Below are 70,825 nucleotides of genomic sequence, written 5' to 3'. Positions count from 1 at the left end.
CCCATAATACTGTCTGTTCATAATAGCAGGATCTCACCTTTCCATTGCTTTTCATTTCTACAGTCCAGACAGAGGAAGCTTACCAAAGCAATTACAAGGCACACACTGTTTACAGGATCTGCCTGTGCCACACTGAAATGCAGTCACCCCTGAAGTGTAAGTCAGCTGCCTGAAGGGAGGGAAGAAGTAACACAGACATCTTAACACAGAAAGTAGAGAAAACCTTGTCTAACTGAAATCAGAGGGGAGAATTTAGGCAGGAAATGTAATTATCATACAGGAATTTGGCAATGACACCCAGATTGACGTTCTTCTTTCATAGGGAAACAGGGATTTTTGATGACTACAGGCAAGAAAAATCTTGGCTTTGCCTTTTTCCAAAAAGGTGCCACTTTCATCAGAAGACCGATCCAATATTGTCAGAAAGGCTTTTTTCTCCAAACTAAAATTTACATGCAAATAGAAAAACAAAACAATTGAGGTTTTTTCATTAAAATACAAATGAGAAAAAATAAATCTATGTAATTCTATCAAAGCCATTGTTCAAAAATCTGCAAGCCTGCTGTTTAATTTTACTTTGCTTTGACATAAAGTAGTTCAAAACAGTTATTTCTACAAAAATATTTTAGTAAAAGTTAATTTTAACCAAGATTCTTTTAAAAAGATTGTAAGAATTTATTTGCTTTAACAGAGGTCAACACTTAAAATTGAAGAAATCACAGAATCACAGAACGGTAGGGGTCAGAAGGGACCTCTGGAGATCATCTCGTCCAACCCCCCTGCTTGAGCAGGCACACCCAGAGCAGGGGGCACAGGAATGCGTCCAGGCGGGTTTTGAATGTCTCCAGGGAAAGAGACTCCACAACCTCTCTGGGCAGCCTGTGCCGCTGCTCTGGCAACCTCACAGGAAAGAAGTTTCTTCTCATATTGAGGTGGAACTTCCTGTGTTCCAACTTGTGCCCATTGCCCCTTGGCCTGTCATTGGACACTACTGAAAAGAGCCCAGTCCCATCATCCTGACACCCACCCTTCAGATATTTATAAGTACTGATGAAATCCCCCCTCAGTCTTCTCTTCTCCAGGCTGAACAAACCCAAGTCTCTCAGCCTTTCCTCATAAGGGAGATGCTCCAGTCCCATGATCATCTTGGTAGCTCTCTGCTGGACCTTCTCCAGTATTTCCCTGTCTTTCTTGAACTGGGGGGCCCAAAACTGGACACAGTACTCCAAATGTGGCCTCACCAGGGCAGAGTAGAGGGGGAGGATAACCTCCCTCGACCTGCTGGCCACAGTCCTAATGCAGCCCAGGATACCATTGGCCTTCTTGGCCACAAGGGCACATTGCTGGCTCAGGGTCAGCTTGCTGACCACCAGCACTCCCAGGTCCTTCTCAACAGAGCCGCTTTCCAGCACATCAGCCCCCAGCCTGTACCGGTGCATGGGGTTGTTCCACCCCAGGTGCAGGACCTTGCATTTGCTCTTGTTGAATGTCATGAGGTTCCCCTCGGCGCAGCTCTCCAGCCTGTCCAGGTCTCATTGGATGGCAGCATAGCCTTCTGGTGTATCAGCCACTCCTCCCAGCTTGGTATTGTCAGCGAACTTGCTGAGGTTACGCTCTATCCCATCGTCCAGGTCATTGATGAGTATGTTGAACAGGACTGGACCCAGCACAGACCCCTGGGGAACACCACTAGTGACAGGCCTCCAACCAGACTCTGCTCCATCGATCATGACTCTCTGAGTTCTGTTGCTCAGCCAGCTCTCTGTCCATCTCACTGTCCACTCATCCAACCCACACTTCCATAGCTTGCCTGTGAGGATGCTATGGGAGACAGTGTCAAATGCCTTACTGAAGTCAAGACAGACAACATCCACTGCTCTCCCTTCGCCGACCCAGCCAGTCACACCATCATAGAAGGCTATCAGGTTGGTCAAGCATGATCTTCCCTTGGTGAATCCATGTTGACTATTTCTGACAGCCTTCTTTTCCTCTACATGCCTGGAGATGACCTCCGTGATGAACTGCTCCATCACCTTTGCAGGGATGGAGGTGAAGCTGACTGGCCTATAGTTTCCCACATTCTCCTTCTTGCCCTTTTTGAAGATTGGAGTGACATTTGCTTTCCTCCAGTCCTCGGGCACCTCTCCTGTCCTCCATGACCTTTCAAAGATGATGGAGAGTGGCTCAGCAAGAACATCCGCCAGCTCCTTCAGCACTCACAGGTGCATCCCATCGGGGCCCATGGATTTGTGAGGATCTAGTTTGCGTAGGTGATCTCTGTCCCAGTCTTTCTCAACCGATGGTCAGTCTTCCTTTGTCCCAATTTGTCCTCTCACCGCTGGGGGCTGAGATGCCTGAGGGCCAGCCTTAGCAGTGAAGACCGAGGCAAAGGCAGCATTCAGTAACTCTGCCTTCTCTGCATCCTGCGTTGCCAGGGCCCCTTCCTTGTTCAGCAGTGGGGCCACTGTATCCCCAGTCTTCCTTTTACTGCCAATGTATTTAAAGAAGCCCTTCTTGATACCTTTGACATGCCTTGCCAGATTTAGTTCCAAGTGGGCCTTGGCCTTCCTCATCACATCTCTGCATACTCTGGCAATGTTCCTATATTCCTCCCAAGTTGCCAATCCCTTTTTCCACATACTGTGAACCTCCCTCTTCCATTTGAGTTTCACTAGAAGCTCTTTGCTCATCCATACGGGTCTCCTGGCTCCTCTGCCTGACTTCTTCCTCCCCAGGATGCAATGTATATATTCCTTGTATATTACAAGAAAAGAGTTACCGACTGGTCCCTGAGCCTCCCTTTGTAAAACATCTGGACAGTTCCTGAAAGCTCCCTTTCCACTTAGCAGATTGCTTCATGACTGAACGCCGCTTTAATACCAATCACTGAAATTTTATTTCTCCAGAAAACTACTGTTACATAAAAGGATGACTTGAATACTTGCACTAAGAATGGCCAAGTCAAAGATAACAATGCGGCAAAATCTGACTCAATTGACTCTGACAGGGTCAGATAAGAGCAAATATAACCCCCAAATCACATAGTGAAATGTTGCAGTTGATGGGGAGAGGATGTGTATGGCCGGGGATGGGAGGGATGGAGCTACCACTATGCTGACAGAGATCATCTTGGTCATCTTAAATTGCTGTGGAACTGGACCCTGACCGAGGATAGCCCAGGTTACGTGAGAGACCTGGACCCTGACCCAGGGTAAATAATCACCTTGGGAAGATAAGGTTGTCAATTAGTGTCATATAAAAAACTAAGTTGCACACTTTGTACAGAACAGTTAATAACATACAAAAGATGTTAAACATATTTAACTGCTTGAGCAAGTCCAGCGGAGAGCTACCAAGATGATCATGGGACTGGAGCATCTCCCTTATGAGGAAAGGCTGAGAGACTTGGGTTTGTTCAGCCTGGAGAAGAGAAGACTGAGGGGGGATTTCATCAGTACTTATAAATATCTGAAGGGTGGGTGTCAGGATGATGGGACTGGGCTCTTTTCAGTAGTGTCCAATGACAGGCCAAGGGGCAATGGGCACAAGTTGGAACACAGGAAGTTCCACCTCAATATGAGAAGAAACTTCTTTCCTGTGAGGTTGCCAGAGCAGCGGCACAGGCTGCCCAGAGAGGTTGTGGAGTCTCTTTCCCTGGAGACATTCAAAACCCGCCTGGACGCATTCCTGTGCCCCCTGCTCTGGGTGTGCCTGCTCAAGCAGGGGGGTTGGACGAGATGATCTCCAGAGGTCCCTTCTGACCCCTACCGTTCTGTGATTCTGTGATATGAAAGACTGAAGATATATTTTCATGTAAAAATATAATTATAAAATTAATTAAAAGGGCCTTTTAATTGTTGCCACTGTTTATGTTTACATATGTAAACTTGGTGCTCTAACTTTTTGTTATATTAACTTGGAAATTTAATATAAAGGACGAGGTTTACACAGAAATTTTTGATTCTGAAATTTAGAAAACAATGATGTCTAATGATTTGGTGTGATAGACTGATATATAAATTAATATGACTCAAATTTTAGCATTAATTTTTTCCACTAAAGATCAAGAAAGCAAGAGTTGGGCAGCAGGGCTTTGGGCTCAAGGACGGGCTTTACATTCTGGTCTGCATTGCTCAGAGATGTATGGATCCTCATGTGTGGGTGAAAGAATAAGGATCTTGTCTTTTCGTGCCATATGTGATCTGCCATTATTTGCTTAGGAAAAGATATCAGTTATGTAAAGTAAAGAGCATTTTTATTTCAGAATTTTCTTTGCTTTGAACATCCCACTAATATTGGTGTGAGTCCAGTACTACATTAGTGTGACAATGAAATTAACTGAATTACCAGAAGGCGACTAAATAGCCAGAGGGATGCATGAGGTTAGAAGGCTGATGAAAATACTGTTCATAGGTATGTACCTCATTTCTGCTGCATGGAGTTTCAGTTGCCTGTGGATCAGCCCCTGACCTACCATAGTTTCAGAACACCTTGCTACGAACTGCAATCTAGGAGGTGATCTGAGAGTGGCTTTGCAATTCTGATTAACTAAGCTAAGCTTGATGTGCATTTTCCCTCCATGCTCTTTGTAGAGAGAGGTTCAGTACAGTTGCTTGTGAAGCAGCTGTGAAGCTTGTGAAGCAGTAGCTGTACTGCTGCAATTTACAATGCAACATGCTAAAGATAAATATCACAGATTTTGGCATTCTTTAACATGGCAGACACTAAAATATAGAAAAATATGTCAAAAATATGCAAAAATTCATCAACCATTGCATGAATGGCTGCAGTGTCCCTGAAGACCAGCAAGGTGGAGAGTATGGGTCTGAACAACTGAAATCATCCAAAGAAAAGTATCCCTGCTCGTGAATCCGAGCTGTTAGTTGTCCTCTGAGTAGAGACAGTGGCAGATACACAGGTCTGGAGATCTTGTAAGCCAGCTGAAGCTAGGCCGGACCAGATGATTAAAGCAAGTCCTGAGGCAAAGCTAAGAACAGAACCAAGTAATTTTCTTCTAATTTTATGCCCATATGCACTAGTTCACAGTGATCATCACAGTAAAAAGGGAAAGCTGTATTAAAAGTATCTACTTAATAATTCCTCTAGCAACCTGAAGCTTTAAACTCTCAAAAGCTCAACCATTTTGTTCAGTTCGGTTATGATTCTGACGATTTTTCAGCTGATTCTCTTAATTTTAAACCTAAATTGACACAAAGGGAAGAAGCAGCTTCATTGCTAGCCTGGCTGAAACTACTGTTGAAGCAAGCTCTTCACAGCAGCGATTACTCACTGCAAGACATGTTTTTACTTACAGCCTAAGATCCACCAACCCTGCCCCAAGGGCAGAATAGCTTCCCACCTGTCAGCATGCAGATATGTTTGGTATGTTCAGTCACATTCACTGGAAAGCTTGTGATCCTATAAACAAAAAGATGACGGCTTCATATTACTCTGAGACACATTTTAAAGAGATCAAAACAGCGGACCAAAAAGATACTCTAAATTTGGGAAGCCAAATCTGCAAGATTTTGCACTTCTATAAAAGATACAGGGAATTCCTAAACAAAAATCTTTTTTGAGGTTCTGAAACCCCAGTGCAGCCTGAGGCTTTTAACTCTCTCTCATCCATAATGAAAAATTGCTTTCGGGTGACATAAGCTTCATGTTTTTAGATCATTTCATAATGTTATGAAATAATCTCTCATAAATCCAGAATCATTAAATAATGTCAGTAGTATTATTTGTGCTAAGTTAAAGAATATTTCTGTTGCCATTGCTTTGTTCTTATTTCTTGGTACCCCAGGCTGGTAGGCTGGGATATTTTCACAAGGTAGGAAGTGCTAGGAAAGTCTGCCATCCGAGATCTGGGAAATGAAATTATTACATGTCTGGTCTCTCACGAAGTTGTGGGATGCAGATGGGATCATGGAACAGAAAACTGCTCAATATTCTTTTCTACAGAGCGGTGTTACCAGGGTTTTGCATCCTTCTAATTTGGGCAGTGCAAGCATTCACCACTGTGTGGTCTGGAGCAGCAAACAAATGAGCTTGTGTCCTTTTTTTTATTTAGCAATGTGAAATTTCCCTTTTAATTTTTTTTTTATTTGCCGTTTAATCCCACTAAAACTGCATGTCACCTCCATTCTTCTCCCCTTCATCCCCAGTACAGATGACAGGGTACAGCAGTGGGGTAAGATAATGCATGCTGTGACTGCAACCATTAGCGTTGTTCTTACCATAATATAGCAACCCTGCCTCCCAGCTATGGTAAAACTCTGTCAGTGTATACATGTAGCCTTCACTATCAAAAGAATACAATGTAACTTAGCTTTATGTACATATTTTTAATCTGACCTTGGAGACATAAATAAGAAAGTTATTTTAAAAGGTGTAACATTGCATTCTTAAAGAGTGAATCTGTCTACAGAGAATATAAAATATAATTTGTAATAGTCCAGGCTAGATTTAATTTCCACATTTTTCAAGCTCCATCTCTCTGCTGATGCTGAATATCAAAGGGCCAGTTCAGACAGATTTTTTTTTTCAGCAAGAACACTTATGGATAAACTATATCTAGGGAAAATTTTTGGTGACACGAACCAGATTGTAACCTACTTCTTATTTTAAGGCGGACGGACAAATTTCCAGTTAGAGAAACTTTCTCACTAGAAATTATTTGTTCTTATGCCTCCTGCTTTAAACTGGTGAACTGCTATTTGTGATGACAATTAAGCACTTGATTAAACTTGTGAATGGAACAGATATAATTTTGAAGGTAATTGAAAAGAAGTAACCTGTAGAACTACATCTGAAAATGTGTACTGTCTATTTGCAATTATACCAAGAAAATAAACAGAATGTATCTGTAAGAAAATCAGGCAGGTGTTGTCCCAGTTCTGCTTCTTTTACTATAATTACCTGACTGATCATCTTGATATCAATTTACCGGTTACATTTATGACTGGCCACTCTTGAAATATCTGCTGCTCTCTAGTGGCTTCCATAGAAACCATAAAGCACATTTCTCACATCACGCTAAAAATGTGAAAACAAAAATTTACTTTTCAGATGCTTGAAGGGAGGGGCTGTTTTGATATTCTGTGTTTTCTGCAGCAAGATCTGTTTAAAGAGTTCTCTGCTGCCATGCCAGGGTTTGGTACAATGGTTCATACGACTGCTTGTAGGGCTGCATGATGAAACATATAAAGTAACTGATCTGTGTTAAAAATAACCCTTTTTCTTAGGATATTAAGGGATAAGGTACTCCTGTGAAAAAGTGTTCTTTTTAACAAAGATAATTTATCTGATCTGCTTAACTCTGTAGGCTCAAAACCAGTTGTACTATAACCACCAAGTATCATGCATGAGGACAGAGGTACAAGGTGAGCAAACTTTTAAAACTTTGTCACTGAGAGAAAAAACCTGTGTAACTCCTAATTTTTAAAATATTTCTACAGACTGAATGTGCATAATCAGCTCTTGCTTTGGCAATAACCAGAACACTACCAAAACTAATCTGAACGTGTGCAAAACAAATTTATACCCTAGGCATATATGTATTACGTTTTAAATTAAGTCTTTAAAAAATGTTGTTAAAACCAGTCAGAGGTTCTACTAACAACTTTCTTTTGTGCTCCCACCTCATTCTTACATTTACAGGCCTTAATCAGGCTGGTCCTCCACAGTTGTTTCTACCTGTCATATTGATATTTCCAGCTAGATGCCAGTTTTTGCTGCTTCTTATTTATTTATGCCAAAACTCCCTTACACACTATCCCTTAAACCTAGAAAATGTTTCTCAAGTTAATTAGCAGTTAGTAGTCAACTTAAAATCCAAGCTCAACCCATGTTTTTACTTCGATGCTTACAGTAAGCTGCCAGTTAACAGTGGAGAGGGAGGTTGCATGCAGGGAATTTTGATACCTGTGCTGGTTTTGGCTAAGCCGGGGTTAATTCTCCTCACCGTGGGGGGGCGGCGACCTTTCCAGCTTCCGCATGGCGGGGGGCTGGGAGGGGCAGGGCCATGGTGGGGGCGGCTGACCCCGACTGGCCAATGGCAGGTTCATTCCATACTACGTGACACCATGACCAGTATATTAAGGGGGGGGCGGTTTTGCAGCTCGGGAGTGTTGTGTTGTGTTGTGTTGTGTTGTGTTGTGTTGTGTTGTGTTGTGTTGTGTTGTGTTGTGTTGGGTTGGGTTGGGTTGGGTTGGGTTGGGTTGTGTTGTGTTGTGTTGTGTTGGGTTGTGTTGGGTTGTGTTGGGTTGTGTTGGGTTGGGTTGGGTTGGGTTGTGTTGGGCTGGGTTGTGTTGGGCTGTGTTGGGCTGGGCTGTGTTGGGCTGGGCTGTGTGTGGCTTCCCCCCTCCCCTGGGGCTTTGCGCCTCTCGTTCTCCTTTACATTGCATTTCTGTTGTTGTTTCTTTTAATTTTAATTATTCAGCAGTTCTTATCCCAACCCACAAGTGTTACCCTTCTGATTCTCTCCCCCATCTACCGGTGGGGGAGTGAGCAAGCGACTGTGTGGGGCTGAGCTGCCGGTTAAACCACGACAATACAATAAGCACTGTTTCCTTCCAGCCTCAGGAAGTCTACTAAGTATGCAAATAACTAGACTTGTTGCTCTGTGTTTTTTCTTATTTATTCTATTAAATTAGTTTGTTACAGCTATTGCAGTATACTAAATGAAATGAATCTCTGTGCATTGTATTAGGAACATAAGACAGAAAGCTGGCTATTGCTCTCCCTCTTCTGTTTGATTTTGTGGTTGTATTAAGTAATATCAGTATGCCAGGAAGAGTTGCCTAATTTACATTTATATTTATGGTAGTGCTGTGCACAATTCACCTTTTTTTTTTTAGATCCATACTGATTTTAACTGAATTTAGAAGCAAACTTGTTCTTTCCTTAAAGCTGTTACTGAGATATAGTGATATAGTAAATTTTACTTTTAACTGCCTTACTTTGCGAAAGGAATTGAAGGACCAAAGCCAGGTCTCTTACTTCAATCCTCATGCCATATCCCGAGGGAGAAGTTCAATCACCTGTAAAACAGGAAAGGAAATCTAGTAGGCCATACTCTATCAGATCAACTAAGCTTTGCCATAATAAACTAATCTGATTCTATATTATACTGTACAAGAAAGAAAATCACCAATCCCTGAATGTTATAAGCAGAAACCCAATTTATTCCTGATTTCTAGTACAGTTTTGGTGCATCCACATCTACACGCACCCTGATAAAGGGCTGCTCCTCATCCTGTGAAAGCATGCCATTTTTGAGTATTTTCAGGGAAACCTATAGGCTTGAAGAGTGTAGCATGTTAGCAAACTAAAACTCTCCTGAATGTTAATAGGTCAAAACAATTCTTTTAGCACTACTTTGTTAATGATTAACAATGGAAGCATTACCTATGTACATTGGCCCAGAAAACCTTTGTCCAGGAGAGAAGGGAACTCCTTATGGCTTGTTACGTGAATAATACCTTGATAAATAGCTCATTAGGAGATCCTTTGGAATTCCTGTCTTAGTATGCGGGGAATGTACAGGGTCAATATACATGAAAGCTTCCATAACTTTTCCAAAAGCACTTGTGTTACGGCCTACTCACCAATAGGTTAAGAGACAGTTTACAGATAACAAACTTTAACACTGTGTGAGCTGCTACTGCAATAATAAAGGACAATTCACAGGCAGTCACAAATCAGATTCATTTTGCAGTTAGAAAGACTATTCGATTTGTACATTGTCATGCATTTATGAGGACAAAAGGCAAGAAAATAGCCATACAAAATCCTGAGCAGAATTAATCAGCTCTGTGTCATAGTATAGCCTCTGTTGTCAAATACTATGTGAATCTGTTTTCATTTGCAAGTTCAAGTTATGACAGAAGGAAAATTTATGGGATAGTTTTACAAGACAGGCTGAGCAGGACTTGCTTTAATGCCTCACTGATACAATAGCTCAAACCCATTTTTCTTATCCCTCTTCCAATATTTTATATTGTAAGCCTCCTTCTTTTAGCACTAATATGACAAAGGTGCTGTAAAATCTTTCACAGGGAGAACTTGAATGACTGAAAGATGTGGCAGAGGAAACAAGAGGATAGATGTAAGAGAAAAAAAGTTTAAAAATCATTATGTATTTTATAACTGTCAGGAGAGATATATAAAGAGAACATGTTGATACAAAGAACAAGTACACCAAAAGTATCAGTGGAGTAACATGGTGCACATGAGAAAGACAATCTAATCGGAAAAGAGCTGCCATAGAATCAGAAAGTTTTGGTTCTATTTCCAAATTACCTACCATGGTTCTAAAAAATCCCAAAGAAGTTACTTTACTACATTTTCTCTCTGTAAAAACAGAAAGAATGCTTATCTGATAGGCAACACGGGAATATAAAAATCTGTAAGTAATCTTCAGACCTATTAAGTTTCATGCACTGAAAATACAGTTTACACAATTGCTTCCGAACTCGTGTTCTCATACAGCCAGCCCTCTATACATTTGCTGAGCAGTGCTGCAGCTTCCCTTTTCTTCCCTCATCTCAATGGAGGACAGACACCTCTCAGTCACAGTCCCAGCCTGCAAACCTACAGTCCCAGCACTTTCCCACAATATATGAATTGAGGCACCTGTGGTATGTGATCTAAGGTATGAGGACATGCTGCTGTTCGTTTGAGGGCGTCTCCTGTTTATGGAGCTACAGATCTAAGATGCTACAGATCTGGAGAAATTAAAGTCCCTATGTTGATGGAAGCATCTTCTGAACCAAATATTTGGCTAGATCCGTAACACCAGGAAAAAGTCAAATCTCCGACTCAATCTATTTGACAAGGGTTAAACAAATGACTGAACAAGTTTGGCTTGTTGAAAAGTGTTGCCTCTTACTTTCCTTAGGCTTTTTTCCTATTTGCTAGTGATGTCTTGCTCTGTTACAACCTCCTACATTTTTTTTCTTGAAAAACAAGACTGAATTAGAAAAAAAATATATACATGGAAAAAAAACCCCAAATTAAATGTTACACAGAAAGTAAGTGACCTTAGGGAGAACTGTGATGTCAAATAGCCAACAGCATTCAGAGCAGAAAATTCAAACAGGTGTAGCCAAAGCAACAGCAGAAGAATGCAAACACTAAGCAATTACATAGCTAGAAAAGGAGTAATAATGAGAACAAAAGATATATTGTTAATACGAATGATGGAGTGGGAAGAATTATAAACAAAAATCACACACTGAAATAAACATCAAAATAAGTATTGACTGAAAAAAAAAAGGCCTACAGCTTGAAATGTAAACAAAAGGGGTAGTTTTGTAGAGCAGAAAATGTCACCAGAAAGATGACAGAGATGCCAAATTGGAAAGATTAACAATGGAAAACAGTCATTCAGGGTCATAGAATATTTTTCAGTTTGCTCTGGAGGTTGGATTTGGAATAGGGAAGATGCAGGTGGGGTATTTATACCACATAAAGTTAAAACTTTATTTCAGGAAGATAAATTGGAAAAGTAACCTCCTTATTTTTTTATACAGTTGATAGAAAAATAAGATCTTCCTCTAAATTTCTGTAGGACCAGCTTCTTTCTACAGGTTAAATAGGGAGTCCAGAGGGTGACAAGTGGCTAAGCCAAATTAGCAGCTCTTGGATGGAGTGCATCCAGTCCTGTCCCCCCTTTCCAGTTGCTTTTTCTTTTCTCCCATATCTTTCCTGTGTTGATTCTGGAGTTTATCTGATTGATCTCAAGGTCAGGCAACTAAACTCACTAACCTGGCCAAAATGTACACCTCTGGAAGGTAAGCAAGGATAATTTTTTGCTGTTCTATTAGGTTGAACAACCTGCAGTCAGATGCATTCCAGAGGTAGCTCAAGGTAAGCAATGGGATCATGTGGCCAAGGGCAGAGGGTTATAGGAGAAGGGTGGAGGGAATAGAGAAGTCCTTTATGGCAGCATCAAGCTTTTATTTAAAGATATATCCTGAAGTCATAAGGAGCCAGTTTTGTAACTTAACCACCTTAGTTAAATACCACCTTAGTTAGATTGTGAGAACTGTGCCACTCCCATCGTTTATGTACATAGAATAGGGGCTATTAGTATTTGTAGGCACTTTTTGAGCTTGTATCTTCAGATTCTTATGCCTTTTCTATTCATATTAACCAAATTAGAGTTAGTACATGAATTATTACAGGAGCTTGACCCCCCTACAAATCGATGGGCCCTGACACCATCCACTCGAGCATGTTGAGAGAGCTGGCTGACATCATCGCAAGGCCACTCTTCAGAATCTTCGAGAAGATGTGGAGAATAGGGGATGTCCCAAAGGACTGGAGGAAGGCAAATGTTGCCCCTATCTACAAGAAAGGCTTGAGGGAGGATCCGGGTAACTACAGGCCCATCAGCCTTACTTCAATCCCTGGGAAAGTTATGGAACGAATCCTCCTGGGGGCCATCGCAAGTCAAATGAAGCATGTGATTGGGAAAAGCCAACATGGCTTCACTAAAGGCAGCTTGTGCTTGACAAACCTGGTGGCCTTCTGTGACAAAGTGACTGGCCTGGTTCACATGGGGCAGGCAGTGGACACTGTCTACCTGGACTTCTCCAAGGCCTTTGCTACAGTCCCCCACAGCCTCCTCCTGGAGAAATTAGTGCGTTATGGCCTAGACAAGTGGTCTGTGCAGTGGGTGAGGAACTGCCTGACAGGCCGCACCCAAAGGGTGGTGATAAATGGCTCCTTTTCCAAGTGGCAACCTGTCACAAGTGGGGTCCCCCAGGGACTGATATTGGGCCCAGTGTTACTCAGTATCTTTATAAGTGATCTGGATAGTGGGATCAAGTGTACCCTGATGAAGTTTGCAGATGACACCAAATTGAGTGGGGAAGTAGACACTCCAGAAGGGAGAGCTGCTCTGCAGGGAGATCTGGATAGGCTGGAACAGGGGGTCAGCAAGAACCGTATGAAGTTCAACAAGGAGAAGTGTAAGGTCATGCACCTGGGAAAACATAATCCAGGAGTGCAGCACAGACTGGGATGCACCTGGCTGGAGAGCAGCTCTGTGGAAAGGGACCTGGGGGTCCTGGTGGACAGAAAGCTCAACATGAGCGAACAGTGTGCTGCTGCGGCCAAGGTGGCCAACAGGATGCTGGGTTGCATAAAAAAGGGCATCACCAGCAGAGAGAAAGAAGTCATTATCCCCCTCTACTCAGCGCTGGTCAGGCCACACCTGGAGTACTGTGTGCAGTTCTGGTCCCTGCTATAGAAAAAAAGATGTGGACAGGTTGGAAGGGGTCCAGAGAAGGGCCACCAGGGTGATCAAAGGACCGGGCAGCCTGCCATATGAGGGTAGGCTGGGAGAACTGGGTTTGTTCAGCCTTGAGAAAAGGAGGCTCAGACGGGATCTCATCTCCATGTACCGGTACTTAAGGGGTAGCTACAGAGAAGATGGAGACTCCCTTTTTACAAGGAGTCACATGGAGAGGACAAGGAGGAATGGAGACAAGTTGCTCTTGGGGAGATTCTGACTGGACACAGAAGGAAAATTTTTCACACTGAGGACAGTCAACCATTGGAATAATCTCCCCAGGGAAGTGGTTGACTCGGCCAAGTTGGACACCTTCAAGAGTTGTCTGGACAGGGTGCTGGGCCGTCTTGTCTAGACTGCGCTCTTCCTAGAAAGGTTGGACTAGATGATCCCTGAGGTCCCTTCCAACCTGTGATTCTGTGACTCTGTGAAATCATGCCCCCAGAAGTCTGAGTAAAGTTTAACTAAAATTAGTGATGTCCTCAATTCCCAAACACTCCTTTCCTCTTTTGCTCCACAGTACTGCTTTTTTATTACAGTACTTGGAAGTATTATATGCTTTCAAGAGGAAGCTACTATTAGATTTGCACACTTGTGTGTTTTATTGCAAATCTCAGTATGCCTGTTGGGTTTTATTTTTAATCTCAAAACCTTACATTATGCAAATAGATCTGAATCTGCATTTTCAAATTTTTGTTTCTCAGGGGTGTTCACCATTTTTCTTGTTTATAGAGACTTTGGTTATATAATAACAATTTCCCTGCTTCTGTAATATACGCTATATATTCTTTGATATGCCTTGGTCGGAAGGCTTTGCGTGGTATTCAGAGTAAATTTAGCCAATTTAATACTGAATTTTTTTCTGTTTCTAATATCCTGGCTGCTTGCACCTATTAAGCAAAGTTTGAGCAAAAGGTGAACCAAGGATTCTACTGCCTGTAGGTACAGATGTACAAACAAGCTACTACACAGGTTGTGCTAGTGTGTGAACATGCAGCACATCACATGGTCTGCAGAAGCTGTATGCAACCTGTTCTTTCTCTAGTTTATTATCTGCTCCACAAAAGTGGACTTTATGATACTTTGTTAACCAACAGGAACTTTTGTACAATCATACGTCTTCAGGCTAGGCAACTATGCTAGGCCCTTCTTTCTTAATACACAAAATTATTTCCTTCTGGGAGTTACAACTTTTAAATAGCTTTAGATAGCAGATGCATCTCATATTTCAAACATATATGCACATGGCAATAGATGACACATGTGAAGAAACTGTTGTAGATATCAGAAATATCACCAGGCAAAGTAAAATACATCTTCAGAAATTCTTCCAGAAGGAGAAAAAACTTAGAACTAGGTTTCTGTTTAGGAAGATTTTTATACTCTTGTTCCCCTGAAAATCTAAACATTCAACATATTTTAAGCTTGGGAGTGGTCACATTAAAGTCAATGAGAGTAAATAATGCATGCAACAGTTATGCGGGAACAAACTGCTTGCACAATCAGTATTTTCCTTGCTTTTATAGCATATGTATTTGTTCAACTTATGACTTAAGTAAAAGCAATTTATTTATCCTGTGAAAAATTATGACACGCTCTATATACAACAGTGTAACTGCATGCATCCATATGTTTGCACACAGACACAAACTGATTGGTTCCTTGTGTTGATTGAACAAAAGGTAAAATGATGATTCATTAGCTCATTAAATGTTTTCTAAATATGTATCATCTTCCCTGTATTCTAGTGGTTATGTGAACGTTGTAGGTTATAAAAGAAATAAATGCCAGAGGCAATAAGATAGGCATGTTACATAAAACTGAAAGCTAAGTGAAAGAGCTGTGTGTCATCTGCAACATCTGCCCTGTTCAACATACTGAGCAGCAGGGTGAAAAATGGAGAGCTGCGAAGGCATGAATAATGTGTCAGCAAAACTAGCTTCCCATTGGATTGTTTTTTTCTAAATGAAATGATTCATAACCAGCAGTCAACTTGGAGATAATGTTTAAACTCCTGAAGAAAGCTGTCCATGGTAAATACCTGAAACTAAATCCCTTGTAGACTGAGAAGGAAATCCATTTTAGATGGATGTATAAGAGATGTAACCTTCACCTTCTTTGGCTTCTCTGAAGTATAAGTTGCCCAAAATTAAACTCACCTACAAAAAAATCTGTCCTGTACTGTTGTGCTCATTACCTCTATATGGAAAATATACAACCAATTTGAAACATAATTTTGGAGGTCTGATGTTAAAACAACAAATCATGACACAGCATACCAGAAAATAAACTTTCAGAAAGTAAAAATCAGGGATGATACAACAGAGGTCTTTAATATATCAATAATTTTGTATTATCAATGAAAAATGCTAGGCTTTTCATTTCTAGTGCATTTCTAATTTGTTACAAGTCTGAATCCATAATGGTTTTTTTTGTTCTAGTCTGAAACTTGAATAAAAACTATTCCTTTTGTTCTTTGGGCTTCTAAGGCATCTTAAGGTAGCCTCTGGGCTCATTTCTGAAAGGAGGGATTACATATGATGGACATAAACAACTGTTTATGCATGATCTTCTCTGTAAATGTAAGAAGTAATAACCTGTGATTCCTGTCTGGCCGCTGAGACATGTTGAAATCTAATACCTAGAGAGTAGGTGTTAACTCTAAAGACTGTTATTTTTCAGTTTCTGCAAAATTATTTTTCCAGATAAAAATTGCTGTTTGAGATTGCTTTGTGACTATATATTCCTTGCTTTTCTTTAAAACTTCTTTAGAGACTTTTGCAGTCAAAAGCTAAAACTTCTGCTTTAATTAAGATGTGGGAAGCTTCGTTTGTAAAGGCAATTATTTATATACTTAATATATACTTTATATATATAACTCTTTGTTATTTTTAACTATACTCTGAGAAAATGTTCATTTTTAAATTTTAATGTATTATTTTAGTGTAAATTTCTTTGTTATTATTTCTCTCTTATTCCCAATCCAGGAAGCCACTTGCAAAATCCTACTAAGTTTAATTCCATACTAGTTTAAGAAGTCTACCTTCCTGAAATAGCAATTCTATAAAAAGCCAGCAAAGCCTTTTAATAATAAAATTCTTGAAGTATTTTGCCTACCCGTGCAGTATGTCGATAATTTTGTCAGACCTATACTTAACTATGGTAATATATTATTACACTTTTCTAACTCTTACCCCGACACTTGTTGTGTAGCCTTGGGTACTTCTCTTCACCTTCCATTTTCCTATCTGTAAACTGGGAGTAATAGCACAGCCTAGTATCATAGCACAGCCTCTGTCAGCGGGGCAGAGGGTTTTTGCTTGCATGCAGGTCATCAAGGCAGCATCTGTAACCCATTCTTACCTTTGCCTTGCATTTTGAGCATGATGTGATTTCTAGAGAAATGTTTCATATTAAATACAAACCTGAACTCTTTGTACAGAATCATCAACCATCTGAAGTTTCTAGGAATGTGAATTCTACTGGAAAAAACACAAAGGAAAATCTTCTCTGAGATACATGCAATATTGGAGCATTAAAAGCAGTGCCCTCCTGACCCCCAGCTTATACCCTAAGGCAGTAGACAGGGTTACTTTGTGTCATTGCCTTAGCTTGTGTAACTGGTCATAAAATTAAACCATTTTAGAATTCCTGCAACACTACTTATTTCCATGAATACTTGCACCCCTGGTTTCCATAGCCCAGTTATAAACTTGGTAGAGAAATATTTCTTTACTTTTACTATCTTTCTTATTATGGCATCCCCCTATTGCTGATTGAATGGAGTCTCCTCAATTCTGTTAACCACTGCAAAGAGGCAGTTTTCCATTTCCTAAGCCTCTTTTTATACAGGTTAAAAACCTGCTTGCTTATAAAAAGTATTTTTATGTTGTATTGGTTTATTTGCTATCCTGTAATAATTAATTACACATCCAGAGTTAGTGTTTAAAGAACAGTTTTTAGAGATAGATAATTAACTCTCCAAAGCAGTTCAGGATGTTATAGAAAAAGAGATAAATCCTTAGGTTTTCCTGCCATTGGATTTTTTAGTAATTATTATTCCTTTAATAGACCTCTCTGAAGAGCTGAATAAACTATAATATTAATCGAAATACGAGAAGTTGCTAGCTTATGAGGCTAATCTTTATCTTCTGATTCAGAAAAAACAAATTAGGTTTCCCTTTTACTTTACAGAAAAATAATGATCTGAGGCATGTTTCCACATCACAGTTACCGACTACACCAGGGAGCAGAGACACTATTGTACTTCTCCTTAAACAGGAATGACAGTGACCTACTTTGCATATGGAAAGGGGAAGAAGTAGAAAGAAAAGGAATTGGTTTTGGCTAAAGCAGCTAAGTTGAAAAGTAACCCTATGTTTACACTTAGCCTGAAAGTACCAACCTTCACTTCCCAAACTTATCAATGCCACGCTTGGTGTGTTTAATTTTGCCTGTAAATGTAGAAAATTAAAAGGGGTTTTCTTGGCACACAAAAAGTCATACCAGGAGTGTCTGGGTAAAACCAAATGGCTTGTGGTTAGAGTTCAAAGCAGGTGATGCCTGGTTTCCTTGTGACCTGAACTCTGTCGAGGTAAGTGAGTGCACTAATTAGTGTCCACTAGATGCACAGTCCTTACTCAGGGGCAAGAAAAGAAGAAGTAGATAAAGGGGAGGAAGAGAAAAAAAGATAAAATATCTCACACTGCCCCGTGTGTGGATAAAATATACATATGCAGCACTCTGGTGATGATTCAAAATGACCTCCAAAGTAGGTACAGACAGTATAACTTGGAGCTAAATAAAGTAAGAATAGGGAAGGAGCTTACATTTGTGAAATCTGTGGGACTCTGAGCTCAGTGGATGATTGTACCCGGTATTTAAACCATTAAAGAAGATAATTTTACTGTAGTCAGAGTTGGTTTTATTTTAGGTTGTATGTGTTGCCATTGTAAATCCTGTTTTCAGATCCACAAAATGTTGTCAGACTTTACAGCTGACTTATGTCCACCTAAGTCTTACTCTTTTGTGGAGCATGTATGCAAATGTGGTGTCATATGTGCCCAGGGAGGTTGTGCAGTCTCCCTTGTTGACCTCCAGAGGTCTCTTCCAGGCTCAAAGATCCTGTAATTCTGTGATTCCATGCTTTGGATATGTATCTATTTGTCACTGTCTCACCATGGTACTCCAACATGCTGAAAAAGAGCTAGAAATGAGTATAACTGAAATCAAACTCACTGCTGTGGAGCTGGGACATCTGGCACAGGGTGAAGTCATATGGGCAGCAGCGTCCCCGCTCCTTCAGAAATGGTGTTTCCCAGCTTTTGTAAACATTTAGGAACTAAGCAACTATAACAGCAGCTGAAGCACAGAAAGGGGTGTTATCTCCCCTAATGTAAGGAAGAATGTGTGTGTGAAGACAGTGTAAAATAGATGGTGCTGTCAGGTCAGCTTGGGCTAGAGGCCTGCTCACCTCCCTCACCTATTGGTAAAAAAGGCAGAAAAATGCTCTGCGGGTTCTTAAACAGTTTCCTTCCCTTTGATATGGCTTAATACTTGTGGATAACACCAGTAATTTAAAACATTAAAATAACATCACTACCTCTCTGTGTAACTATAGGTGTGCCTGAAACTATTTATGTGTGTAAAATCATAGAGCAACAAGGAAACATGTACTTTATTGCTAACGCAATATGAATTTGATGCTTGGGAAATGCATAATTAGGTTTTTAAACACATACCAAGCATTTTCTCTTTTCTGCTGTTGTGCCTAGGACGCTAAACATTTAACTTTATTCAATCAATGGCATTCATCTAAATGAGATGAAAGATCATATCATATGGCCAAGCTGACAGTTACACTGGGCTATTTAATCATCTGGTTAACTCCAGTCAAAGTTCAGTGATCCAAAGCAGGAGAAATTCTCAGTGCAGTTTGTGACAACATCTTTGTGATCAGAACAGTGTATGCTTTTCTAGCTCCTTCCCTTATAGAATTTCCATGTATTTCCAATGGTGAAAATTTAAGACTTCATTTTCTGTATCTCAGAGGAAGCAAAATACCTCCCTGTGTTTCAAATACAGAGAAACTGTGATAAGACTTGAAGACTTAAGGAAAGAAAAAGGGTTAGGTGTAGAAAGCAGACTCTGAAGTTCTTACATTAAAATTATTCTTCAGGTGTAATACTAAATTTACAAGAAACATAAATAGCAGTGAAAAAGTGGCAACCTTGAAATGCTGAATAGCAAAAAGAACATAATCTTTTCTTTGAGGCTCCCCCTCCTTATACAAAGTTTCCCAACTTAAGCCATTACATAAAATGGCAATTGAGGCTTGTGGGCATTACTCGGTGAGTAATTTGCATTATCCTGTTCTTGTTCTTTGGTGTTTCTGTTGCTGCTGAGATTTTATCTAGCCCCTGACTGCACCAATAACCCTTAATGACCCTGATTAGCTCCGCCTGTGGTCACCACTCCTCAGGTCCTGGACTCCATATAAACTCAGGCCTGGACACTCAGCTCCTACCTGAGCTATGTTGTTGGAGTGGCTGTTTTGAGTTCTGCCACAGTCATGCTTGTGATTGGCCATGTACCTTGTTGATACAGGCCCTGATCTGTGGACTGACTTCCTGGCTTGTCCTCAGCCCTGACTAACTACTGTGGTGGTCACTGGGCTGTATCTGATGCTGGGTACTCTCAGTGGACCCGATCCTGACGCTGACATATGGATCAACATCCTGGCTTGATCCTTGGACCAGTCCTGTCTGCATAACAACAAACAACAGGACCCCAGAGTGAACCCACAGTGAAAGACCATCTTCAATTTTTATGTTACTTTAGTCATTACAGAGCAAAATAAGGTGTGTAATGTAAAATGGCTGGGGTTTAGTGTAATATACAATGCTAGTCTCAGGGTAGAATGGATATTTAAGGAAAGACATGGGTAGAACCCTTCAATTCATGAGCCCTTCTTCCTAGAAGTTCTTGCAAGAAGTTCTTCAGCAAAATCAATTTCTTCTGATTCTGATCTTTAAAAAGTAGGATTAATCAATTAGTATAATGCTATTCAATGTGACAAATGTAAGAGGATTAAGCCAAGCCTTGTTCACAGACAGACTCTAAAAGCATTGCATACAGAAACGAAACATTGCAATAGAGAAAAAGGAATTTGGAATCAAATCCCTTTGATTCTGTTTTCTTCTTTATTCTTAACACTTCTTTTTTCTTAAAGGCAAAGCTTTTGTGATTTTCTTATCATGGACATCTTTAAGACTGCAAAAACTATCCCTAATTTTATCAGAATAAGGTCAAGACCCTTCGAAACTTTTTGAGAGCACCTCAAAACTACCAAGAGCCTAGAAATCAATACTACCACCTGAGATGAGATGTGAGCTACTCAAATTCAAGAGTCAGAGTCTAGCTCAACATGCCTATTGACCGTTTTGTTGGAAAAAAACCCAAAAAGTTATTTTCAGCTTAGGCTTTTCAAAACTGGCGTGAGGTAATTATATTGTCAGAAATTCTCAGCCTGCCTAATTTATGCAATGTTTGAAATAATGTGGGCCTGGCTGCCTCAAGAGTAAGAAAAGAACCAACTAGATCACTCTGAAATGAATAGGACTTGGATGCCTAATATACTGTTGTGGTTTTTTGTGAACATTTCTGTCTCAATGACCTGAGCCTTAAATTATGGTTCACAACTGAAACAATGAACAAAGTGCCTCACCAGTTGTTTCCACGACTTTAATAGTACTAAAATTAGGCCTAACTTTTTTAAAAGAAAGAGCCACATGGTGGCAGGAGAGAACAAGGCATGTAAAAAAATTTCTCCGCTAAATGCTTTCTTCACTTTTAACTACATAATGCTCCCTTCTACAGCATAGCTGAAGGTTCGTGGATGTATTGTTAAACCTAACGAACACGTACGTAATTAATTAGTTACAATGTTTTAAAAAATGTCCATGACTTCTCAGTTTCTGATACTACTCACCAAGTTCAATAGGGAATTATACAGTGAATGTTAATATTATAATGACTGTCGAAGTTATGTAGTACAGTTAAGATATGGAAGCTGCAACATGTTTTTAGATTGCTGACATTGCCACATCTTGCCATAGCATGAGGTGTCAATGACTAAAAAGACCTTCACATAGCTGTTTTCCTATTGTCATTTTTACGGTGACACTACCAGGTTAATGACAGGCCATAAATGGTGCTTCAAATTCATAATTCTCTGAAAATAAAATATTTAGCCCTTCATTTTCTTTGTAATGTGCTACATCATGAACAGGTTGTATAGCAGGTCTGCTATACAAAAATGAAAAGTCAGATTTTTCACATTAAGATCTACCAAGAGTAGTCCAAACTACTAAGCCTCTGATTTAAGACCATCTGGACATACACTTCACTTTATGGACTTTTGTAGTTACAATACAGTAATGTTTCTAGACGTCTTGCTACAGTTAGCACTGTTTTCTAGTTAACAGCCAATGGAAATAGTTGTGCACTTAGCTGTACACACTGTTAGTACTTACACAATTGCAGCCAAAAATGGAGTTACCTTTGCAATCAAGACACAGTTCGGGTAGCTGATTTCTATTAAATTAATAAGTGGATTTTGCAGTTGTAGCAGATGTATAATCTTCCTAACTTAAGAGTTGTGACTCTTTAACATGTACTGGAAGACTTTATAGCATCCTTCCCATTAATTCCATCACTTAAATAACTGAATTCATAAGTTCCATAAAAATAATTTTCTTCTAATCTGACCCTTTTTTTTCAACTTAAATTAATCTAGTTTAAAATGTTGAATACTTGCTAGGAACCACCAGCATGACTTTTAAAATAATTGATTTAAGGGGAAAGAAGACATGAGGAACCAAACAGCATATGATTCTATTATCTCTACACCTATCAGTGCAAGAATTTTTAGTACTGTAAACAGTGTTGTAAAGTTTCTGAAATCCTAGCGGCCATCATCATAGCCCTGGTCACACTCAACTCTTACTGCTGACAGGAGCAGCATAAGCTACTCACCTTCTCAGAGGACAGGGTTATGTCTCTCTAAACTGTGTTTTATTGGATTTTTTCTTTAACCCATTAACAACCCGTGGAGATCTAGCTGAGGAGTTTTCTAATAAAGAACTATTTTAGCGGTTAACTGATCTGACAAGACAGCATTTACAAAAACCTGAAACTGCCTTGCAACAGAATAGTTCTTACTTCCCTCTCTGGTCTCTTTGTATGCTCTGCTTTCATAGCTGAACTTCTCAATTTCATTCTATGGTCATATTCTTCCTAATATTCTTAACTGACTTATTTCTCACTGCTTTTCCACACCAATCAAATATAAAGTTTTCCTTACTCTTCCCTTTTCCCTATACATGCAGAAAAGGGAGTAATGCAAGAGTTGCAGGATATAAAACTAGAGAAGAACTTCACCTTTGTTAATACTCACTAATTCTGCCTCTTTTACAATATTTATTATGGATCAGACTCTTGCTTGAATGTGAAAGAATCTGCATGCCTATGTAGTCTCCATGCCATCTGTTAGCTTCCAGGTTCTTTTATTCCTTTCACCCAAGTCCTGCATGCAAATCTTTCTTTTAGTCCTGTTAATACTAATCCTAAGAGTGCCATAAGTGCAGTCTTAACTGTCTTTAAAATATCTCTTAACTTTTGGTCTACTATTTCCTAGACAATGTTCTGCTGATTTTGTTAAAGAAAAAAATCATTTTAATATAATGCAGTTGCCCTGTTTCTGCCTGCAAACAAGGATCTCTATGATTTCCCTTGTGTTACCTCTTAAATTACAAGTTGCCTCTAAATATCCACAAAGCTCCACTGTTTTAGTCAGGCCTCTGTAATAACTATTTTATCATGTTGCTTACAGAAAACTTTTGATGTTAGCAGGTTTCAAAAGGTGTGAGACTGATACTTTTTCTTTGCATTCTTTTTTTATCCTTCTTGTTTATTGGCTACGTATGGACTAAAAATACTTCAGGCTGTCCTTCAATCCTGTTAATACAGCATGAATTCACTTTATGCAGCACCTACTAGAGTAAATGTGATAAATTCCTGATGTATACCCATGGAATGTTCACAGCAAGTTTCAGGCTGGGTAAGACTTCAGTGTTAGAGATTAATGTTAGAAGATTATTAATTTTTACAAACATGAGAAATTTAAACCACCTGGTCACCTTCTAGCACTCAGTGTTCTAAGCAGTGTTGCATTGATTCCACATAATGTTCCCTGTGCTTCAGTGTAATCTGAGGTGATTTGACTCAGGTGACTGAAGCGGCCCTCTCTTAGCTCAGCCTTCTTCCTTGCTGTGTCATGAGAAATAGCTGGACACTGAAACTACAGAGACAGACTTCATAAACAAGGATGGAAGAGTTAAGAAGTAAGAAAAATAAGAGGAACTCACATGACACAAAACCTCATTTTTCTCAGAAGGGTCTGAGCATCTCAAGAGTTACTAGTAAGACTGCTCTCACCTCCAAGTCACTGCTTTGAACTAGCTTGAACAATCAAAGAAAGTCTTTGCCTTCTATCAATCTTCCAATATTATCTGTAAGATGGGTATGTAATGTAGTCAACAAAAAATACGAACTATCACCATCATAAGATGCAGCATTTTGGACCAAATCTATGCTAGGTCTTAGGTTTGGCTGGGATTCAATACTTTAGAAGACATGAATATCCACTGTCCATTGGCTGAATGGGCCTGTTGGAATCCATGTAGTTTTGTGATACAGCATGTTAGCATAGATGAAGTAGTAAATCTTGCTACATTGATAGGCCTGATATGTACCTGTTAAAGGAAGAAGCAGTCAACCAAGGAGCTTATACTCCTACCTTGATTCTTATGGACCCCATTACATCATGGCTGTGTTCCCCAAAATATTAAATCAGAGGAATTTAATCTGTGCATACAAACGTTTGCAAAAATTAACTGTTTGCTCTGTAGAAAAGTGAAGTTAGTTAGGGTTCCTGTTTTAGCATCTTTTACCAATCCTCATAAAGCTGTCAAAAGAAACATAGTTCTTAAAGATGACTGACTACTGGAAGCAGCTGTCCAAGGCCACTAATACGAACATAAGAGGACAGTTCTAGCTCCTTGGTGGACTGCATGTTTTACAAGTACTTCAGTACTGCAGTTGTGAGTAAAAAGCAGTGGAGAAAATGTGTGAATCGAATATTAAGGCAGAAAATTTGTGCTCTCTACTGTCAAAGCACAGAAGCAGAAATTAGCTAATGTGCTTCTTTTTGGTCTGTTGACTATAAGAAACACTCTCATTGTTTAGTTAACTTAGTTCAGGTCTCTATACTATAAGTACTGTAATTTCAGTGGAAGAGCAGCACCTGGTAGAAAGTGATTCTGAATCCTCAGAGTAACAGCTTTCAATTTAAGACTGCCTTAACTAATCATTTCATTACTCCCTGGAATGTGTTCACTGATCTGTGGATGTTACTAATTCCCTTTTTAAGATTCCTGGATGTTGGGCAGGACACAGCCTGAGCAGTAAAGTTCACTAGTCTGTGAGAAACAGGATAAAAAGAAAAGAAAAAAGGTCTCACTCACTAATCCTTATGCATTGGCTTAAAGAACCAACCAAACTAAAACCAAACACCACTGCAGTAGGCAGCATTGAACAGACTATATTATCTGGCCACTGATCCTTTTATAGTCTGTCCTGGGTTAGGCATAGCTGAGCATGAGGCACTTAACATGCTGTCAGTGCTCCCCGAAGGCCTGAATAGCAAATGGCATAAAAAAAGACCACTTCATTCATGAGGTAGATGATACACACACAGAGATGGTTAGGGGTTTAACCCAATTCATAACAAGAAAATTGATTATAGCTAGGTATAGGGCACAGACTGATAGAAAGGAAAATTCCGGTCAGGTAGCTTGTACTGAAGTTTGCCTGGGTCTTTTCCCAAGCTGTAAGCTGTGAAATGCTTGGCTCCTTGTGGCCTAGAACTCTAGTTCAGTTGCAGTGCTCATGCGCTTATTATCTCCTCATCTGCTCTATGTTGTTGTTGAATAGTGAGTGACTCCTATCTCAAGAACATACTGGGAAATACAGCTTCACTTTTTTAATGCAGTAAATAACTAAAGTTGCTGCTTTTATTGTAAGATAATGCCACAGTGCTATATTGACTATACTAATAGCAATTAAAGAGCCGTTAGTGGGGTGAAAAGAGTGGTAGGTGGATGGGGTAAAGTCTAAGGGATTTCATCTGCTGCTTACTCTTTGCTGCAAACAAGGTCTTGCTAAACTTTTATTTAATTTCAGTGAAGGAGTCCTATTGATGGCAAGCTCTCTGTGGTGTGGACTTTTCTCCTATTGAGAAGAAAAAATGACTTTTTCATAACAAGCAGGAATAACAAATACATGTGCAAAGTTTAGAGAAATATTCTTCCATTAAAAGGTAAGGATTTTACTTCCCCATATTTATTTCAGTTTACAAGATAAATTAATACAGCTCAAATATCCTTGGTTGTTACACAATCAGATTTTGAAAATTAAGTTCTAGTTAGTATTTGTAATTTCTTTGTAAAGATGAGTAACATAACTCTTTAGGAGCTGCCCAGAACAATGTAGAGGAAATTACAATATATTTCTTAGTAAGCAGTAATTATCTTGATCTTATTACAAAGCATTGACTTAAACTTCAGCAAGAGTAAGCATAAAAAATGTTAGGCATGATTGAAATAAAAAAAACTTCAAAAGCAAACACTTGATGCCATGCAGTTTTTCCACAGTGAATTTCCACACATTCACAAAACTAAAATAAGGTCCTTGCGCTAAATGTACTGGTTTCTTATGGCAAAGTCCAGTCTATTCTACAAGAGAAGAAACAATAGTGCTTTTATTTGCAAGGTGAAGTTCTTATGATATTAGACACTTCATACTGCTACCATAATTTTCGTACACATAAAGAATAGTTTCAAGGATGTCTCCTTCCCTCCCACCAGAGTCTGATCCAATTTCTCCATAATTTAATAGACATCTTGGAAGCTTAAGTGAATCAAACTTTTTGAGGATACTCATAGTATGTATATTTAATATATCACTAGTTTAATTGCCACTGAAGCATGCAATGTATTTGACATCAAATATAGCATGAAGTCTGTAACTATGTTTGCCATACAAAACAGTATTCTTGTACCTCCTGATTTTTTTCTGAAGAGGCACAACACACTTCACATTTTACTTGTTAAAACCTATTAACACAAGATAATTCAATAAATGAGCCTGACTCTGTCAACAACCCTTATTAATTTCAAACATAAATAAAGCAATGAATAAAAATAGCTTTATATTTTCCATCTACCCAAAAGAGTTTTATGTGTTGTTAATATACTTTATAACCATTCTTACCCATACCAAGAATTTAAGTATGCTCTCTTAAAACTTCAGATTATATAAGGATTTTTGAGCATCTAACAATTTTGTCTGAAGGAAAACTTAGTTTTAAACTTTCAAAGCTTCTGTTTTCCACGTACAGTCCTTTTCTGTTTTCTGCACACAGACTTTCTAGAAATCACAAATAATTTTAATGGAAAGTAGAAATGCTGTATTCCTTACACTTTGAGCTTCTAGCCACCTTGCTGATGTTCTCAGCACCAGTGAAACTGTGCTAATTTCACTGTATGGCTACTAACTTAGGAACTGAACTAGGCTGGCAATGCCAATTCTTTTGTAACACACAAAACAAACCCTAATAACTTTTACCTGTCTCTAGGTTTACTTGGACTGCTTAGTAAATAAAACAGAGAGTATAAGGAGGAAGGACTACTGAAGGAATGACAGCGAATCATGTTATTCATTATGTTCCTTGTTAGAGATTTTCTGTGCTTTCTACAGTATCTTCTTGTTTGGTTACAACCAATCCTTTTTTCTTGTCTTCTTCTGTTACAGTCTGACTCATCTGTTCAAACAGCTTTGATATCTTGGCAAACCTCAGGTGATTTTGAAATCTTTGGGCAGCAAAAGCATAAAGTAGAGGGTTAATACAGCTACTGATGAATACAAGTGCTCCAGAGATGTACACTCCTCTGTCTACAATTTCATCCAGTGCCAAAGACATTTCCTTGTTAGAGGGTTCTATCTGAATTGAAATAATGTCTAGGATGTTAAAGAGATGATGAGGGAACCAGCATAAAATGAATGCCACCACAATGCTGGCAATGAGCCGTTCCGATCGGTGTTTAGATTGGTAAGTCATTCTGCTTATTCTTCTTGCAACACACATGTAACAAGTGCAAATAATTAAAAAAGGGATTACAAAACCTGCAAGAGTCTCCAGCAAAAGATATGACACTTTCTGTTCATTAGAAGAGTAGTTGCGACATGTGCATAGTAGTCCACCTTTTGTTTCTTCTGTCTCTTGAAATGGAATGACAGAAATGCCAAAAATAATAGACAGGAACCAAATGAGGAACATGATTAAAGAAATCTTTTCTTTTGTTTTGTATCTTTGAATTGTGAAAGGGTAAAACACAGCCATTAATCGCTCCAAGCTCAGTGCTGTAATTAGAAATATACTAGCATACATGCTGCAGTAAATAATGAAAACCAGTATTTTGCAGAAGATGACTCCAAAAACCCATGAGTCGGCAAAGGAGTAAATCCAAATTGGTAAAGTAATCAGTACAAGGACATCTGCAATGGCCAGGTTCAAGATCAGCAGGACTGAAGGAGATACTTGCTTCATTTTTGTACAAACAGTCCAGATGACGATGCAATTTCCAGGGGTCCCAATAATAAATGACAAGCTCAGTATTATGCAGACGACTGACCTCACAATATTCCACGTCAGGTGGACACTGCTTTCCTCAGCTTCACTCATTCTGGAAATTCCTCAGTTATTCTTGGCTACCAATATCCTCGGTGCTTTTATCTGCTTTTATGCTGAAGGTGTTAGTGAACTACTTCAGAGAAAGTTCTCTAGCTGATATTCTGTAGACTAATATGGCGTATGAGCTCACATCCTAATGCTTGCTCTTACAAACATCTGACCACATATGTCAGTTCCTGTTGTTTAGGAAGACAGTGTCATTTATGCATACAAAGCAAAAATAAAAATACAGTGCAGAACCTGACTTTGCTTTCAGTTGTACATGTATCATACTTCAGCAGATTTTAAAGCATGTCTGTGTCTTCAGAAGTGTCCCTGTTTAAAGAAGCTTGCTACTTTCTTAAAAGTACTGATCTAATCAATGGCTATGACGAGAAAGAAACCCTCTTTATCCTGTTCTACTCTCGTTTGTAAGAATAACTCAACATTTTATTTTACGAAAGCCAAAAAAAGAGGTGTAGCAGATAAACCACAAATGTGTATTATAAGTTTGGCATGAAATTCAGTTCAAAAGCATAAAAAACTCTGCTTACTGCCTTCATGTCATCTCTTTTAATTCTGCAGAAAGCAGTCAATCATGCTTTAGAAGCATGCTGGCAAAAAGGAAATGAACATTTGTCCTATAGTGAGACTATACTGCTACAATAACGTGGGTGAGAGTTGTACTTCTAAATTTCTGGGAAATTGCAGTCCTTTAGCCAAACAATAACCACCAGAATAGCCTGGGTATAGGGTTACAGGAAGAAATGCTCTGTGTCAGAGAGAAAATATATTATTACATTGTCCTCCTGCTGTGCCTGCTGTGACTTTGTGTCCTATGAAACTTAGTAGTCAGTGCAGTATTCGAATCCTGTGTGAATCCTAAGTTCTTCAGTGTCTGGCCAAAGAATATGAAAATATTTTGTTATCCTGATTTCAAAACATCTTCTTTCGGAGTTCATTTCTAAAAAGTTAAAGGAGGAACTAAAACAGCAGCACCAGCAGAAATGTTAGAGAGTCACAGAAGTGAAACTCAAGGGTATTTTCGATCAAAAAAAGATGTACAGAAAAAAGGAGTTACGCACAGTGCTCTCTCTTAACTTTAAGACAGTGATACGGCCTATTTCCGTAAGTGTTCAGGTAGACTTTTACAAACCTGTCAAATGTAGGGCACAATACTAACTTGAAAAGTATCTTTCACCATGGAAAAAGGATTGTAACACCACCACCCCCAAATCAGCTTAGCTGTTTTTGATCTCATAAGAGTATAATGAGATCAAAAGCAAATCCAGAACTTCACTGAAGTCAAGTATTATATCTTCAAAATACTCTTTATCTAATAAAGATTTCAATTTGGATTTAATCTGGTACATTATTCCAGTTCCTTTTATTTTTATCTACATTTAGTAGAAATTGCGTAGGGGAAAAAACCAAACCAGTACTTTGTATTCTAAAGAGAATTTCTGAAAACCGCTTGTGAAAATCAACTAATGAAAGGAAATGCTGGGCAATGTCTCTTCTTCTAATGAAATCACCTTTATACACATCATTATTTCTACAGAAGTAACTTTGGAAAGGCTCTTTATTACGTTATGGACAGTGCCATACCTAGATTGAACTAAGTTGCAGATCTTTATTGGGGAAAAAGATCACGGAGATGCCCTGTACCTCTTGTCACCCAATGCTACAGGGACAGGCAGGTCATTTTAGGTAAAGGCTGAATCTAGATTATGATTATTGTATCACAGGCTGACTATTAAGAATTGGACCTGATCTTCAGAGGGCCCAGGTGACTAAAAGCCTAGGTAACTACAGACTCTAGATAGTAAGAAAGCTACACTGAGCACTAGAAATTCTGCTTAATTGCTAAAAATTCTGTGTAACAATGAGCTATGCTAACTGCTAGAAGTTGTGGATAACAATAAGCTATGCTGATAATTAAAATTGTTATGTCATAATAAAGCTCTAATTGTAACCACAACACTGTGGCCAGTCCTTGTTTTACCAAGGATACCTGAAAGAACCTGTACGTTCTAGTAGCATTGGGCAATAACTCTGTAAGCTTTTCCTCTTTAAAACTTTACTTTTGGTGGCAAAGAGCAGTTTTCTGTACAACTATTGGTATCAGTATTAGTATAGTCATAATTCAGTCGTGTCTGGATCTGGCTGAACTTCTGAAGCATCTGCCCTCACACTTTTCAGAAACATGTTTCTCCTCTTCAGTTGGAGTTTGCTTGCCAGATGGCCTCTGCCTCTGGCTGTATCTTTCCTTTAAACAAGAAAACAAATGAATCTCAGAATTGCAGCAACAGCCTGGGATTTCTGTTTCAAAAAAAGATTCCAGACAGTTGATGAAACGCTGACTTCCTTAAGTAAGACTCTGAAGACAGGCCATTAGACCTAATATCACAGATATTAGAGTTAACATTAGCTAGGGAGCATGTTTCTGAAGAGCTCTATGCAACTGTTGGATCACTATGAAAACTTCAGACTGTTTGTAAGCTGTCTTTAATATTCTCTGAAAGATCTGACTGTTCTTTGCCAAATTTACACTGCTAGTACACAGACTTTATGGGAAATTTAACAAATATTTTCATTAACATGGGAGGCACTGTAGTATGTTCAATAACTTACTAAACACAATAGTGGCTAAACAACTCAGTATCTTACACATTCTAGTGACCAAATATGGGTGGGGCTTTTAATGTATGAACTTGCAGTGGGACTTCTGACCACATAAGCACTGGTCTGATTCTATTAATAGCAGTGAAATTAGGCTGCATTTCTGTGATTAAAAAAAAGGTCTAAACCTGTTAAGTTTTTTGTCTGCACACATATTATGTCTGTTACCTTTAGGTTGGCAAATAACTTCTGAAAACTCTTCAAGCTCAAGAAGTATGGACACAAGTTGCTTTTGGGGAGATTCCGAGAGGAAAGTTTTTCACAGTGAGGACAGTCAACCATTGGAATAATCTCCCCAGGGAAGACTGACTTGGCCACATTGGACACCTTCAAGAGTCGTCTGGACAGGGTGCTGGGCCATCTTGTCTAGACTGCGCTCTTCCTAGGAAGGTTGGACTAGATGATCCCTGAGGTCCTTTCCCACCTGTGATTCTGTGATTCTGTGATTCTGTGAAGTCTATGCTACTCCTAAGAAACATTTTGAATAGAATTTGCTTTGCCTTAAATATCAGGGGGGTGTTTCATTCATCCTTCAGATTTTTTCTTTTTCTTTGTATGCATGCATGACCTTCCCTCTGGCGGATACTCTGTAATTTAGACTACCACTGAGCATTTTCAGACAGCTGTGTTTGCACCACTAAATGTAAATTATAATTGGTAATTCCAGCTTTTGCATATTTATTCTGAGAATCATAATTTCACTTCAAGAAGCTGAGAGTCTTTAGACTAACAGCCTCCACTCAAAGTGCATCCCCACCTCCACACAGTAAGAGCACGCCTGTAACAATTTACAGAATAGCTGGTGCATGGGAAATCCATATTGTGCAACTTGTACGAATAGCTGTACCAAAAAGACTTTTAAAATCCTCTCTAATTTTTGTCTTCAGAAGGAACCCCTGAATGTTTGTCTAGTAAGTGATTGTAGAATAATGATAACCAAGTATCATGTATCTACTGAGACGCTGGAAACAGATGTTAGTAACCTCATTTGCCTGCTAATGCTGAAGAGAGAAAGTTACTAGTCTAAACCCCTTCATCCTTCAGTCGTTGAAATGTATTGGCAGGATTGGTATAGCTGTCTTACAACAAACTCAATTCAATGCTGTTATTAATGACAGTGTGAAGGTGACACACTTTGCCTTGATCAGAGAATTACGGGCTAGTTCAAAGCAGATGTAAATGGTGCTTTCTTGATTGATGAGGAGGGTCTCCTATATAAATGGGACCTCATGGTAGTGCGCAGCAGCTACGAATGTCTCTGCTCTGCAACTACTGCAAAGGGAAGTGCAGTGTAGGAAAAGACATGTACCAAATATTTCTAAGCTCTTGCAAACACTGTTGTGACAGCAGCTCATGAGATAGCAAGTACAAATGAGAACACTCTCAGTGCTTCTTTTTCACCAGAGGAAAAAAACTTAGTGAAGACCTACCCTGGGATCAGTTCCAGAATGTAATGGAAGATGTGTACCTTGCACTATAAATAGAAAGTTTGAAATATTCTGTGCCATGTGCATTGTTGTTAATTAATCTTCTAGTAATATTACAAACTGATATCCCTTGCCCAGCTCAGCAGCAAATAGCGACAGTTTTATACGACTGGCCAGAGAACAGATTTCTTGTTTGTTATGTTCAGGGAAAACTGCTTTAGAACTTGTCACAGGAGGAGTGCTTACAAGGCACCTGTTGTACATGCATCAATACATGCTTACATATTGGTACCTTTCTTACCCTAACAGAATGATCACAAACAATTAGAAGGCATTTCCAGCAGGTGTGATGCTATTCAAGTACGTGGTGAAATATTTTCCTTGAACAGACGTACCAGGTTTGTGAGAACAGAGGTGCTAATTAAGATAGTGGAGAACTAGATTTATAATTCTCACTATAACCAGGAATACAAATAACAGTTATGCAGAGATTATGGAAAAACGTAAAAATATATTTTCTCAACATTATTATGAATGCATATAGTTTTAATTTCCTGTTGTTCATAGTACCAGCTTTAAAACAGTAAATGTATATATTTGATATAATTTAAGGCAAGACTTTGGCCTGTTCTAAATCAGCTATCCCTAAATTGCTCTTTATACGTACACAAACTGTTGCCAGCCAAAATCCTTATCTACACAAGCGTATCTGGCACTACAGTTTCTACCTTGTTTACATACTCTTCCTTTTGAGTAATAAATTACTGATGACAAATACTGTTTGGACAGTTTGCTGCCAAAACCTACCTCATCTGCTGGGACTGCGTGTAAATATTATATCACTATAGGATCAACGTCTCTTTTTGTTATTCAGCAGTGTAATGAAAGTCTTTAGCGGTGCATCTCTCAGTGAAGGACCTGTGACTAAAAAAACCCCAAACCCATACTTTGCTGTGCATGTGCTACAGCAACAGATGGTAACTGTTGTTTTGCACGTAAACCAGGCATCCACGAGTTCCTACAGCGTATTCTTAAAAAAAGGCTCTGTCCATGTAGTTATGTATTTTCAACACAGGGTGGCACTGGGGAACCATCTATTGTTTTTTTTGGCTAAGGCTGCAGGCCATGGAGGTGTAGCCTTTCTCTGCCCGTGGTACACACTGTTCAAGGCTGAGACACATAGAATGTTCTTTTGCCTAAGAAGGTTAGATAATTGTGATTTACATTTAAATAGTTTCTTATTTATTGATAACTTTATAGATAAAAATCACAATGCCTTTTCTGTTTTGCAGATCGTGTTTTTCTAAACACTCATATTCCTAGCTCTCTTAGTTCTGTTTCGATATATGTCCATTTCCCATGCTATATTCTGCTGTAATTAATAAGGGCAGTTCCCTCTGCAACCAAAATAACTTGATTTCTGATTTAATTTTCTATGCCTCTGAACTATCAAAGTTTGGAAAGTTTGGCAATGATATTAGCAATTGTTTTTTCAGCGTATTGTCCATTAGTGTGTTCTTGTAGTCTCTGCAAAGCAGATCAAATTGCGATCTCTCGTCTTGTGAAACAACCCGGCTCAGCAGATTTGAGCAGCTTCCAGGGTTTATTTAATTCCTTTAATACACAAGCATTGAGCCACTAGCTTGAGCCCTAGTGTGATATGAAGTCCTGGTTTTGTGACCTTACGTGAGGAGACTGGTTAACTGTGCTGAAAATAGAAAGAATGTGCTAATTTTGTGAGGAAAGATAGGATTTTCTCCTGCTCTGTAGCAGCCACCATACATGCCTTAGGAACGCTTAAGCCCTCAGTCACTTAGTAATTCGCATACTTGGTACGTTGTTCTGCATAGCTAGAGAAGCTAGCTATGTGCTGCTATTCAGAATGAACTTGCTCAGGCCTTCTTAAGCTGAAATAAGAAGTAGTCAGCATTGGTTCTGAGATGCCACACACATCTACAGTAACAGCTATTTACTAAATGCACACATGTATATTGTATAGAAAAAGTGTAAGATATGCAATCTTCAGGCACAGGTGATTTTCTATCACTCTGTAATGTGATTATTGCTTCTGTAGAATTTTTATTTAATATTAGAAATGGCTGTGAATAATGATGACTTCTTCCTTAAATGAAGCAAGTGTTTCCACTGGCAGAAAGTGCTAGCACCACTTTCTTAGTTAAAAATCTAATTATGGATTTTAATAGAATGTAAGGCTAATAGACTCTATAGTCATCCGATCTCATATTATTCTTACATTTGACTCTTGAGCCTAATAACATGATCTGGGTTTAGGCATTCTTATTTCTTATGTTCTAGGGTTGAGTCTGACCAAAAAGTCCTTTTAGTCTAGTACCTTGTCTCTGACGGCAGCCAAAAGCAAGTGCCTAGGGAAGAATATACGAACAAGCCATGTGTGACTACACTTGCCCCGCATACTCTCTGGCATTTAGCCAACTACAGCTGAGGAGTTTCCTGAGCCAGGTATGGTTTCTGTGTGTTTAATAAAGCTTTCTGGATTGCTCTGTAGATGTCCTAAGTCTATCCTTGAAGCCGTGTAAACTTCTAGCAGTGCAGTTTTGATACATGCTGTGTGAAGAACCATTTCCATTTGTTTGTTTGCTGGTCTCCTGTTAGCTTCATCTGGCTCCCCACTGTTGATATGTTGGAAGAAACAGTGAATAGTTGATCCCTGTTCATCCTTTTCATAGTCTTTATTTAATTAAACCCTACATCTGTCAGTCATTTCTTATTTTCAGACTGAAGAGTTTTTGCATACACTAACAATCCCTATACAGAAACCATTCTATGCTTTTCGTCATCCTTGTTGCCTTTCTCCCTTCATTCAGTTCTTGTATATTCTCTTTGAGACAGAGGAACAGCCTAGTTCTGAAGTCTGAGAGTTCAATTAAACTGCAGTATGCTGCAGAGGGAGAATAAAGAAACCAGGTTACATGGTGGTCTAAGGTCCCAGATCTCAAGTCTGTTTGTTTCACCCTGCTACAGTGTAAAAAAGGGGATGCTTGGCTGTCTACACTTAAACTACTGTCAAAAATGTCCTTACTTTTTAAAAAACTGGGGATTAGTTTATTTTACATTCAAACAACAAAAATAATAATTAGCTTTTTTTCCCTCAATGCCAGTCTGTGCTCTAGCATTTAGAAGACTTTGTTCCAAAGGTCACTGTGTCATTCTTTCTTCATTTACTCCATATGCTCCACAATCATAGAAATCCTCATGTGATGCAATTTCCTTGTAATCCTTAAGCCATAGGTTGTCCTCTGTCTGGTAGAGCTTTGTATCTCTGTTTGCTGTGTCGCCTATTCTGTCCTTAAGCCATTAAAAGTCAAGTATGATTTAAATATGCCATTATTTGTTAATGTATAAAAGGCAGTTTTAATTGCACATGCTATTTTTTCTTAGTAGCTTTGTGTCTTGTTATGCCTATCTGTGTGGGAAGCATTTCGTCCTCAATGGTATTGATTTTTATCTCTTTAATATCCGTTTTTCCCCTACACAGCAAAGGTGTGACTACTTTTTTCATGATTGCTGTTTCCCTGTCCTTTGAGTTGCTACGTATTAACTGTGTTGTGTGGTATCTGACCACAATGTTACTGGAACTATTGCTATAGCTCTGCTGCCTCGGTTCCCCTCTGCATTAGCAGGATGTACTTCATGTTGGTATAGCAAAACGTTTGCTATGTGCAATATATCCTGATACAGAGTGCAGGTTTTCAGTGCATTTTAAGGTCTGAGTGAAAAAATGACTACATAGTAGGGAAAACACAGCTAGGGCTCTTGCTAGACACTGTGGCTGAGTATCAGTTGATCAAATTATTAGGGGTCATCCCAACAACAAATCAGAGATCCAGTCACAAACTTTATCCAAGATCTAGTTCTCTGATTCAGGTTTTGAACAATGTTAGGCTAAATCTATAGTTTAGAATGTTTGCTAGGTTATTGTTTATCATCATGTAATACTATCTTCTATACAAGGTTATACAGATATCAAGAAGACAACTCTAAAGCATGTAAACCCAGATTTAAAGAGATCTTAAATTTCAAAAATTGTTAGCTTTTCTATGTTATCTGAGAGCAGACATCTTCTGTAAGCACACCAGAAAAAATCAGTACTGTCTAGCAGCCTGCCAAAATGAGGAAAGATCCAATAAAACAGAGTAAGATAGAAGCTTTGAAAGAATTGTTTTCTCCAGCTAATCAAGGCATCTTTGCAGCCCACAAACACAGCAAAACTGTTTTCACAAGTTATGTTAGGGTGAGGTACAAGTAGAGAGTTGAAATTGCTTCATAATGGTATATCCTTTACCAGGAAATCATGAGACCAATTTATCTGCCACATGAAAGCTCATGTATTTCTTGCTTTCAGCAGAAGATTTGTTCTTGTGTCACATGATAGCAGTACTCATTTTCTACTCTGTCTTTGGCTTGTAATCTGAGCAGCCTCACTTCCAGCTGGCAAACACTGATATCTAAATGATTTTCACCATACCACGAAGAAACTCTTAAGAGTGTTATTCTAGTAACATATTGGCACTGTAGCAGGGTAGCAATATTTAAAGCATCTCAAGCTGTTTATAGGATATTAATTAAAAAAAAACAAAACCAAACCAAAACCAAACTTGTTCTACTAAATCAATTTTCTCAAAGTACTGTGTCCAGGCAGTCTTTGGCAAGCTTCCCCTTTCCAACAAGTGCATAAATGTCTCTAAAATATCATTTTGCAGTTTAAAACATGACAGGTTAGTTCACTGCCCCCTGTTCAAAATGCCCCTCACTCAGTGTTAATCCCAGTAATGGGTTAAGTGAAATGGTAGAATTTTATTATAATCATCATTTTATATTCTCCTTGTATTATCTGCCCAATAGAATTATCAGAATAACTGTCCTGATCTAAGTTTGATCCTAGCTATGATTTGAATAAAAGGATTAGAATAACGACCTTTAAAAGTCCCTTCCAAACCTTAATTTTCCTATAATTATATTTTTGCACTGACGTGTTTGACACCACCTGACACGATGCTACTCATGATGCTGCTGATTAAACCATTTTCCCATGATTAACCATTCCCAACTGCCTGAGTCCCTTGGCCTAGAAGGGAACTATGTCCTTACAGGAAACACCAAGCAATATTTTTTAACTTAACATGCCATAAGGATGGAATAGTAAGCGTCTGTGCACAATTTAGATGTATTTGTAGGCCATCTATCCCTTTCTTTGGAATGTGGCATCAGCCAAACGGCAGATCAGGTGTGTGCTTTTACATGCAGTGACAGTCCAAACTCAGATCTGAACAATTCATTTTGTTAATCTTGTTAATTTTGTTTGGTTTTTAATGTTAATCTACATTAATGGTGTATGTACATTACATCTCCTCATCTAAAAAGACCATTTGCCTTACAGATGCATTACAGATCCATTACAGTGGGACTGCACACACGTTCAGATCCAAAGAGACATAAATATAAAATGAAGTAAAAAAATATTTACATATCCTTTAAACTCAGTTAAACTTTCATCAGTTCATTTTTAAAGCACCCCCTAAAGAGGAACTCTCAGACTGTTTCCTATAGGGTGAAGTCTTTCAACAAACATGATCAGAGTCAGATATTTTTCCAACCTTCAGTGTTTGAACAATTTAGCACTGAACATGAGTGCGTGAAACCATAATGAGACTAGATAAAGACCAACATTCTCCTCAATAAATTACTAAATTACTCACAGCAGTTTCAGTTCTTTGGGACACACTTGTGTTTCCAGAAATGGATTCACTTTTGTCAGTAATCAGTTGGATCTAGCAGTAGCAGGGCTGTGTCTTTTTGGAAGTAACTTTGAGCTAGCTAGTACATTTCCTAAGCCCTGTATTTCTCAGCAACTTCCCTGACACCCTGCCCAACTGGGATACCAAACAAGGTGTGACACTGGATGAAACTACCTATTAAACAGAAAAATAGTGGTCTCCTTGCCTTTTCATTATATGTGGACTAGAATCCTGAAATGCTGCAGTTTGATTCATGCCACATGACAAAGAAGATCACTTTTGCTTTCTTTGACAGGTATGTCACTGTGGCCTAGGTAGTCTTACAGTCTTGTAAAACGTGTTAGCCTTACAATAACAGCATGCCAAATTCTGCTTTTCCTCTAAACCTTCTCTTCACCTGAAAAGTATCTTGCCTGCAGATCGACACCACCTTGTTAGCTTTCTACCTCAGAGGGTGCAAACAGCTTCTCTGCACAGCAAAAAATGTCAGGTTCTACCACTCACGCAACATGCTGGGAAGTTGTTGTAATTTATGGGAACTTGTGCAAGACATAGGTTGTCCCTGAGGGTTCAACCTACTCAGCTTTCATTACAACATATATTCATCCTACACAAAATTGTATCTCCCCTCTCCATCTTCCTGTGCTGCCTTTTATTATTTTTTTAAATTCCATATTTTGCCTAGTTTTAATTCCAAAAGTCTTCAGTGGTCCAACCCAGAATACCAACTCTGAGTAAATCTTAAGTAAAACTCCCAGTACCTTAAGTCCCAGCATTTCTGCTAAGAATTCCTCACCCCCAGACTCTAACAAAATTCTGTTCAACTGAGCAGGAATTCTGCAAGTTGGTCACTAGATCCTTACAATTTACTATGAAACTCTATTACATGGATGGTTTACAAGAACAAATTTATTTGCTTTAGCAAAATGTGAGCCAGAAGAGTAATATGATCTCTGTTTTACGGATTAAAAGTTTGAAGATAGGAGAGATGGCAGTGACAGGATCTATTAGTTGTGGGCATCCTACCTCAGTGAATGGCTAGGCTCTGAAGTTCTAGGTTGATATTCATGTAAGCCTGCATTTCTGTAGTCCAACTATCCAATTGCCTTCTCCTTTCTGGCCCTGTTCTGCACTGTAACCAAATTCAGCCTGAAAGAGACTGAGGAACTGATTTCAAGTCTTGTTTACTGCCCTAATGCTAGCAAGCGTGGGGAACAATATGACAATATGGAAGTGAACGTGAAGTGCTGAGGAAGCAGGGAGAAGGGAAAGTATCTTTGCAGCCCTGGTTCAAATACATGTCAGTTCATGTTCTGGGATTATGCTATGTGTTTATATGCAAGTACAGCTTGAGTTTAATAAGTGCTGTTCAACAAGTGCAGTGACTTTCTAAGATGTCTGCTAATATGTCCAACACTGGATTAAAAAAAACCAAACAACTACTTTGCTAAAATCGAGAAATCAATACCCACTTCAGGCAGTCCAGAGTGGAACCCTCTTCTGGCTAATTTAACAAAAGTGGGTTATAAATTGGACTGAATATCTGGTCTATTTATGGAATCTTCTGTATTTGAAGTTTTACTTTGAAAAAATATTATTGCATAACCCAACATTGCTATGTTAAAAAAAAAAAAGCCTCCTTCCATGCACACTCAGCTCTTAAGAAAAACACGTTTATGACTGTTCACCTTTCAGGTCAGCTGCAACATGTAAGTATTATTACAGGTCAGTCACAACTGAACTAAAACCAAAATGCATTGTACAGGCATGACTGACTTCAACTGGCCCTCAAACCGTTCTTGAGAAGGGAAGGGATTAAACTTGCTCTTTGCCTCCTGAGTTGACTTTTAAGGGGTGATATTTGTTTTAAAAAAACCTGAAACTATTATCTTGATCTGTAGACAGTGAAGAAAGATCATATTGATGTTGTATGATTTATTTCAGTGCTGCTTTTTCAAAATAAAGTCATGCTTAAACACTGACCAGGATTCCTACTGATGTAGGAAAACTTAAAAGGGTAAATCTGTTGTGTCAAGGAGCACTGGAATCTTTGTGGTACAGATAGAATTATTAGGGGGGAAAAAATTCCCAGCTACTTTAAAAAAATCTGTATTATCTAGTGAAGCTTAAAACTGAACAAGTTTGCTGTTCTGAATGTGAACTTTATGGACTCTGACTACTCGTGGGAAACTAAACCAAAATGTACCACTCCAGCTGTTCTGAGTTCCTATACCTGCGTATATGTAAGCCTTTATCCATGCATAGGCTTATGTAGGTTTCTGGGTAGGCCAGACTTCTTCACACTAGTTGATTCCTTCCTAGCCTTGGGCACCAGTTCAAAATTGTGCATATGAACATAACTTATTTAAAGCTGAATACTGTGCCTGGTCTGTGATGTTAGGGGGTTGGAAGGAATGAAGTATCACAGATCTGTATTATATTTTCCAAAGACAAAGAGAATTTTGGGGAGTTCAAGAAGAGGTGTCATACTGTTGTCTGCAGGAAAAAATGAAATGGGAAGCAGATGCTGTCTATACATTCAGTAACAAGGAAGATGATTAAAGCAAATCACTGCAAATTGACTCACATTATTTTTTGTATACATGGTGATAAGCATCTTATTAAATCGTTTACCTCCTGTCTATGAGGCTTCTGCAAGTGTCAATATTTCACTATCCTCATGTTCATTAAGGTTGGATTCCAGGTCTCAGGGATAATTTGTATTGGTGCAAATTCAAATGCAAAAGATAGGATGGCTGGTAAAATCTTGTGAGGTGGTAAAGTTAAGAGCACATTTCTGAAAGGTATGACTGATGATGATTGTGTTAACATATTCTGAACTTGGTAAATTCCTAGATGAAACACATGAACAATGGGGAAAGTGCTGACATAGGCTTCTGCCTACAGTGTAGATCTGCGCCAACAATTTGATTGTCTTCACATCTTTCTTTGAAAGTGAAACTTTGCTGGTTTTCTAGGAGTATGTCTAGCTCAGCACAAACGTGTTTGGTGATATTTGAGCCAATACAAACACTACTTCAATGGCAAGGATCAGAAGCAAACAGAGAATTCTGTTCAATCAAATAAAAGATGTTTAAGCAAATATTAGATTTCTGGAAAGGATTGTTTATTTTAAGTAACCAATGTGGAAACTCATATCCAATTGATGGGTTTTGTCAAGTTGCCAGTGCAAGCCCTCAAGGAGCCTTAAACAAAGATAATGCTCCTGATATTGTAGTTTCTGGTGTTTAATATACTGTATTTCGGGTGGGTTTTTCAAAAGAAGTGAAGAATATTTTCTTGCAAGACTAATTACGCACATTAAAAAAAGTGTCTACAGTGGTAACAAACTGGTCTATGGAGCATGGATACTGATTTTTTTCACCTCATATATAAGTGAAAAAGGCGCAGTACTGCTTTTATCAGTAGTTTCAACTGTAGTAATTTTCTTTTTCATTTCTATACAGCTTTGGATACAAAATATGAAGAAAGCAGTACATAGCATGTACTTTGTACAATAATAAGCTTGCTGGCATTTTACTGGCAATTCAGACTTGCAGTTGGTTCTGTTATTTCTTGAATTTGCCTTGGATGATGACTTGTAGAATTCTGTCCCGTGGCTACACGTGGTCATGTTCCCAAACTGCTGTTAATCTCCAAATGCCCTGCTGTCAAGCCATTCTTTGTGGAGAAAGAGCTGGATTGCCCTTCTAACAAAACAGCACTTAGAAATAGTTACACTGACTCCATTAACGTATGGGGTATCATCAACTGTAAAGCCATGTTCCTTGTGTTTGCTGGTGCAAGTGACAATAGGACTAGGCACTCAGTGTGAAACCAGAAATTTGCTGTGCATAAACAACCTTGCAAAGGCAAAGAGCTCAATTTACTTTGGTTTTCAATGTGAATGTTTCTGATCTTCCAAAAGGAGACAACAAAAGAAATAACTAACATACGCTACTTGATTAATCAGCTGAAAGACCGTTATCTGAAGGGCCTGGGCTTTGCAGAGCAGGAGGAATAGCAATTATGTGCTTAGCTGGCTTTCCATGGAGAAGATTAAGACTGCAATGTTTTTAGTGAAGTGTGAAGATACTCCCAGCTGCTAAAACAGCACAGAGATTTGTTAAAAGAAATATTAAGATTGGTTTGAATTGAGTATGGAAATGTCTGTGTGTGATATCATGAGTAGAATCAATAAGGCAAGAGTGACAAAAATGACACATATATGTGACAATCAAGGACACAAATAAGAGCAAACTGGTAAATGCTGACAAATGCAGTGTTTCTATCAAGACCAAAAGGTGCGTGCTCTGAGGGGCCAACAGAAATGCCTGATCAGCAGAAGACCCGCCTTCTGGTAACAAGAAGTTTACAGTAAGTCATATAGGCCGTTCCTCTTTCTGTTAGCTCAGCAGGAAGAAAGACAAATAATTCAAAAGGCAGGAACAAAGACAACAGGCAGTGAGCTTGCCCAAAATTTACAGAGGGGGAAATAAAAGACTGAGAAAAAAAATGACATCATAATAACCCACTCCTGAAAGGTACAGAAAATCTGTTCAAAAACTGCTTTGGTGCTACCCAAGGGAATGCAAGAGACGTAGTGAGGGCTTGACAGCTGGCATTCCTTGAACCTCGTGTCATAGCACAAGTGATCCTGGCCTGACTATTTGGGCATGTGCATTTTTGGGCTTTTGAGTACAGGGGTGTGAGAGAATGACTGAGAGTGACTGAAAGCAGTTTTCTTTAAATATTGTTTTACCCTTTTCCATAAGGTCTTTCGCTGCATTTTGTAACATTTAACTCCTACACCAGGATCAATGTTGCAATCAGTTTTACACACCCTGTAGTTTGTAGGTCATTTCAAGTCAACGCTTGCATGGTGACTAAGGACCTGTCTTCAGGACAGGCCTTTGGGTTTGTTGGATGTTGACGCCTTCTCACTCATTATAAATATACAGGGTGTGGCACCTGCCTTGAGAAAGGCAAGTACAGAGTTAGACTTACCCTTAGCATCCTTGAGTGATTTGTTGCATCTTCTTCCTGTCTTATTTCAGAAGGAGGAAGATGTGTTCTCCTCCTTCCATGTCAATGCCAAGCCACCCCCATGGCCTTTCTAAACTCTTGTCAATAGGTTGTGTACCTGTTTTGCCAAATTCTGCCTCCACACACAGACCTTTTCCACATGTCTTTCTACAGGAATTACAAATATTGAATACTGCATTCACTGAGGCAAGAACAGCTTCAGCTTTATACATTACAGTGCGTAGAGCGGGTAGGAGTTACCAAGTTAACGAGAAGTAGTTTTCTACTTCTACTTGTCTCTCACTCCCATGTCTTCCTTTGCAATATTGTTCATGCTGATGTATTAACTGTTCAAGGTAGGAATATTTCTGAAAATTAGTAGACACACCAAGGGATGTGGGAAGCTGTGCGGCAGGCACAGTTGTGTCCTTGTTGCAAAGTAACCCAGTCAGAAATAGCTTTGCCCTGAGCATGAATTGATAAGACCTGTAACACCTCAGATAGTGTGCGTCCACAGCAGCCGATATAAGAGTGAACCAAGGAAACCTTGTCTTGCCCATCAGCACAATCATGACTGATTGTGAGATGTGATTACGCTGGTTCCAAGTACCATTTTTTTCTCCATTTAGTTTCTGTTTCTGTGGATACCCTTCTTCCTCCCCCTCCACAACCTGACCCCCACCAAACAATATGTACCTCAAACTGAGCATGTAACTCCTACTAACTGTATTACTGAAGCACAAAGGCCTATATCCCTTCTGGTTTTAAATTACTGTAATTACAAGTCTACCTGTTCTTGTCATGTGTTTAAAGGTCTAACAATATTTTTTTTTTTTAGTATTGCCAAATGCCTGACCCCAATGATACTTTGTACCAATCAGTTGTCCCATTAGCCAGGCGTTGCCTGAAGTACAGCTATGCCCATGAGCTTTTATATTGGATGCCCAGCCCCCTGGCTGTGTAATACTAAAATTGCCAGCTCTGGTAAGTATTTTTGTTATTCCTTAAACCATTCTGACCGCACCCCTTACTCGCTACTTCTTTTTAGGCGTAAGTTTTGCAGCAAACGCCCCTTATTTCACTTTTGGAGATCTTCACCATCGCGCGACTGTAGGTGAGGGACGGGAGGCAAACGCACTCCTCCCGCAGCATGCTTCCCTCCCTCCCTAAACGCGCGCTGCCAGCCGGGACCTGCGGGGTGCTGGACCTGCCGGCTCCGGGCGCCTCGAAAGGCGCGGGGAGCCGCCACGTTTCCGGGGTTCCCAGGGTGCTGGTGCCTGCGGGGCGGCGGCCGCGCTGCTGCGGGGACCTCGGGCTCTCCGCGATCGGCTGGCGAGGCCTGTGGGGCGGGGCGGGGCCGGCCGCCGGCGGGGCGGGCCGGGGCGGGCCGGGCCCTTTTCTGGCCGGGCCGGGCGGCGGGCCCGCAGCCCCGGCGGAGCCAGGCGTCCGGCGCGGCGTGGTGGCGGCTGCCGTGCCCGGGGTTATGCGCTGGGGTGATGGTCCCGCCGGCCGGCGCTAGGCTCCTCCCGCGCCCGGGAGGGAGCCCCTACCTCAGCCTTCTCCTCCTCCTGGTGCTGTGCCGCGGCGGCGAGTGTCTGCCGCGCCACCGGCCCGCGGGGCCGCCCGTGGTGCTGGGTAAGAGCCGGGGGGCGGCGGTGGGTGCGTCCGGCGCCGCGGAGGCTGGGCAGGCCCGATGTCCCCGCTGTCGCCTCCCACCCCGTCCTCGGTATGGAGGTGGCGGGAGGCCTGGGGCGTTAGGGGGCTTCGCGGGCTGCAGGACGTTTCGCCGGGGCACTCCGCTTTGCGGGCGCCCCGGTTGCTGCGGGTGTCTGGCGGGGGGGCGCGGCGGCGCTGGGCACCGAGCGGCTTCTCTGTAACTCTGGCCGGCCGCCGGGGAGGAAAACAAGAGGCCCGGTTCGGCGGGGCCGGGCAGGTGGCACCAGCCGGGGGCAGCGGCCGGCTGGGCCTGCCGCGCTGCCGGGGCGCGGGCGGAGGGCGAGGCTCGCTGGGATGCGCTCTGAGCTCGCTGGAGGCAGCCCCTCGCCCCCCAGGCGCGCGGGGTGCGAACCTGGCGCAACAAGGGCTGCAGTCGGCTGTGGGAAGAGGAGCCACTGGGTGGTACGGCAGTCAAGCGGCACGTACTTCATCGCGCAACATTAGAAATGCGTATTGATTAGTGGCCTGTGGTTTCACCTGTTAACCCAAAACGGTTTGTAACAAATATACCGAAAGTATTCTTACAGTTGTTACTAATATGTCTTAGATGCGTTTTGTATCTGTTGATAAGAAGAATTGTGAATAAATTTCAAGTGTTTTAAGAACTTGTCTACTGAAATTGTAATTCTTAAGCATTCCAGGGCTCAAATTGAGTGCGTTTGGTGACATTCATGTCAGTAGTCAGTCCTGTGGGTGTATTCGGTATGCTGTGTGTTCTTACTAGGTGACTAACCTTGATGGTAAACATGGAAGAAAAAGTAAGAAAATGGGAAGGGTACTAGGGAAGGGATAATCACTGGTATGTCATTCAGTTTAAGCTCCATTTATTTCTAATAATTTAGGCTCTACTTTATTAGTGCTGTTACAAACTTCTGATATAAAAGGGTAAATGCTGAACAAAAGCTTATTTAAAGATGCTATATCTCAGGACCACCATGTACAAACTGACAGTTCTTAATAGATGGCTATTTAAGTAACATAGGGGATGTAGATATGGAAGAAGAAATCCCAAAAGGATGTCCTAAGAGGCCAGAGTTAAAATGTGAACAGAAGTTATTTTGAGTTCTGTCTGGAAGGTTAGAGGCAATCTTTTATCCTATCTCCCCACTCTGTAATGCTGGGTTTTAGCAACAAGCTTTGGCAGTTATTCCAGTGCAAGCTTCTTGATGACAAAGGTGATAGTGTTTTAGCTGCTGATCCAATATTCAACTCAAGCTATGAAGGAGTAAAAGGAAATTTTAAAAGCAGTTGGGATGAAGGGACAGTGATTATAGAAGCATGGAGTTACTACTGATGGAACTACTGTGTAAGTATATATGTTCCCTAAGGTGCTTTTAAAAAACCATGGCTGCTGACCTACATTTTGTTTTCCTAAGAGACATACTGGTAAATACCGCGTGGCTGAGCACATGCTCATCAGTGAGTGGTTTAAAACACGGACTTCATTGCCATAGAAGTGAATATTCATCAAACACTACAGAACTTGCATCTCTCAACTATTGTGGTCAGTGTCTGCATTTTTTTAAAACCTGTTGTTTTTTGCTGTCCAGAAAGTGAAGATTCAGTGGGTTTTAACATAAATAATTTTCTGGGTTGTCGGTATGTTTGAGAAAGTAGGTTCTTTAGGGAGTGATTTGCTGTAAGTTACTATTGTAAAATACCATGGCTTTTTGATGCATAGAAATGACTGTTGTAAAAAACACCTGCACTAAGAGCTTAGCTTCAATTAGACATGACATGGGCAGTAAAGGTCAAACAAACAAAGGAGAGGAAGGAGTGACTGTTGGTCACTTGCTGGTTCTGTATGAAGTGTTCTCATCTCTATGCTAGTTAACTTTTCATGACCTTTTCTTCACCCTTCTTGTATATGTGACAAGTTAAGATAAGCTTTTCAGGAATTTCTGAGATGAGGATAGTAGAGGGGTTTAGGAGAATCATTTAGGGACGCATTCTAAGTGCTGGCTTAGCACAGGTGTTTGGGAGAGGGGATAAAAACACAACCACAAACGCAGAAGGAGATGGAGAGGTGTATGCAAGGCTGCATTATACAGGCCTATACAAGCTTCAGATTGTTTTGGAGCTTGTACAGGATGGGGATGCAGAGCTGATCCTCCTGACTTATCAGTCTGCCATCTAGACCCTTGATTCCTCACATGTGTTCAGTTTTTAATTATGTTTTTATCTTGTAGTAAATGTGGCTTCATGATGTAAGCATTTATGCTTGGTCTGTTTGGAAGTTACAACCCTTAAGTAGTAAAGGGGAGTTAACAAGTTTGGTCTTATTCTGTGCATGGCAAGTTGGCCATCTGATCTTAAGGAATAAAGACAGAAGGACTGCGGTTTAAAAGAATGTTGTCAACATAATGATCACTTCATAGATATTTTAAATCAGTGATGGTCACAAGACATAGTGTAACTTGCTCTTAATTTTTTTGTGTAATGACCCCACTTGCAGTTGCAGTCTGTGCCCACCCAAGTAATACAGGAAGATATACAGCAGCAGTTTGCAAATGTGGGACATTGCCCATATATGGGTACCTTTATTCTGCTCCTCAGGTACTAAAAAAACGCCGCTTCTGGGAATCTCAAATCTGAAAACAGATGAGCTGCTTGAATACAACCTTGTAACTACTGGCTATAGTTGTGGTGGCAACGGATTTCAGATTTGTAGAGCCCCCTAACTGGCTTAGGTGAAGCATGTTTCTGTGAAACAGCTAAGCCAATCTAATAGCTTATTTATTAGCGGTCCCCTAGCTTTTCTTGTGCCTGCTTACTGGCCACTTTGCGGAGTCATTTGTCTTGCTAAATCATGAGAAAATGCTAAAGAAGTTGGACTACATGACCTGTAAATGTCCATTCCAACCTCATCCACTCTACAAAAATTAACCTGTTGAGGAAGAAGTGATTAATTTTGTAAGTTGAATTACCTCAGTGGAGGGTATTCATGTAATAGTGGTATTAGAGAAGAAACGTGATGCAAGAGTCAAACCCTTAAAGTCCTGCCTGAAGGCTTGAAATCAAAGACAGTGCTCATTAAAATGTAAGGTGATAGTCCTGGAGTTCCTCTTTCAGGCATGTTTGGGGGAAAAGGGGTCTAATTAAGATACTGAACTGCTTTCATGCCTTTTTTTAAGAGCTTCCTATTCAGCCAGGACAATATATTCCTACAGGAGAATCTCTGTTAAGACCTGGGACAACCTACTGAATACCTCAGCTCTACTGACAATATCTACTAAATATATACATATATTCTGTGCAAGTACTTCTGGGTATCTGCTTCATGCAATTATAATATTTTTGCACTTCTCTTACCAGTTTGGTTATATATTCAACGCACTTGTCTTCTAATGCTTGCAATAAGAAGTCCCTTTATTTTGTGGTTATTCTCCCGCCTTCATTTTCTTGTGTAGTGCATTGATAATCACTGTGTACTATTTCATGTCTTATCAGTTTTGGGAGCTGATAACCTGTCCTTATGAGCAGCAGATTCACTGAACTCTTTACCTCTTAGAGCTGACTCAACACAATTACTATATCAATGTTCTGATACCTTCTGCAAACAATTTGTTAGGTACTTAGCTAAAGTTTTCTAGAAAGACACCTAAATGAAGTTTGTTAATAATTGATTTACATGCAAAAGAGATTTGTCTGTGAATTCCTGCTGACTGCCGAGGTGTGCATGTTTGTATGGTCAGCTGGCTGGATGTCAGGAGTGACTTAAATGTTTATGCCTCATGTGATCTGAAGTATCTGGGAGTATCATGTGAGATGTTGTTTGCTTCCTTGTTCCTAATTTTAAACACAAGCCTTTTCTGTGGCAGTCTGTGAGCTACTTCAAGACAGTCTTCTTAAAGAACTGTGGTCAGACCTTAAAATTGATTTTCCAGAGAACTTCCTTCATTTTGAAGGAAGGCTGATTTATAGAATGAAAAGAGAAGACAGTTTTTTAAGGAAATTATACCAGTAGAAAATTTATGACAGTTGATATGTATCCAAAGGCATTTGCATGTCAGGTAATAGTAAAAAAAAATATCAATTGATGGCCTCTTTGCCACACAAACAATAGTCCCCCCCTTCCCCCCGTTGTTATATAGGTACTATTATTTCTTTATTCCAGATGAAATTTAAAATCCCCCTATTCATAGCTTTTGTTGAATGTTCTTTTCCCTTTGTTTTAAGGCAAGTCACTTTCCAGGGTGCAATTTGCTTATTGTCTTCTGCTGGGAACAGTGAATCAGTCATTAAGACCAAGTTTAGTGACAGGCAGGAGTATCAGTGTATCCTAAAGCTAGCTATTGTAGTTACCGGACTTGGAAAAGTCTGTAATGCTTTTTAAACTCTCAAGTGAAATTTATAAATGTGCTTTGCATAAATTTTAATCAAACAAAAACATCCTAGGAGATCTGTTAGTTTTGTCAGGGCAATTGAGACAAAAAAAAAGCCCAGCAAAAGATACTATAATATTGGAAGTGAATTGGGCTCATCAATGTATTAGAATGAGTTCTGTTGGGATTATCATATTTGTGAAAAATGAGAATATGCTAGTACTGATACATAATCAAATGTGATGGAAACATTTTTTTCTGGTGAACATGAAATCTCATATTTCCAAATGTTACTGTTCAGAAGTCAATACATGTATTACACAACTGCAGATTAGGGAGGCAGGGGTACTGCTTGAGATCTTGGACATCCAGTTTTAACTGGCGCTTGTGTATTTTGCAGAACTTTACTTGTCAGTTATTTTGTACATTTATAGGGTCAGTCTGCAGGCTTTAAAAAGTAAGAATTTTCTATAATGTTTCCAGCAAAAGGGCTTAGAAACTACAGATATTGGTAGATGAGAGGATGAGCAGAAAAATTACTTAGAGATTACTCTGCCCCCAGATGCTTTCTGTATGGTCTGAAAGCAAAAGGAAATGTGCTTTTCTATTGCTTTTAAATTCCATCACTGAAAATTCAGAAAGGTATGTCCTTATCCTACAGAATTAATCTTCAATGTGATCTTTTTTAACCTGTTACTTATCAAAAAGCCACTAAGTAGATCTCCAGCCAAAATGTAAATCATTAATGCTTAAATTTTGTGGGGTGAGGACTGAAGATCTTGCCTATTTCTTTCCATAATCTGAAAAATCAAAATTTGCATTTTGTTCCCTATAGCTTCATCATGAATGCTCTTCAGTTTGCAGAATATACTTTAGAAAATAAAACATGGGTTGTGCATTAGTGACTAGCAGTTTCACTGTTAATGTGGAAATGTAAACTTGAAAAAAACTTTTTTTTGTTAATCCCTACTTTATAAACAAACAGGCATCACATATACATGACACTGTTTAACTGCTGTACTGTATCTTGGCACAGGGGGACCTTGCCCTTATCTTTTGTATAGAATTAAATAAATTAACACTTTTCAACTTGTTCCTTGTCATCCCTTGGGTAAAAATTAGTATGTAATGTTTCTCATCTACTCTGAATTGGACATGGGAGCACAGCCTCTATCCTCAAGAAGCTTGACCAAATTAAACTTGCAGTTAATCTAAGATCACTCCATTAAGTCCAAATGAGACTTTGCACAATTTCCTGCTTTCAGTACTCTGGCTGATAAATGTATCTTGCTTATAATCTTAGACTTCTTCAGTTGTGAGTCTTCCCACTCTGAGTGGGAGTGTTTATGATTATCTGAGTCCTTTTTGGAAACATCAGCAAGTTCTTAAAACTCTGATACTCCAGATGTTTCTCTAAGTTTTTAAAAGGTATCTTTGCTGGGAGAACTTGATATTTTTTTTTTACTTAAGGAAATGAGATTCCAGGACAGAACAGAATATCACTCTTCTACTTTGTTTTGCATTGAAGTTGAAGACAAAGTCAACCTGTTCTGACCTTGGCAGGTTTGTGGCTGAAACTGGCCAGCTGTGAATGATTGATATAAATAGAATTACGTTCTGTTCCTTTTCTAATTGAGAGCACTGATACAGCACAGGCATGAGACTGGAACTAGCTGTTGCCACCTTACGGTTCTCTAAGCAATAACTAAACAGCATTTTGTGAGGTTACATGACTGAACTTCAGTAAATTCCTCCTAGGGTGTGATGCAGTACTATAATCTCCCTTACTATGCTTTACAGTATATCAGAGTCCTTGAAATATGACCTAAAATAAACTGTGGTCAGCTATTGGGTCTTTTAATGTTTCACTTAAGACTACAGAAATAAAACCACTAAAAACCTAATGAGAAAGTAAGGGCAGTTCATAAAGAAATCCTGAGGTATCTCTTTTGTGGTGGAGCATAACCTGCAGTGCTTGAAGGTTGCAAGAGTGTGGTTGTCCAGGTCTATATTTAGTCTGAAGTTCTGTCCTTTTTCAGTTCTGCAGTAAGCGTTTCTCTGAAAGCATATCTGGCTTACCAGTTAAATTAGGTTTTCCACTAGAAGATATTATCTCTTTCTTTAAACCATTGCTAAGTATCAGTGTTCTATAGAACTTAAACTGTTTTGATTAAATAATTTACTGAAAGAGGAGGGGGCAACTCTACTGGTATGCCTGCATTTTTTTTAACAAAACCCAAAACAAACTAAAACTTCAAAATTAAACATTGACAAGTAAATAGGATACAGTTTTGCACACCCAAAAAAGGTAGGGGTGTGTGGAGCTGAAAGGGGTGGGGGGACCCCTTAAGAAGTGCCTAACTCCTAAATTTTTCTAATACAGAGAAACATTTTAGTTACTGAAGTATCTTTGCCTTTCTGGCTCTTGAGGAAAAAATGATTAAACATAACAATGTAAGAAGTTTCTCTGGAAACTTGCTGCTGAAAATTGTAAGAGTTTTTAAAGCTTTGTTCTAATTTAGAAATAATATTTCTGTCTCTGTCTAGTGTTTAAAATAAAGGAAAATAAAACTTCATCAAAGGAATACTGGCATTTAGTGTATGCCTTAACAGCGCACTTCAGAGGTGCGAATACAAGACCCTCCCATCCAAGTATTACTGATGTGATGTATCAAAAAAAGTAAACATCAAAGCTGTTGGTGCATCCAAACCTGAATAGAAAAGATATGAAACTATGTATTTGGATTATTATGCTAGCCAACCTAATTTTGTGTAGCAAAAGTGTGGTTGGAGGTGAAATGAAAATAAATACGTAAACTGAGCTGCTTTCACCTTCACTTTATGTCAAACTGATAGTTTGCAGGCAACTGCTTAAAGAGAACAAAGAATTGCATGTGCAGTCGTTATACTATGAGGAAAAAATTCTTTCAGAAAGATTCAGTTTGCACTTTAAAACACAGATTATTTTGATAATGTCTGAGACCATCTGTTTTTTATACCCATGGCCTAACATGACCTGTTCCTATATGGTCTACTTTTTGAAGTTATGAACTGCTGATCCAGACTTATTCTACACGGTGTTCCTCAGCTAATGATTTTTGAAAATTTAAATATTTTCAGTGGAAAATGTGCATGCAATGCTTTACTCTGATGTAACGTTTTTTATCCAGTTACAAAACTTACTGGTATCTCTGGATGCAGTGATACTGCATATGAGTGCTACAGTATTAAGATGTGTATATTATAATGTAAACTATTATATATTTTAATTTTAAGTGTCTCCTTTTTATATCTTTCAGTTCCAGGGGACTTGGGTAATCAGTTGGAAGCAAAGTTAGACAAGCCATCAGTAGTGCACTATCTCTGCTCTAAGAAGACAGACAGTTATTTTACACTCTGGCTGAATTTAGAATTGCTTCTGCCTGTTATCATTGACTGCTGGATTGATAATATCAGGTAAGACCAGGGCTGTTGCTCTTTGCAGTCATCTCCTTTCCTTAGACTGACATGGTTTGTACAGAATGGCCACCTGAAACTTTCTTTTCTGGCTCAAGACCAGTGAGAGAAATGACTTGGAATTCTGCTAGGTAGAATAATAAGATGAATCAGAAGACATGGCTCTGTTGCATCTGAGGTAGCTGTTCATCACTGATGAAAAACAGAGGTTCTCTAAGTTTCTTCTACTTTTTCTCCTACCAGTTACCCAGTGTTGGATTGAGCACATATCAGATGCTTCTGTGGGCTTATCTAAAGCAGAATATTTTCTGTTTTTTTTTTTATGAGTTAAACTTAAGTTGTCCTGAGGCAAGGGGGAAGGAGGTACATTGGGCAGCATAGAGGGGACAGGCAGGAGGAACGTGAGCTTGCACTTTTGCTGGCAGTGCATCATTAGAGAGCAGTCTCATCGGCAGTTGAGACACATGAAGTCCTTCAAGGGCAGTCTGGAAATCTCTTCCCAGAATTACTTTGCCTTAAAATACTGCTTAACTTAAAGCTTCTGGACTATTTTGTTGTTCAGTCTGCTTCATTAATGTTCCTGTAAAAATTCTCTATGGAAACAAGAAATATTTGCTTGTGCAATTTAAATATATTGTATTGGCATGTACTTTTCTGTGAATATACCAAGTTGTGTAGTTATACCTCTGCTTTAAGTCTCGCTATATGCCTTCAGAGGTTAGAGAGATTTTTGGTATGTGAATATTTGAGTATAAATTCAGACTGTAAGACTCCATCTAGGGGTAAAAACTTGCATTCAGAAATGGCAATTATATTGATATGATATTAAAAACAAACAAACAGAACCCCAATAGCAATTATGATAATGACAACAATAAAAAATAACACCTGATTCAGTGCTTCAGATTCTTCAAATGGATTTGAAGAGTATCTACAAAATACGCAATACTTTCGTGTTTTGTGAGGTACCAATTGTTATTACTCAAGAAATATTAAGTACTCCCTTATGCTGGTACCAGTGTTCTAGTTAAACAGAAATGAATTATTTTTATCTAGGAGAATTTTTCTGATATCTGATTTTACAGGTATTTTATCTTCTATTACCACATTCTTATGTTCTTGACAAGTTTTCTCCATTGTGTGGCTTGATGCAAAGTGAAATGCTATAGAACTACATAAAATAGCTTATATTCTCAAGGTGAAGTTCAGCCACAATTCTGTATACTCAGCTTTATAGAGAAGATAAGTCTCAGATTCTGCATATAAAGCATGAAACTAATTAAAATAATTGTTTGCATTGTGTAACCTCTTAGCCATTGGAGTACTCTTATCATGACTGCCTGTCCTTGTGGTTTTTTTTTCTTATTGGTAATAGCACTTGAAGTTCTTGTTACAGCATTTGGAATGTAAGACCCAACGTAGCTGCAAGTTGTCATGTGGTAATATGACATGTTTCATGTTCCCCCCCCTCCCCGCCAGGCTGGTATATAATCGAACAAGTAAGACTACAGAACCACCAGATGGAGTGGATATCAGAGTTCCAGGTTTTGGTCAGACGTTTTCCTTGGAATTCCTTGACCCAAGTAAAAGGAGTGTTGGTATGTACAAGCTGTGTCTGAAGTGCTTTGTCACTTGTAGGATTTTTCTAGTGTATTTTTATACAAGCGACTAAAATGTGATTTCAAATTACAGTTCTGTTCAGAAGTAGAAAGCCAATTTTTTTTTCTGTAGTAGGGTAACACACTGCTCACTTCTCATTGCGTTGTATTGTTTTGTCTCTTGTTTGGCCAAGACAAGATTCCATGTTACTTAGTCCTGTGACAAATTTAAGTTCTCTGGACGAAGCTTGAATAGGCACTTTGAAGACAGGCACTACTGGAAAATGAGATGGGTCGAGTAGAAAATTCTGTGCCTGAAGCTTGACAAGCAAAACCAAAATAAAACCATTTCAGCTTAGTTCTGAGTAAAATGTTATTTGGCCTTAAGAATGAGTTGATGGGCTTGGGAGATACAGTACCACACCCTGTAGTTCCCAGTCTTTTGCCAGTGTCTGAATAATTATATAATTATACTTGTGCTGCAGAAGACTTCTGCATCAATGTGTTTGCAGGTTTTTTTAGTGGTTTTGTAGAAGTCGTCTTTGAGAAAGCACTGAATCTGAGTGTTTGTGAGGAGTTGTTAGCTATGGTTGAAGACTTAAGTAATCTAATAGTCACTAATGCACTGAGCTTCACATGCTCCATAGCATGGATTTCTTTCCCTTTTCTGTAGGGAGCAGTGCCCAAAAGGGCAGTAACGTGCTTAATGAACTTCACTAGATGACTCATAACTAGAACAGGGCTGTATTTAAAATTGCCTGTGTTCACTTCAGGGACTTTATCATAAGCATTCAGGATTAATGAGTGAGGTTCTGCTCAAAACTTAAATATGACTGATATTCAACAGGATCCTTTGACACTTAATTTTTCAAACTGTTACTAGATGTATTTAATTGTTCTAATACTTACATCCTATATGTCAAAGCTTGTAATATGTAACATCTTTCAATATATAGCCAGTCTGCAAGTATTTCCCTTCTTTGCTATTAAAGCATATGTTCAGTTACTAAAGTCTTAGTCCACTACCTGATAGACAGAAAAACAGTTTTGGCGTGATTTTCAGAATTTTGCCCTGGGGTACATTGTCAGCATTTGTTGCCAAGCATAAATGTTGGTGAAGGCCAGGCCAACCTTTAGGAAATCATTATGTACCCTACCTGAAGTTAATTTGCAATCAACAAAAGCTAAGACTCTAATGTAGTAATTCTGATGTGTATTTTTTACAGTTCAAGGGTAAGACACTTTTCTGCTGCAGAAAAGTTATCTGTTCTGTTGCTACACTTGTTGTAGCAACAACTACATCAGCCAACTAGATCAGCCAACTAGTAAGAAGTTTTAATAATGGTGTTCTCTCACTCTTGGGGGACAGCAAGCATAATTAATTTTGTTTAATATGCAACTTTCTAGATTGTCAAAGACTACAGTTTTAATGTCTATGTGCTATTGGAGATAATACCTCCAGGGCTTAGTTTGCTTCATGATAGTGTTTGATGGCTGCTTCTAATGCTAATCTTTTCACTGTTCTGTTTCTCTTACTTGATGTCCACAGGCAGTTACTTTTATATGCTGGTGCAGAGTTTAGTAGACTGGGGCTACAAACGTGATGAAGATGTAAGAGGAGCACCTTACGACTGGCGAAAGGCGCCAAGTAAATAACATTGTTTACTTGAACAAAATATTTGCTGGCTGGTGACAATAAAAAATGTTATGGGTCTCTTCTCCTGTACCACCTGTACAGTTAAACTTAATTTTGACTTGTTCTTGGGGCCTGGGTACCCCTGGACCCAGATTAAAGCTCTGTGGTATGTTTTTTGCCTTGCTTTAAACAACTTGCTACTTAATAATTGCTTAAAAAAAACAAACACCACCAAACCACATCCCCCACAAAAACACCCACCCTTCCCACTTAATACTGGAATTTCTAAGCTCTATTAATTGCGCAGACAGTTTCAGAAAATGACCTTTTAAAGAAATGTGTTAAGTTTAGCAGTCACAATTAATAATTATAACTGTAACCTGTGCTTACTTTAGATGAGAATGGAGACTATTTTGTGGCCCTTCGCAAGATGATAGAGTTAATGTATGAGCAGTATGGAAGTCCTGTTGTCTTAATTGCCCACAGTATGGGTAATATGTACACCCTCTACTTCCTCAACCATCAGAGTCAGGATTGGAAAGACAAGTACATAAAGGATTATGTGTCATTAGGCGCTCCATGGGGAGGAGTGGCTAAAACTCTCCGTGTGCTGGCTTCAGGTAGGTAATCTGAGGGTTTGCAATATATTTTGACCATAGTCAAGTTACTAAATAGTCTGTTAACTGTAAGACTGGGGGATGACAGCTTAAGGTACTGTGAAGTTAAAAATTATTTTTTCATAAATGATGGCAACTTGATGTTTCAAGCCCTGTGATCAGACTGTCATTCATTTTATTCATGGAGAGTGGACTAAGTCTTTTTATGCCTTAACTGTGAGCTGTGTCCCCTCTTGACCTCTTCTAACCTCTTTTTAGCAGATTGTGTCATCTGCTGTTTGGCCGGGTGTCTTCTATTTCAGTTGCTTCTGTCTCCAGCCTGATTGCTCTCTGTTCAGTATTGCAAAGCTAACAAGGACTCTAGAGCATTCAGTAGTTTTCTTTGATTAAAGATCAGAGCTGCTTGAGTTAACATTAAGGGAAACTGGTAGACATGGTGGTGAGGTGGTGCCCACAGCACAAATGCCTCTTGAAAGTTATAACTCAAAGATTCACTTTTCTTATCTGTAGAGATCTTGGGTTTAGCATACTGCATATGCCTGAGACTTTAAAAAGATTGAATAAAGCACAACATATTTCACTAAGTAACTGCAAATGACTGATGGAAAAAGTTCACTTACACCCATCATGTGATAACATAATTATTTCATGTGCCTTGGCATTTAGTTCATGATGTTTCTGGCTTGTTAGCTTTGGGTATCACTATCTTCTTCCCAAACAAAGCTGACAATCAGAAACTGGACTTCATCAAAATGCAGAACACAGCAAGTGCCAGTCATGCATGGACAGATTAAATAATACTTTGCTTAGCAAAGGCATTTTATTCTGAATAGTAGCGTACAGCTCAGTTACTAATTACAAAACTTAAATTGGATGTTTGTATTGAGTTATACACTGTTAAATCTATATCGATGATACTGTGAAAATTGATTTCCCTTCTCCCACAGGCTTCATCTGACAAGTTTGCAAGCTACAGAAATGGCAGGAAGTGAGCAGTGTTAATACCACCTTAATAAAATTCCACTATTACATAGAATTTCAGTCCCAGATTTCTGTTGGATTAAACTTCTGTGCTTCAAATCTTGTTCATCCTTTATAATGCATCTCATCCAAAGTGGCTAGCTATAGAAATGCATAATGAATAGTTACATTTCTACTAAAAGGTAGTAATCTTAATCTGTCTGTTGTACTAAACTCCATGTCTTAAAGCAGAAATTAAGAATCATGTAGGAAAGTTAAATGGGCAGAACATAATATCACAATGCACACTTCTAGGTTAGTTCCATCCCAAATATCTGTAGTGAATCACCACCATCAGGCATTAACACTTGGATTGCATTAGTCTATTACAGAGTTTCTAAAATTGACATTAACAGGGTGTTAAGATGCAGAACTGTTGCTTTAAAGAAAAATACTTCATTGTTGCAGGAAAGACAAAGCAAGCTATGAATGCATTCTTTCTGCTCCCATTCTTTTTTACAATTTGGTAATGGCTAGGAACTCCTTGTTAAACCCACAGTTGTGTTATCAAAGTGTAAACAGTACACAGGTGGAATTATTTTCTATAGATTTTCTGTGGTACTTTCTGCTACTTATGTACTTTGCAGGAGGAATACTTGTAATTCCAGTGCCAGTAAAGCGAGGATGTTCTTCCCACTACAGTGAGCACAGACACAAAACTCACTGGTGGTTGGTGGGTTTGTCTGCTTGAGATGCTAGCAATGTCTCCCTTAGACCCAGTATTTTGTTAACTAGAATGTCAATGAGTGGTGAGCCTGCTGACTTAAGCATGGTGTTGGCCATACAGTACTTCTGCTCTTCAAAGCAAAGGATTTGATAAGCATTTTGTAATAGTTCTGTGAGAGAAGGCTGGAATAGTCAGGCTCTGAGTTTGGTTATTCTGCTGGAAATAAATTTTGTACACGTTCCTTTCATTGTTCAATTCAGAACTTGGGCCCTCTCTGCTGAAAACTACCAAGCAGTATTCAGTAGCTTAGTGGTGAGCGTGCACAGTTAAGTATCTATACCACACAGTAATATGAAGCACATTTTTCAGGACCTTTGTGATTCTTGCTGTGCTCTTTTGAGTTTCCTTTTTATCTGTCTCGGCATTAACTAGCAATGTCTCCATGTAGTATTAAAGATGGCATTAAAGACTGTGCTTTAGGTCTACTTGCTGAAGCAATAGTGCCACCTTACGGAATTGAAAAATATACTTTGGTATTTCAGGAATAGTAGTTTTGGTTTCAATATTTCAGTTTTTATGGTGTGGTTGACCTGCATCACCACCTGCACCTAATAGTGGAAAATCTGATTCAAGGTTCAGCTGATATTTCAGAATTGAGGTGTGCCAGTCATTGTGATAATGGAATATTGGTCTGATCAGAGAGTCACCATGAAAATAAACTTGGATCTGTCTCAGTGCTTTTTAAAATTCATTTCTAGTAATTACTATATCTGCCATTTATTAAGCAGCTTTTAATTTTGTGAAGATGCAAGAACAATGGTTAAAATGTGAAGAAAGATGAATATAAATTGTAATTTAGTCATGTGTTAGTTTGAGCCATCTTTGGAACAAAGTGCTAAGGAAACAATTGAAGCCTACAAAAAATTCTTGAAATGTTTTGGTGAAACACTAGTTCTGTCATAAGAGTAAGTCTAAATTTGGTAAAATATAACAATTTTGTGGTATATAGGGTTCTAATAATTTAAGACCTTTATTGGTAATAAGCTCTAGTTTTCTAGATTTATATTATATTGAGAAAACATAATGCCTTGGAAAAGTTTGGCCACCTGAAAACACTTCCCAAGTATAGTAGTTATCAACTAGTCTTTCAAGAATTATTGGTTTTGTCTATCCCCCTGGCAAAGATGTAGTTTAGGTTACCAGAGTTGCTACAAAATATTAGTGCTACATTAGAGAAAACCTGTGTTCTGAGCAAGACAAGTATCTTAGTAGTCTTGACATGCTGACTGGGAGGGAAGATGCTGATATTGACAATTTTCCATGGTTCCCACCAGAAGCTAACAGGCTCTAACTCCTCCTTTCCCAAAGTGCTACACAGACTGAACTGGTCATTGAGTGCAGTATTCTTACCCAGTAGCATAAGCAGAGACAGTAACGCTTGCTTTGCTTCTGTTTCCTTTTAAGACAAGTTATCTTTCTGGGTAACTATTAAGAGTCTGTTACTTTCTTTCAATTGTAGGCATGTTCTGGTAGGTTTCATTATGAAGGGAGTGCATAAACTGGTAAAATATGGTAAATAAACCATATACTAATTTTTATAGCTATACTGAATGAAACACTGCTACTGTTTGTCTTGAATGTGCAAAACTTGAAACATTTTGTTAAGCCAATAAAGTATCTTCATGAGTTCTTACATGTGTGTGGATAGCACTATTTATTTGTTCTTTTAGCAAAAACATGATCTAGGTAGTAGAATCACTGTAAAACACATTTCCAGAAGAGCATTTAAGGCAAAACTTGCAAATGGTATAAGCAATACCTAATAAGCTGATTTCTTACTAGGCAAATATAGGAAATACTTGCTCCTTTTTTAATGGAGCAATGTTCTTGTTTTGTCAGACACCTATTCATCAATTTGTATTTAAATTGGTAAGTTATCAGAAGTTAGTTTGTGGAAGTTAATGATTAAGACAATCATAAGTGAGGAAAAACTTCTCAAATTGTCACTAAGCAAAGGGAATAATCTTTTTATCCATGTTATTGCTGTGAGCAGTAGTAATTGTTGCTGGCTGAGATTCATGCATTGCTTTGAGTATAATGAAATTCCACTTCTTCTAAGGTGACAACAACAGAATACCTGTTATCAGTTCACTGAAGATTAGAGACCAGCAGAGATCAGCAGTTTCCACAAACTGGATGCTCCCCTACAACTACACATGGCCTCCAGATAAGGTCTTTGTAAGCACACCTACAGCTAACTACACTCTTCGGGATTACCAAAAATTCTACAGGGACATCAATTTTGAAGATGGCTGGCTCATGAGACAAGACACTGAATCCCTGGTCTACCAGATGACACCACCTGGTGTGCGCATACACTGTCTTTATGGTACGGGTGTGGAAACACCTGATTCCTTCCATTATGAAAGTTTTCCTGACAAAGAACCTAAGATTCTTTACAGTGATGGGGATGGTACAGTAAACTTACAGAGTGCCTTGCAATGTCAAAAGTGGGTGGACATGCAAAAACAGGAAGTGGTGATATTTGAGCTTTCAGGAAATGAGCATATTCAAATGCTATCCAATGATACTACTATCTCCTATGTGAAAAAGCTGCTTTTTGATTTGTGATACCTTGTGTTGACAGTTATTTTCCTCACCTGTGATGCCTTCCCTTAAATATGGGAAAATGCCTTTCAATCCCTTGATATTTAGATATTTGAATTATTTATTTTGTGGTTTTTTTTTTTAATGCTGTGTTCAAAAAGTTGTTTGGTATCCTAAATGATTGTCTCTGGTTTGTTTTATGATGCTTCATGGTATTTTCACATCCTGCAAATTTGGTCAAATATGCATTTTGGTGCCTCTGTTGTGTCCAGTAGTCATGCAGACTTTTGTTTGGAGATCGTGCAGCCCTTTGCACATACTACATAGAATCACAGATACCTGAGTTCCTTTGTGTGGTCTTTGCAGGGCTTGGAGTGGGAGGGCTAGGAGGACTGCAATTTCAGATGCCCATAAAACAAGGGCATGATTTTAATTTGGGAAGCGCAGTAAACGTTTAAAAAGGGTCTTGCATATTCTGATCCACAGTTCCCTGTACCTTAGTTTGTAAATGTGTGTATCTACTAGGTAAGATAGGGAAGAGGTCTGCCTGGTACTGTACTACCTTTGTCATAATCCAGCCTTTCTTTATTACAGCTTTTGGAGGAAAGAAATAGATGTGTGAATTACTTGAACTTGGGTATTTTTTTTAGTTTCTTTTTTTAAAGAAGAAATTGTTTGCTCATTAACTGCTAGAACCTGATCACATACCATCTGGAGTCTGAGGAATTCTCACCTTGTGCTTCATTTATCAATGAGGGAAAGAAGCTAAACAGTAGTTGGTGCTTGCAATAACTGTAGCTGTATGGAGTAGCATATAAATAAAAGGTAACTGAATTGAATACTGGCAGATAATCCATAAAGTGCGGAATTGCATTTCTGGGTGAAAAATGATCTCCTGTAGTGGAAATGATAATGGATGGTGGCCGTGAATTCAGAAAGAAAAGTGAACTTCCTGAAATGGGGTGGGGAATGGAAGCCAGCCTAATACAGCGTGAAGTATAAACCTTGTTCCCAGTCAAATACTTAAGCTCTGATCCAGTTACTAAACAAGCAGTGACTGATCAACATTGCATTCATCTAAAAAGAAACCTTATGTTTTAAGACTAGAATCCATTTCCCATAGATTACAGCTTTCATTATATGCTGTTTCAAGTTGTTGAGATACACTGTTTCTTAAATGTTTCTATAAATTGCTGAACATGCAGCTCTGTTAATTTCCTACAGTATTGTTTTACTCAATGTTTAAAGACGAAAAAATCAACTCTGAACTCCACAGAAATGATAGCCTAAAGGCCATCATACTTACAATCTTGGTTACAGAAGTCCTGCTGGAGAAAGTTTCACTCAAAGTTCTTTTGCTTGCTTTAAAACCAGTCACCTAGCTAGACTGCACTTAATTTTCTGAAAATGCAATTTGGAATGCTTTCAAAATGCTAGGTCCTCCAAGAAAAAATGTTTTAAGAGTTTCAGAAACTCATCAGAACTGTTGAGGATTCATTACTTAAGAAACTGAACTTGTCTAAAGGGTGAAGTTTTAAACTATTTTGGTAGCGTGCATAAAATGTTTGTTGCCATTACACCCATCAATAAGATGTGTTGACATAACAGGCTTGAAGTCCTGTTACTGTAGAATGCAAACATTTTGGCATAGGCAGTACGTTTAAGGCTTTAAGTTTTAACTCGGGAATGACTTTTAAATCCAGAAAAACTGGAACTAGGGTCGTGGATAAGCTAATATCTTCCCAGGTTTTAACTTCCATGTGTATCTTCATTTCCCCCCTGCATTTTCCCTATTACTTTTGCTGAGGGAGAGTACACATTTTCCTGATTTTTAAAATGGAACATTTATCTTGTCCTCAGTTGCCCAGGAACCTACAGTTCAGCAGCAATATTGCCTAGACTTTTCCAGAGTAAGTACTGAGCTGCCCAAACCATTTGTAATTGGTAACTGTTGAAATGGAAAAGAACCAAAAAAACCCACCTCAACCAAAAAACCCAACAACATCCCCCTGCCCCCCTCCCCCCAAAAAACCCAACCCAAACAACCTAAATCGACAACAAAATGCAACCCCAGAACAAAAAACAAACCCCCACAAAAAGTCCTTTAGCCAAGTGTTCTATTTTATGCAGGGCTGTTAGCTGGGTAAGCTTCAGGCTTGTGTTCCAAGACTTCTCAAAGAGGATAAAGCTTTTTCTAGAAAATGGCATATAACAATCTGTATTTCTTGCTGAAGTAGAATGTCTGTTAATAAGCACTGGAATGAGTGGAGCTGGAGGCTTTATTGCAGGATACCAACATGGGCATCAAGGGCTGAAAAAATGAGAAAACATAGGTAAATGGTTCTTACCCTGATCTGGAGAATGTTTCTAAGCTTCACTTAGATCTTTACCTATTGGTGGCATTCTCAGTCTCATATCAAGAGTTTAGCTTCAGGGGTTTTTGATTTGAAGTTCCAAAAAAAAAAAAAAAAGATTCCAAAAGGTGTGCTTTTTTATTTTTTTCTTCACTACTTTTTGTGCTCTAAAAGAGATTTATTTTTTATTTTTTCTCATTTTGGCAATCTAGTACTATTTCTGAGATTAGTTGACTGTATCCTTTAACCTAAAGATGTGTAAATCAGCTTTCCATTAGTAGACAAGCCCTAGAGTGTGTCTCTATTTAAATAAACTTTTGTCAGTTAACTTTATAAAATGAAGCTGAAGATTTTTCAGGGCTCTTTTTTTGTTGTTTGTCACTGTAAAGCCTTGTTGTGCAAGAATGTGTGTACCTGAGTTCTAAGTACTGTGTTAGAGCAGGCACAGTGCTTCCGGTGAGATCTTGATTTGATGTGATAGTTCTGCAGGCTATAGTTCTGTGTTTTTGTCCAGAAGTTGTGATTTTTCTACCAAATCATCTTTAGCCCTCTCATTTTCAGTTTCTTGCATATTAGGATGAAGTTATTGTTGAAAAGTGAATGCCAGCAGGTAAACTACGTTATTCCAGTAGCTGAAACTGAACCACTTCACTCAGCATGTTGAGAAGTGCTTACTCACTGTGGCATGTTCCTCTATAAGGCAAATGTATTTAGCATTACTGTTACAGGCCTGCTAGAGCCACGTGTACTTTGAGCATTCCAGATTCTTGTAGAGGTAGAGGTCTGAAGAAATAAATCTTTAAGTAGAGGAGAATGTGGCCCTTCATTAAGGGGAGTAACTCAGATGCTTTGCCACAATGCACAGTTGAAATGTTTGAATTTACTGATATATCTTTGTTATACCTAACACATATCGACCATCTGTCTCTGTCCATAACTTGGTTTTATTCTTCCAGGATATTTTCAGAAACCAAAAATAGTCTTGAGGACCAAATGTGTTTCTTATTTTTGACAAAATGTATAGAAAATGTGAAGAAGCTTTCAGCTGTCATTGTAATACTTCTGAAGAGGTTCAGAGTCACTATGTGATTCTGTTTAAAAACAGAAGGCTTTGATAACTAGCAATAATTGCAAAGGACTTGCAGACCAAAGGAAGGAAACGTTTGGTATTAAGGTAGTTCTTGGAGCACAGTGTGGTCAAGGCCCTCTTAAATTCAGGGAATGTTTGGCAATGACTCAGCTGCTCTACACTTAACAGTATTTTGTACGGAACGTATTCTGAGACCTAGCATTTTATATGCTCTTTTTGTGTATGAATGCGTTCAATAGATTTTGAATATTTTATTGTCAAACTTTGATAATGTAATAAAGTTGATCTAATACAGCTTGTCTCCTATTGTGAATAACATGTCATCTCACTGCTCAGATGGAATGTCACCTTGTTGCTGTTTCTTTTCCAAATGGATTCTTGGTGTCTCACAGTAATTGCTACTTGGTTCACCTTCCAAATACACATACTCTCTTGTGGGACATCGGGGGTTCTCTGTTAATTGTTACTGAGTTCATGGAGATGTGGGGCTGAAATTATTCAATTCTCATTTGCTTCTTTCTTGCTCATCTTTCACGAAAAAAGTTCTTGGGATGCCTCATGCTTCTGTGCAGGTGATAATTTTTAAATTAGTCCCTCAATCCTGAAATGTCCTAAATGCTTGCAGTTACCTTTTATACTGTTGGTTTCTAAACTGATCCACAAACCCATGCATGTTGACTGTAGAGTTCCATGGTTGTATGAAACAATCTTTTTTGCAATTAAAAATAGTGCACTGTGACTCTGAAGAAACTTTCATGGTAGACAGTGATTCTGTAGGGGGGAAAAAACCCCTGGAATGTCTCTCCCTTATCAAAGTAATCTAAAAGTCTGTTGGGTGAGTGTAAGTCCTCTGGTGGCTGGCCTGGATGCTTCACTAGCCTATAGTACAAATGATTGCTTATAACTCTTGAAAAAGAATAAGAAATGATGAGGCTGAAACTTGCCTTGTAGGGGCTTTTTTTACATGATAAAGACTATAATAAAAGATGAGTGTTAGTGACTGCTGCTCCTCTCTGTGCCCTAGATCCCTATTGATTGGATATCTTGTCCCAGTACAGTTCTTTTTGTGCCATCCTCAAGGTTCATTGACCCCATATGATGCAGGAGAAAGGGGAATGTGGCCTTCCTCTAGCTCCCTATTAAAATGGGGAAAGTCCTGCACTAAAGCACTCCGCCAATTCTTGGAAGAACCTGAGAAGGCTGAGAGCACAGGGAAGGGGGGGATAGAATGATAATGGGGCCTGGCTAGAGTGATGCCAGGCCATGTGAAAGACTGGTGTCCCATGTAATGCTAGAATACTGATGTAACATTGGTGCTAGCTTGGGTTGTGTATCTTTCAAATAACAATATTATAGTTGCATATTGCTTGATGCTGTTTTGCTGTTCTATCTTAAATGCTTTAATGATGGGATTACAGTTTTGAGAAGTTATGTTGACTCTCTGTTTTGCTTGAATTACAATTCAAGTTCTACCTTTCCTTTGTCTTAAGACTAATTTATTCTCTGGTCATTCAGATCAACAAATGAGTGAAGTAGAATGTTTAGTTCCCAAGTCATTATTCTTCAGGCAAAAGCAGAATGTAACATGAGCCCAGGAAATCCAAGAAATTAATATGCAATATTTTAATCAAAATATTGATGTTTATTTTAATGACTTATATTGATGTTGCTTGCCAACTTCTTGTTGTAAATTATGCAGCCTCCGAACAGAATATCCCAATCCTGAACTCTTTTAGTGCTCCTGTAACAGGTGAGCACCAATTTTGTGTGAAATAGTTTAGCAAGGTACCTTCATTTCTGGTTTTAGGGATTAGTTCTCAAATAGTTGAAGTTTGTTATTCCTCCTTCCCTAGCAGCTTTGGAAGCAGTAGTGGTATCATACTAGTACTTCCAGCACTTTTGCAGGCTCTGTCCATTCTGTGATTCTATTCAGTTTGTTACCAGTTAAAGCACATCTTACCACTTGGCAGTACTGCTTGCACTTTCTCAGCATTTAAAGGTGCTTGATGTGGATCAGTAATAATATCAGAAGTAACAGAAATCTGGTATTTCTAGAATGACCTCTGAGTACTGAAGCAGATTTTTAAATTCAGGTTTTAACCAAAGAGTGCATAGCATGTTACCAGGGCTGTTAAAGAGCTACTGCTGAAAATGTGAAAAGGAGCAGGTAATTTTAAATGTTAGGGTACTGGAAAGCCAAATTATAAATAAAATATTTCTGTAGCCCTGTAAGTTGATACAGGATGGCTAGTGAACTACCAACCTTTGTACATGTGTTACCTGGATATGTAAACACTTGGCCCAGTTACAAAATTATCTTTTATGGGAAGAAAAGCAAATTTTGTGATGCAAAAAGTGAGCTGTCTCATTGTGTAGAAAGAATGTTTAGCATAAAATATGGGGGTGGGGGGTGTTGAGGGCAGAAAAAAAGGCTCTGAAGCTGGGAAAAGTACAGTAAGCTAAAATAAGATGAACAGCAATAACAAACTCCATAATGAAATTTGAAAATTGAGTCACTTCAGTAGATTAAAAATGTAAATAGAAAATATATACCGATGCCTTTGACAAAGCAATCCAAGCGGAAACTTTCTCTTACTGATTGATGATTCTTTAACAGCTCAATTTACACAATGACTATTAGTTTCAATGTACTTAATGAATTTGAGGAAGTCACATGTTAAACACTTCATATATTAGTTTGACTTTGCTGTGACTTGAACAACTTAGAAATCTAGGCTTCTGCAAAACAGGGCCGCCTGACAGAGTTAGCTTGCATTTGTGTGTACAGCATTGAGCCTTACTAGTGGAAAACACTTGGTCTTTGACAACTGAATTAAAAAACTAAACAAACCAAAACCATAACACACACACCCTACTCCCTCAACAACACCTGACCACATCTTGAATGTCTTTTGATACATGTTAGGAAAATTATAACTCATTTTTGGTTCTCTTATCTTACACCTCAACAGCATTCCTATCATGCACCAAAGACTAGCTACCTCAGTGGAAGAAGTGTTAAAGCCAGTCACTGTTTCTCACCTAGGCTTCAAAACCACTGTTGAACTGCCCACTCCTGCAATGCAACTAAGATGGTTGAGCCTGTGTGATTGTGCCCAAGAGAACTTTTCTTTATGCTCAGCTATTTCTGTTTCCCATTATGCCTTCACTAATACCTTGACAGCAAGCTACTTAATTACCTCCATATTCATGTTTAATGCAGTGGGCATTCTAAGACACAAACTTTCAAGACAAACAGGATTTATCTACCCCCTCGAAAGCGGTAAATACGAAAAGTCAGCTATACCTTCTGAGGGTATGGATCTGATTGCTATCCAAGACAAAAAAGAATTGACCAGCAAAGTCAAATCAAGGTAATCCTTGATTTTTGTCTGTAATCAAAGCTTGGGTGGAGAGGGTGTAAGATGTTGCTTCTAGCTATTTTCATAACAGTTGTAATCCTTTCTGGTAACTTGCTGCATTGCCTTGAGCAGAACTTGACCATCGGTTTTACTTTTTCCTGCTTTGTGTTAATTCCAGTGCTAGATTAAATTTAGTCAATGTTTCTACAATGCTTTGGGATATGCTAGTATACTCATAAAAATTGAAAAAATAAAACTACTATTTCTTCCCCCAACTTCATTTAATTGTAAAGCTTGCTTACAAATTCAGAATTTGTAAACAAAAGAAACAGGGATGTTCTCAGTGGTCAATGGCTTTTGAGCTTCTTGTGTCTGTTCATTTAAGCCTTCTGTTTTAAACATGAGGGCTTAGAAAGGTAATGGATTTTTAATGGGGAGGAATTACTGAAGACTCAGTGATATCATGGTCTTGAGGCTGTAACTGCTTCATCAACTTGTGCTGGAAATTTTTAGAAAGCATACATCTAACTTGTCTGGAAATACCTGGGAAGTTTGGAATTAAACATTGGCAACAGTAGCTAAAATCATAGCTTCCCTCCTGGGATATGCGGCTGCTTGGGTTAAAATTTTGTGTGCCAGGAACTCTTTCTGCCATCAAAATCAGTATTTAGTTCACTTCCGGGAAATAGCCATAGGATTGTAAGCATGTTTTTGTAGAGACGAATGGAACTCTGTTTCATGCAAACCTTTGCTCTGGCTTCGCAGTATAACTAACAAAATATCCACTAGAGGGAGGAGTATCTCAACCAATGCTCAGGTGTGGTGTCCTGGCAATGAATGGCAAAGCTTGGCTGACAGTGAAAGTGAAGAGGGAAGAAAAACATTCCTTAACACGATGGCATCATGGAACGTTATTTACCTAACATTAATCCAATATATATTTTAGTGACATATGTGGTGCTGTCTTCCTACTTCAATTTTCCCATTCTCCATTAGAAAGGAGTGATGCAGAACACTTTGTAAATATTGGGGGAGCTAAGTTAAGCCTGAAGTGCCTCATGTCCTGCAGAAATCTCTTTCCTATACTGAAACAAAACATCAGTTCCTGGGGAACCGAATTAAGAGGATTAATACCTTGTTTGTTCTGATGCCATTTATTCGACGTATCCTGGATGTGAGCCATGTTCAATAGTACAAAAACATCAGTTCTTGAGAAAGATGTCTGTGTACTTATGTCTTTTGTACTGACAGACATCTTCAACAGTAAGTAGCATGAGATTTGCAAACATCAGAAAATCCAAAGGCATTAATATTAGTTATGTTTCAGATGTATAAGTTTTGTCTCTAGGGTTTTTTTCCCAGCTTATATTTGAGCAGCTAGAACTGACTGGAGGGTGCTTTTAATTCTACAATGACTGTGATGCTGTATTTTCTTGTGCAGTTAGGAGACAAAAGATCGGAGATTTAATGAAGACAATGATACAAATACTTGGTTTTTTGTTCTCCTGGTTCAGACACATTGTAATTTTCTTTCCCAAAACTTGGAATACTTTTTGTTTTACAGCTTTGCTGTACAGGTTTACTGGTTGAATGATGACATGAATTATCCCCATAAACCTGACAAGAACTGTGACTTGTATGGTCTGAGTTGACATAATGCATACTTTTATGATCTATATTAAAAATGCAGTAGAGGGCAGTAGTATAAAAGTTACAGAGGATTTTGGTAATGTTGAATAGCATCTGTGTTAACTTTACCTGAGAAATTCAGGATTACAGGGGAATGAAGACCTAAATTGGATATCCACGTTTCCTGTTCTGAAGCAATTTTCCATATGCAGATTGTGCTTTTGGAAGAACTTTTAAATAGAACAATCCTTGCTGTACTACCTGACATAAAAACCAAGAAACTTAAGCTTGATTCAAATGCTGAGTAAAAGAATCCACTTTGATGAATTATACATCCACTCCCTGCTACATGCTCAGATTAAAGCACAAACTGGATGTTGCTGTCAGAAGCCTGAGCATTAAGTGTTGTGGCTGCACACCAACAGTGAAGCATGTATCTATGTTGTTGAATTTTACAGGTCTGTAACGTGGCATTTGGACATGTTCTTCTCTTAACAACTACATGGAGGTATAAATATACTTGCTGTACAGTACCATGATGTACAAACAGATAATGTATTTTAAAGTGCTGCAAATGCTGCTGGATCTGTTTTCTTACTGCACTGCTGAACAACGGACAAATCTTGTACCTCAAAGTTTTCACTTTGCTTGTAACCACTGATTCACACCTAGTAACCTTTCTGGGAAGGCAGAATTATTGACCAAGAGGCAATTACATGCATAAATAAAAATGTCACCTTATGTGAGTAATGTATAAGTATCCACAGAGTCATCAAGCCAGATGGTAAATTCAGCTGCATGAAAATACTGTGCCTACAGGCTAAGTATTTTCCTAACTATTATTATTTTTGAAACTGCTGTGTCTGAGGTAGTCAAAGAAGGATTTTAACACAGGCCTAAGCAGTTTTAAGATGAGCCAGGAACACTGCTGTTATCTTAGCTGTGCTAGCAGATTCTTTGTACCTGTATAAAAAAAGGCAAGGTAGATTATAGGAAATCTCACTAAATACCTAAACTATTGTGACTAGAGCAGATTAAAGAAGACAATGGAATCTGCAAACAGATCTGGGAGACAAGGCTGGCAAGGGGCAGTAATAAAGGGTCTCTTCCTATCCATGTGGCAAGGGCATACTTTCATGGACCAACCCAAAGCACGTACCTGTAGGTCCCAAAACATGGATTTAGCACCCCTGCTTTCACAGTTCAAATGTTTGGAAGGATGTTTGAAAGGTGAAATTGTGTAGGGAAGTGTTAAAGCTTTAGAGTAAAATCATAAAGAAAATTTAATAATCTCTGGTTGTACCTGCTTCAGTCTTGAGCTTTTGCAATGTATCTAGATGAAGGCAAGTACTGTTATTCCTATTTGACACAAAGCCACAGGTAACTTGTTCAAAGTCCGTTAGGCAGAATCTAATCATGTACCTTTGACTCCAAAGTTAGTGCTCTTGTCATTAAACCATTTTCAGTCTACAGAAAAAATAATTTGCTAGCGAGTAAGGATAAAACTGGCATGCCTACTCCTTGGTAGAAGAAAGACTACTTGAGAAAAATGTAGTGTATGAATCACAGGTGGGAAGGGACCTCAGGGATCATGTAGTTCAACCTTTCTAGGAAGAGCAGAGTCTAAACAAGATGGCCCAGCACCCTGTCCAGATGACTCTTGAAGGTGTCCAATGTGGCTGAGTC

General features: G+C 39.0%; 2 protein-coding genes across 2 annotated transcripts; one reads left to right on the top strand and one right to left on the bottom strand.

The window, feature by feature from the left end:
- Positions 1–25,743: 25,743 nt before the first annotated feature.
- Positions 25,744–28,321, bottom strand: LOC104039844 (leukotriene B4 receptor 1). The gene has a single exon (XM_009512207.2). It carries the CDS (start codon positions 28,161–28,163, stop codon positions 27,153–27,155), a length of 1,011 nt encoding a protein of 336 aa, XP_009510502.1. The 5' UTR covers positions 28,164–28,321; the 3' UTR covers positions 25,744–27,152.
- A 16,127-nt stretch (positions 28,322–44,448) lies between these two features.
- PLA2G15 (phospholipase A2 group XV) lies at positions 44,449–64,442 on the top strand. The gene is made up of 6 exons (XM_064459336.1): positions 44,449–44,697; positions 52,403–52,559; positions 54,039–54,157; positions 55,707–55,805; positions 56,189–56,413; positions 60,217–64,442. Exons 1-6 carry the CDS (start codon positions 44,559–44,561, stop codon positions 60,726–60,728), a joined length of 1,251 nt encoding a protein of 416 aa, XP_064315406.1. The 5' UTR covers positions 44,449–44,558; the 3' UTR covers positions 60,729–64,442.
- Positions 64,443–70,825: the final 6,383 nt, after the last annotated feature.

Source organism: Phalacrocorax carbo, chromosome 8, assembly GCF_963921805.1.
Source record: "Phalacrocorax carbo chromosome 8, bPhaCar2.1, whole genome shotgun sequence".
NCBI classification, from domain to species: Eukaryota; Metazoa; Chordata; class Aves; order Suliformes; family Phalacrocoracidae; genus Phalacrocorax; species Phalacrocorax carbo.
This window is presented reverse-complemented; position numbering and strand designations above follow the sequence as displayed.

Bases quoted from the DNA above. Each gene is read 5' to 3' on its own strand.
- LOC104039844 (XM_009512207.2), bottom strand. From the start codon at position 28,163: ATGAGTGAAGCTGAGGAAAGCAGTGTCCACCTGACGTGGAATATTGTG.
- PLA2G15 (XM_064459336.1), top strand. From the start codon at position 44,559: ATGGTCCCGCCGGCCGGCGCTAGGCTCCTCCCGCGCCCGGGAGGGAGC. The intron at 44,698-52,402 runs GTAAGAGCCGGG...TATATCTTTCAG, and splicing joins GGGGCCGCCCGTGGTGCTGG to TTCCAGGGGACTTGGGTAAT. The intron at 54,158-55,706 runs GTATGTACAAGC...TGATGTCCACAG, and splicing joins CCCAAGTAAAAGGAGTGTTG to GCAGTTACTTTTATATGCTG.